Source organism: Alligator mississippiensis, chromosome 2, assembly GCF_030867095.1.
Source record: "Alligator mississippiensis isolate rAllMis1 chromosome 2, rAllMis1, whole genome shotgun sequence".
Lineage (NCBI taxonomy): Eukaryota > Metazoa > Chordata > Crocodylia > Alligatoridae > Alligator > Alligator mississippiensis.
Genome location: NC_081825.1, coordinates 169,993,400 through 170,065,152, shown reverse-complemented (window position 1 = coordinate 170,065,152; position 71,753 = coordinate 169,993,400). Strand labels below are relative to the sequence as shown.

General features: G+C 48.0%; 1 protein-coding gene and 1 long non-coding RNA gene across 2 annotated transcripts; both read right to left on the bottom strand.

The window, feature by feature from the left end:
- Positions 1-15,551: 15,551 nt before the first annotated feature.
- On the bottom strand, positions 15,552-23,910 carry LOC132248648 (uncharacterized). Its single transcript, XR_009459967.1, has 2 exons — positions 23,655-23,910; positions 15,552-15,841 (listed from the first exon to the last, which is right to left on the bottom strand). It is a non-coding gene; the product is annotated as an uncharacterized LOC132248648 (long non-coding RNA).
- A 12,074-nt stretch (positions 23,911-35,984) lies between these two features.
- Positions 35,985-40,394, bottom strand: LOC102564870 (16 kDa beta-galactoside-binding lectin). The gene is made up of 4 exons (XM_006259674.4): positions 40,286-40,394; positions 37,623-37,702; positions 37,270-37,441; positions 35,985-36,186 (listed from the first exon to the last, which is right to left on the bottom strand). The coding sequence occupies exons 1-4, from the start codon at positions 40,292-40,294 to the stop codon at positions 36,043-36,045; spliced, it is 405 nt and encodes a 134-aa protein (XP_006259736.1). The 5' UTR covers positions 40,295-40,394; the 3' UTR covers positions 35,985-36,042.
- Between the last annotated feature and the right edge of the window lie 31,359 nt (positions 40,395-71,753).

Below are 71,753 nucleotides of genomic sequence, written 5' to 3'. Positions count from 1 at the left end.
GCTCGTGGTCACTGTCACCCAGGCTACCCTCAATGTTCAAGCCACACACCAGATCATCTCCTCTGGCCGAGACCAAATCTTGGAAAGCAGTACCTCTGTTTGGCTCTTGCACTTCCTGGGTCAGAAAGAGCTCCTCGATTACAGTTAAGAAGCTACATGACCGATGCAACCTAGCTAAGTATTCCTCCCAATCTATATATGAGTAATTGAAGTCACCCAAGACAACCAAGTCCCTTGCACACACGGCCTCTGTCAGTTCTCAAGAGAATTCCAGATCCAGCTCCTGTCCTTGGTTCGATGGCCTGTAGTAAATGCCCACAGTTAGGTCTCTATCACTTCACCTCCCCCCCCACCCCCACACTCCCCTCCAAAGCTTGACCTAGAGGATTTCAAGCTGCTTATCTTTGGAGCCAATGCCAGCCTTCAGAGAGGTGTACTGCTCCCTCACATAGAGCTACCTCTCCGCCTTTTCTCCCTGCTCAGTCCCTTCTGTGCAGGGTGTGGCCCTCTACGGTTATGCTCTAATCATGTGAGGTGTCCCACCAGGTCTCTGTAATCCCTACCAAGTCATATTGCCCACTTGAGAGCAGGAGAGCTAGCTCCTCCTGCTTGTTCCCCATGCTCCTTGCATTGGTGTACAGGCAGCTGAAACCCCCAACTGACACTCTTGATTTCCTGAGATGCTGTGGGAGAACCATTCGTTAGCATTTTCAAAAACAGTTGTGTTAATGTCCTCTATGTGGAAGCTTTGCTGTGTACCAGTCCCCAGGCATACTTCACTTGGAGTTTCCCCGTCCCCCAGCAAAGTCAATTTCAGCCTGTCTAGCAGTTCAGCCATCCTGGCTGGGAACAGGGACTTACCTCTCCACATGAGGTGGATGCTGTCTTGTCCCAGGAGTCCTCTCTCCCTGAAGTGTGTGCTGTGGTCAAAGAAACTGAAGCCCTTGTGGTAGCACCATTGTCGGAGGCATCTGTTTACTTCTTCCACACAGCCTTCCCTCTTGGGTCCATGGCTTGCAACAGGGAGCACAGAACAAAAATACTTGAGCCCCCAGTCCCTTAAGTCCAGCCCCCAGAACCCTGTGACTACTCATGACCCAGACCGGATTACTTCTAGCCATGTCGTTTGTGCCCACATGGATGAGGAGCATGGGGTAGTAGTCGGAGGGATGGTTGAGCCTGGGGATCCTCTCCGCAATGTCCTGGATGTGGGCCCCAGGAAGGCAGCAGACCTCTTGGGCTAAGGGGTCCGGACCTCTGATAGGTACCTCCATACCCCTCAGGAGAGAGTCCCACCCCCACCACTACCCTAGGGGTGGAAGTACTTACCTCCTGAGTAATTACCTCCTCCTCTGGTGTCTCTATTGGAGTCTCCTCATGTGTGATGAGGAGAGCATACCTGCTATGCAGCATCAGGGGAGGAGTAACCCTAGCTTTGCATATGGAGACTACTGTCTTCCAGGTATCTCCAGGAGGGTCTTTGTGGCCAGTCTTCTTCATGGCCACCTTCTCCTCCACCTGAATTGTCAAAGCATGTCCTCCTGGCCCCAAGTGGACAGCCACCTCCAGCTGGGTCCCAGGTGCCAGCTCTGAGCAGGCTCCTCTGCCTGGGTCCTGCCACTTGGCTCACTAGCAGGAATTCTGGTGTTCCCTATTTTAAAACTGCCAATTCCCTGATAAAATAATCCTAAAATCACTCTTTAAAATACCCCAAAATCCATGTTCTTCCCCAAGTAAAACAAAAGACCCCTAGACATTCTATATACATAGAGAGAGGGGGAGGGAGAGGGAGAGGGAGAGAGAATCAAATCAGTTGGGCAATATTTTATTGATATGTATGCCATTTTAAAGCAATTTGGAAGCCTACCAGTGCCTCTATCATCATACTGAAATAAATTCAAAATATCTATACAGTTTGGCATTAACTTCTGGCTTTTTTCTCATAGAAAAATCAGACCTGCCCCTACCCCTTCTGCTCACCAGGATGTGCAGCGCTGAGCAGCACTGATATGCCAGTGCCCTGCCCCTGCCTTTAACCCTTACTCTCAACACACAGCTTGCCCCCCACCTCAGTCCCCTCACTCCTGACTCACAGGGCCAGGTATGTGGGTGAGGTGTTTGTGGAGATGTGGGGTTTGTAGGTGGATTGTGGGGGGGACTTTGGGTGTGGGGGGGCTGCTTAAGAGGGGTGGGTCCCCTGCCCCCCACAGGGTACAGTCTCCACCACATAGAGCCGGGCTGCACCTGCACGATGCAGCAGCAGCGTGGGTGCCAGGCAGCCGGGACCAAACCTCACTGCCCCCTGCTGCCCCACTGTGCGGAAAGGGGGGTGGGGCTCTGCCATGAGGACCCAGTGGCCCTGATGGCCGCTGCTACAGCTGGTGAGTGCGGGGATGCTGGGGCCAGGCAGGGCAACGACTGGGGGGCTGGGACTGTGTGGAGGGGTGATCGGGGGGGCTAGGGGAGTGAGCGGGGCTGGGGCCGGGGTGGGCAATCAGGGAAGGAAACAGGGTCTGGGGCCAGGCGGGGTGTGAGCAGAGAGGCTGGGGGAGTGAGCAGGGGCTGGGGCCAGGTGGGGGCCCCCCCCCCCATGGTCCCCTCCCCCCTCCTCCAGCACCTTCACCCCCTATTTACATGGCAGGAGCCCAGGTCCCTGCAGCCTGCACACAGCTTGCCCTGCACAGGCCAACAGCATGCTTCAGCACTGAGGCAAGGGCCAGTCATAGAGATGCTCTGGTTGATTACCAGAGCGGCTCTGTGGAGGACCCGAGCCTCCGGTTGCCTCAGGGAACAGTCTCAGCTTTGCCCCGTTTTTTTCACCTGGGTTTTAATCCAGGTACCCAATTTTACCCCCATGCTGCAAATATGCAGCACGAGGAACGTTTTTTGTTCCCACACATGCGTCTCGCAGCATCGCAAAGGGGTTTGAGACTCTGCAAGAGGCACGTGCACACTCGTCTGTATGTGCCCTAAAAGCTTTAATTTATATATTTCAATTCTAACCATGGGCTGGAAAATAACAGTGCTCACTGCTAAACCTGTTGCTGGAGCATGTGCCCTCAGTAAGCTTCCAATGTAGTACTGTAGTGGTTTTCAACCTTTTTCATTTCATAGATTTCATAGACATTAGGGCTGGAAGGGACCTCAGAAGATCATTGAGTCCAGCCCCCCGCCCAAAGGGCAGGAAGTCAGCTGGGGTCATAGGATCCCAGCAAGATAAGCATCCAGTTTGCTCTTAAAGGTGTTCAGTATAAGCACTTGAACCACCTCCGGTGGCAGGCTGTTCCAGACCTTTGGGACTCGGACAGTAAAGAAATTCTTCCGTATGTCCAGCCTGAAACGATCTTGTAGTAGTTTATGACCATTCAACCTAGTCATCATCCGTTGGGGCACTCTGGTGAACAAACGTTCCCCCAGATACTGGTGGTCACCCCTGATAAACTTGTAGGTGGCCATCAGATCACCCCTGAGCCTGCACTTTTCCAGGCTAAAGAGCCCTAGGGCTCTCAGCCTGTCATTGTAGGGTCTGCTTCCCTGACCTCTGATCATGCGCGTGGCTCTTCTCTGGACTCTCTCAAGCTTCTCCACATCCTTTTTGAATTGTGGAGCCCAAAACTGGATGCAGTACTCCAGCTGCGGCCTCACTAAGGCCGAGTACAAGGGGAGAATGACGTCCCGGGATTTGCTTGAGAAGCCGCTATGGATGCAAGCCAGCGTTTTGGTCGCTTTACTAGCCGCAGCATCGCATTGCAGGCTCATGTTCATCTTGTGGTCAATGATGACCCCCAAGTCTCTTTCTTCCGTAGTGCTAGCCAACATAGCACTGCCGAGCCTATAAGGATGCTGCGGGTTTTTCTTCCCAAGGTGGAGATCCTTGCATTTATCAGCGTTGAACATCATCAGATTCTCGTCCGCCCACTTGCTGAGCCTGTCCAGGTCAGCCTGGATCACCCGCCTGTCTTCTGGTGTGGATGCTTTGCCCCAAAATTTGGTGTCATCGGCGAACTTGGCCAGTCCACTTCTGACTCCAGTGTCCACATCATTAATGAAGATGTTGAACAGTATGGGTCAACTGCAGACCCGTAAAATATTTTAAATGGAGATGTGGACCCCTTTAGAAATTTTGAATGAAGGTGCAGACCTCTTTGAATTGTAAGTGTTGGTACCACATAGTTCTGACTGATTATAGTCATCTTTCCTAGACCCCTTAGACATAGTCTGCAGACCCCTAGGGTATAGCTGCAGTAGTACTGTCTTGCAAAGCTGGCCAACTTAGAGAATGTTATATGAGCTTCAGCCCTCAGATAGCCAAAGGTTGAACTGTCCAAAACAATTGGACAAATTTAGTATGCATTCATTAATAATTTTGGTCAAACTGGATAATGCAGTATTCTACCAAAAACACTTCACCCCTGAGTCAAACAACATTTCACCTTCAAGCACTACACCCACCTAAGTCAGTCCCACAGTCCGTCCCTAAACTCACTGAGCTCCTAGCTGAGTGAGCTCCTCAGCTAGTGTAAATCAACATAGCTCCATTGACTTTATTGGCACTCTTATTCCAGATGAGGATACGGCCATTGGGTCCATGCCCCCTCAGTCCATGTACTCAGCTTCTCATGATGTCAGTTCTCACTGTATGTGATGCTACATGTTATTCAGGTGTTATCTTCTATAAATGCAAGCAACTACTATTGATATGAATTACAATGAATTTATATAGCACCTTAGGTACTTTATGAAGAAAGGAAGGTATTGCCTATTAGTATTAAGAACACATATCAAGGGAAGAACGGTCCTTTTGTTGTTACTAATCCTGCCTGTCCAACCATGCTGTCATTGTACTCCAGGTAACCTCCCTGAGGAAAATACTATTGTTTAAGCACCCACTTGCCGCGTCTAAATGAGACACTGACTGTGCAGTCGTTACTGCTCAGTCATTTAGTACTTGTATAAACAAATACTAAATGACCGCTCAATAACTGGAGTTTCTGCACAGTAGTATCACTGAACGGCTTTTAGGTGATGCTGACTGCACAGTAGCTCATTACTACTATGCATTAGCACCACATCAAGCTTTGTGCTATGCAACAATGCTGCACAGTAGTAACAAATTACCGTGCAGCCAGCATCTCATGTAGATGCAGCCACTGACCCCTTGTCCTGTGTTTTATTAATTAGTAGCTAAAGTGATTTTAAGGGGAGGATTCTTTTTGAACATCCTGTTGCAAAGATTTTTGTTCAATCCTTTGGGTTATCAGAGAAATCAGAACACGTTAAATAGTATTTGGGGAAAAATAAAGCACTGATCAATCCAGTGAGCTTATTTCTAAGTGCCTTTAGCTGAAAGAGCAATCTAAAAAACCCCCACAGTACGCTTATAGACTCGGCAGTGCTATACTTGCTAGCACCACAGCCAAAAGGGACTTGGGGGTCATGATTGACCACAAGATAAATATAAGCCACCAATGCGATGTCTCAGCTAGTAAAGCGGACAAAACTCTGGCTTGCATCCATAGATGCTTCTCAAGCAAATCCCATTCCCATTGCACTCAGCCTTGGTGAGGTCGCAGCTGGAGTACTGCATCCAATTCTGGGCTCCACAATTTAAAAAGGATGTGAAAAAGCTTGAGAGAGTCCAGAGGAGAGCCACACACATGGTCACAGGGCAGGAGAACAGGCCCTATGATGAGAGGCTAAGAGCCATGGGACTGTTCAGCCTGGAAAAACACAGGTTCTGGGGGGACCTGGTGGCTGCCTATAAGTATATAAGGGGTGTAAATTAGGATCTGGTGGAACACCTGTTCAGTAGAGTGCCCTAAGGAATGACAAGGTCGAATGGTCATGAAGTCCTCCAAGACTGTTGCAGGCCAGACATAAGGAAAAACTTCTTTACTCTCCGAGCTCTCAAGGCCTAGAATAGACTGCCTCCAGTGGTGGTGCAAGCACCTACTCTGGATTCTTTTAAGAAACATTTGGACATCTATCTTGCTGGGATCCTTTAACCCTAGCTGACTTCCTGCCCCTGGGGCAGGAGGCTGGACTCGATGATCTTCCGGGGTCCCTTCCAACCCTAATATCTATAAAATGTATGAAATGTATTACTCTATTTCCCATCCTAGCATCCTGTTCCCTTACAAAAGACAGCAGTCAGTGGAAAGCTCTTATATTCCCTAGGGAAGCAATGTTTTCACATACCAGGAACACCCTTTACAGAGGTTTATTACAGCTGTTTGTACGTTGCAAAGCACTGAAACAAATCAGTACTCAGGCATGGACCATGTAAAATTTTTACCCCTGGATATAATTACAGTGATGCATTTGCACTGCACAAACTACGAATGACAAACTGAACACAAATAACACTGTCACAAAAAAGACAACATTTTGAAGAATATTTTATTAGAGCCTAAGTCCCCTTGACTTTCAATGTGATCAAAATATATATATTTATCTTGACCAGCTGTAGTAAAACCACTATGTTTCAGCTTAACTATAATCAGAATTGTACCACCGAGGCAGCAGGGAGCTGGTTGTTTGCTCCACTGACTGAAAATGCTCTTTCACAAGGGTCAGTACAGGGGTAGCCTGAAGCTGTCACTGGCAAAATGGAGGTAACCTCACCAAGCAGCTGCAGCCACCCTTGGCTAATAGCTTGTGGAGATCTGGTGTGTTTTCACTTGCTGACATGCTGGAGGCCTAGGCAGTTGTGTTGACACAGTTGTTTTGCATCTCAGAGTGATTTATCACAAAAGGAAGATGGAAGGCACCTGGGAGTAATACAGTTTATTTTTCTTTCTTTCTCCTGGACATTTCTGCTGAACCCAAAGGTTCAGAGGGTGACAACTAGACCAGTCTTCTCCCTGCTGAGAAGAAATTTACCACACCATGTATTACAAGTCTGTTTTCCATTCAAAGGTCATTAGTGTAACACTTAAGCAGCAGTTTTAAGAAGAAATTACTTATTTTAACTTGCTGTTCTTCAGCTAACTCTGCTTCCTTTTATCTGCCCACCTGAATAAGCATTGATTTCTGAGAGAAAAGATGCACCTCCACCTCCTGCATGTCTTTTTACCATGTTACTAGCTCATGCTAGCATGGCTTCAGCCATGGAGAAACTGAACTCACCGTTGCCTCATTTGTGTTCTGATGTTTTTCATGTTTAGTTTGGGTCTTCCCTGCTACTGAAGGAATGCAGCTTGTAGCAGGCCAGTAGGGGGTGCTCCTGAGCTGAGCCACCCACCTCACTGAGCCCGACCTCCTTCCAGGCTCCAAGTGCCTTGCTGGGGGCGCCTAATGTCTGGCTGACCCTGTTCCTGGAACACACCAGCAATCCTGTGGGTAACTCCACCATCACCCAGGGTCTGGACTGATTTTGGCCCTGTGCCCCCTGGGAAACACAGATCTAGTAGTCTTTGAGTGGTACTCAACCCACTGCAAGAACTTGGGGTGCTTCCTTCAGTCTGAAGCACAAATGGTGGTTTCCCTTAGTGAGCCAAACCAAGGGGACCCCAAGGCATAATCTAGACCCTCTCTCAATAAGTCTCCCATGCTAGGTATAGAGGAGAACTTTATTGGTTACCAGGAGTAGGTTTGGAATAGGGTACAGGGTAGAGCAATATCAGAGAAATACCTTAAACCAAACAGTGACATGGTAGCCTTTGATCATGCGTCTGAGTTACTGCAAGCTATATATCTAGTTAGATCTCAAGTAGCTTACTCACAAGTATCATCCAGAGGCAGGTGGAGATTCCCTCTGGAGGCAGGCAGTTCATTGACCATGAGTTTCAAGAGAGAGAGCAAGTTTCAGAAGGTCCAGCTTCTCTGAGAGTTCTCATCATGGCTCCTGCCCCACCTTCTGGGCAGTCCTTAACTTATGTAGACCTTATGACCTCATTTACCTGATCCAATGAAGGCCAGCAGCTGTTGGCTGCCAGCCAACCAATTTGAAATGCATCACTGCTTGCCAGGTAGACTGGCAGGGTCTCTAGCCCCCTCCCCGTCATGATGACATTGATTAGAACAATAGGGAGTTTAAGCCCTCACCCGGGTGTGCGAGGCTAGTCATGTAGGCAGAGGGAACAGGTGTCTCCCTCCTTGAGGAATATATCCGACTCAGGTTACAACTCAGGGTTACCTGAAGCCATTGGAGCCAGGGGTGTCTGCCCTCTCCAGTGACCATAACCAAATTGGCAGATTGGTCATCTGCCTGATAGCAGAGTTTGGTGAGAGACAGAGATGGCATTCTGCCACACAGCCTAGCTCTTTCCAGGTGTCTATACTGTCAGAAGCCAGCAACTAAATCATATGTTGCCAAGGAGAGAGCACCAGCATGGCTTTTTCCAGTTATTGCATGCTGATACTGGGAAGTTGTCTTGTTCCTGAGGTAGACTAGCAGTAACTCTTTGCTTTTGACCTCAGTGAGCTATACCCACTATTGCTGTCAGGTGGTGTAAATCCATATAACATTATACCAGTGCACACCTGGGTCTGTCTTCCTTAGGAAGACATTTAGGGTGGAAAATGGGGACCATGAAACCTTGACTGCAAGAGTAAGACTATTCACCATTGAATATAGAGGCTCTAACACAGGGGTGGGCAAAATACGGGCCGCGGGCTGGATCTGGCCTGTGGAGGGACTTTGTCTGGCCCACAGTGTGTCCTTCAGTCCTGCCTGACCAGGCGCCATCCAGTCCATGGTGCATCCCAACACCCTCAAACATGCAGCAGGGCTGGGGCAGCTCTGCAGCTAGACTCCAGTTCTAGGCAACCTGGGTGGCAGCGCTCCTTCCCTGTGGCAGCTCCTTCCGACTCCCACTGCCGCCAGCCCCAACCCAGTGGAGAGTGCACAGCCCCATCCCCAGCCTTGGCCCACCCCACATCTGCTCCGGACTCACCCCAGCTGAAGTGGACCAGCTCCAGACCACCCAGAACCCATGCACACAGCCCTGACCCCAGCCCAGCCCACACCTGCTCAGAACCAGCCCGCCAAGTAGCAAGAGGGATGTGGCCACTTTTCCCACACATCCAGCAGCAGTTTCTGCCTGGCCACCATTGCTGCTCATATGGGCAGGCGGTCCAGAGCAGATGCAGGGTGGGTTGCAGTTGGGGTTGTGTGGTGGGTCCCAGCTGGTCTGGAGCTGGTAACTCCTCTATCCAGGGCAAGTCCAGAGTGGGGCAGGGTAAGCTGAGGCCCGGGCCAGGTGCTGCTGGGCACTGGTGGCAGTGATGAGGAGGAGCCTCAGGGCACATAGGCTCCAAGCTGTTGTGGGGAGGGGGTGATGACCAGCCTGTGGCAAGTCCCTAGAACTGCTTATGTGGCCTGTGGGCCCAAATAATTGCCTGCCCCTGCTCTAACACAAGCTAGATCGCAGTGTGCCCTTTACCCAAGTTCATGCACTCAAAGTAAAATCTTGAGTGAAGGTAAAAGACAATTGCATTTTAACATGAACCAGCAAATTGCAACTGGCTACCCTGTCTTTCATTCAACCTGAAAACTGCCTCATCCTTGCTAGGGCTTTACCTCATTAGTTACCTCATATTAGGTAACTCATGTTAAAACCATACCTTTGGATGGTTTTAACCATCTTGGACTTCAGGAAGGCCTTCGATATGGTATCCCACCCCATACTGGTGAACAAGTTAAGAGGCTGTGACTTGGATGACTACACAGTCCGGTGGGTGGCGAATTGGCTGGAGGGTCGCACCCAGAGAGTTGTGGTAGATGGGTCAGTTTCGACCTGGAAGGGTGTGGGCAGTGGGATCCCACAGGGCTCGGTCCTTGGACCGATACTCTTTAATGTCTTCATCAGTGACTTGGACGAGGGAGTGAAATGTACTCTGTCCAAGTTTGCAGATGACACAAAGCTATGGGGAGAAGTGGACGCGCCGGAGGGCAGGGAACAGCTGCAAGCAGACCTGGACAGGTTGGACAAGTGGGCAGAAAACAACAGAATGCAGTTCAACAAGGAGAAATGCAAAGTGCTGCACCTAGGGAGGAAAGATGTCCAGCACACCTACTGCCTAGGGAATGACCTGCTGGGTGGCACAGAAATGGAAAGGGATCTTGGAGTCCTAGTGGACTCCAAGATGAACATGAGTCGGCAGTGTGACGAAGCCATCAAAAAAGCCAATGGCACTTTATCGTGCATCAGCAGATGCATGACGAATAGATCCAAGGAGGTGATGCTTCCCCTCTATCGGGCGCTGGTCAGACCGCAGTTGGAGTACTGCGTGCAATTCTGGGCGCCACACTTCAAGAAGGATGCGGATAACCTGGAGAGGGTCCAGAGAAGGGCCACTCGTATGGTTAAGGGCTTGCAGACCAAGCCCTACGAGGAGAGACTAGAGAAACTGGACCTTTTCAGCCTCCGCAAGAGAAGGTTGACAGGCGACCTTGTGGCTGCCTATAAGTTCATCACGGGGGCACAGAAGGGAATTGGTGAGTATTTATTCACCAAGGCGCCCCCGGGGGTTACAAGAAATAATGGCCACAAGCTAGCAGAGAGCAGATTTAGATTGGACATTAGGAAGAACTTCTTCACAGTTCGAGTGGCCAAGGTCTGGAACAGGCTCCCAAGGGAGGTGGTGCTCTCCCCTACCCTGGGGGTCTTCAAGAGGAGGTTAGATGAGCATCTAGCTGGGGTCATCTAGACCCAGCACTCTTTCCTGTTTATGCAGGGGGTCGGACTCAATGATCTATTGAGGTCCCTTCCGACCCTAAACATCTATGAATCTATTTTTCCTAGTGGAGTTTTAAGCAAGAGTTAGGGGCAGAGTCTCTTTCCCTCAGTTCTGCTCACTGCAATCTAGCTTGTGTTAGAGCCTCTATATGCAACAGTGAATAGTCTTACTCCTGCAGAAAGGGATTCATGGTTCACATTCTCACTCTTAGCAGTGTTGCCATCTTATTTTTTTGAAGAGCTTGAGTGGGATTCTGCCCTTTTAACTAATGGGAAATGTCAGAAACAGGAAAGTGTCGCCCTGCGGGGCGTGAGGTGGATAGCTAACCCTCAGATACGAACAGGCCGGGGACAAAGGGGACGGACTCGAATTGAAATGATGTAATAGCTTGAAGCTTTACTCACAGTTTTCGCAAGAGAACTTCTTAACAGTTGGTTGTGACGTTACAGTTGCAAGCAACAACAACAGCACGAACAATAACAGGACCAACAACAACAACAACATGAGAGCTCAGTACGTTCGAGTGGGGGGGCGTCCAAGGGGGAGGGTATCGAGGACACAGGATCCTGGAAAGGGTGATCAGGCCTCTCCAAACTGACGCGTGGATCCCCCTTGTGCTTGTGTTCTGCCCCTTTTTATAAGCTACAGAGCCAATCAAAATGTGTTCCGTGTATCTGCTGACTTTCAGGAGGCTGTGACTGCCGGCCGTGTGGTCACACCCCAATTGTAGCCCCTAATTTGATGAGGCTATTTGATCACGCGTTCATCATGACTCCCTCACACTCCGAGCATAGTTTACCCTCGTGTTTTACATTGGACCGGCATTTGGTCATTCTCCATTTAGACATGCCCCCTTGACCAAATGCCAGATTAGATACCTTCGAGTTACATACCTTCTTCATTTGCAGTAGGCAATTGAGTATACACGAAGGTTGAAAGTGTCGCTTAAGTGTGCTTAAGATACAACATCCAACACAAACACAAAGTAAAATACCAACTAAGGGTATTAATAATGTTAAAAGTGGAGCGATTATGTGCATGGCTAATGATGAAAGGTTCCAACCAAAACTTGAAAATAGGTCTGCGAGCCAGCCATTGCTGATACCTGTTGCGGCATTAGCAACTTTGGCTGCCTTCCGGACTGCCAGGTAGGAATAGCTAATGAGGCAGAACGTACCAAATTTGAAGGTAACTGCGGTTATTCAGCAGTTCTATTGTGACAGGGGCACTCAACTCATTTGGTTATGACAGAAAGGAACTGTGAACCAAAGGGTCATTGCCTGCTGGAATTCACCATCCAGCACAAGGTGGCAAAAGCCTGCAGCAAGGCAGCAGCCCTGGACTTCAGGAGGGTGGATTTCAATGAGGTAAGAAGAATAGTTGGGGAAGTACTGAGGTCCCGGAGGGGAGAGGAGTTGGGTGTCCAAGAAGAGTAGTCGTTCCTTAAGGAGATGATCCTCCAAGCCCAAAGAGAGGTAATCCCAACACAGATCAAAGGGGGCAAGAGGGTGCAAAAGCCCCCATGGCTCACCAAAAGCATACGGGAACTTCTCCTAGCTAACAGGGAGGTGTACACCCAATGGAAGGGAGGGGCCATCACCAGGGAGGACTATACCTTGATTGCTCGGGGCTGCAGGGGGGCGGTCAGGAAGGCCAAGGCGGAGATGGAACTGGGACTAGCTACCCAGATCAAGGACAACAAGAAGTCCTTTTTTAAATACATAAGGGGTAAAAAGAAGGTACTGGAAAACGTGGGGCCTCTGCAGTACACACTAGGAAATCTGGTTGTCGCACCAGAAGACAAGGCTAACCTATTTAACGATTTCTTTGCTTGCATTTTCCTGAGCAGGGACCAGATCAGCCTGTCCACCAGGACCCCCTCAGGCCCCAGGGGAGGCGCACCCAGGCCTAGGATCAGTGAGGACCTAGTTAGGGAACTTCTGAAGGAGCTGGACATATTTAAATCAGCAGGTCCTGACGACCTCCACCCCAGAGTGCTGAGGGAATTAGCAGAGGTCATTGTGGGACCCCTGGCAAGGCTTTACGAGCACTCATGGTGCTCTGGTAAGGTGCCAGAGGACTGGAAAAGGGCCAATGTGGTTCCCATTTTCAAAAAAGGGAGGAAGGAGGACCCAGGAAACTGTAGGCCAGTCAGTCTTACCTCGGTCCTGGGTAAGCTTTTTGAGAGAATTATCCTGGCACATGTCCGCGAGGGGCCAGCAGGGGAGGTTATGCTTAGGGGCAACCAACATGGGTTCATTAGAGGCAGGTCCTGTCAGACCAACCTGGTGGCCTTCTATGACCAGGTCACAAAATCCTAAGACGCAGGGGTAGCAGTGGACATAGTCTTTCTGGACTTCAGGAAGGCCTTCGACACTGTCTCCCATCCCATTCTCATTAAAAAACTAGGGGACTATGGCGTTGACACCTGCACAGTCAAATGGGTCACTAACTGGCTGGAGAGCTGCACCCAGAGAGTGGTTAAAAATCAGGGGAGAGAATTACCATGCCAGGGTTTGTCATTGTGGGTTCATAAAGGTTTTACACCATCCCTATCTGAAAGAAAAACACCCACCAGCTTGTGGTTCAAGGCCTGATTCTCCATCTCCATAACACAATGCTCTTCAATTGGTCATTTAGACTTGTGGAGAGAAAAAGCTAGCAGGTCAACCCACTTCTATTTGACATGTATTTTCAGGTGCTCTGGCACAGTGACATGGCTGCATACATGCAGCATCAGTGCTCACACATGTTCCCTTGAACAGTGTTTACACTTAGTAGGACTAACCTCATTTGTCTGAGCACAAATCTCAGGAGGTTTCTAGGGAAACATTACTGAATAAATGAAAACTGGTCCTGTGGGAGAATCTGGTATTGCTATGCTTGTGGCAAATGTAGACCCAACAATCATTCTGTGATTCCCTCCCCCACATCCCAGCACAGACAGCCAAATCCTGCTCTCACTCTTCATCCAATTTCAGTATCAACTGAAGGAATTAACCGAAGGCAAAACATGGCTATAGGGTCAGAAATGATGCCTTAGCAAGACCAGTAGCTTGCCTACATTGGGATGACATTCTCACTAAGGGTATGGACAGAGAATTACATTACTTTAGAAGGAAGGTGGAATTTACCATCCCTGAGCATGCAGCAGCTGCTTTAGTATAAGTGTTGCATCTTTCCTTTCCTATCCCACACTAAGTGAAATCAAACTGATGTTCTTTAACCCTATTTCAGTCAGAGGTAAGCTGCCCTGTTTTAACTTTAACAAGGAACAACGGCCATAAGTTGACTGAGAGTAGATTCAGGCTAGATATCAGGAGGCACTACTTTACAGTCAGGGCAGCTAGGAGCTGGAACCAACTTCGGAGAGAAGTGGTGCTCGCTCCTACCCTGGGGGTCTTCAAAAGGAGGCTACATAGACACCTAGCCAGGGTTGTTTGACCCCAGCATCCTTTCCTGTCATAGCAGAGGATCGGACTCGATGATCTGCTCAGGTCCCTTCTGACCCTACCTACTATAAAACTTCCATTTAAAACAGGATTCAAGCAAACATATAAAGCAGTTACAGTGAATTCAGCTGAACTGCTTTAAGTCTCATCACTCTCCCTTCTAAAACAGTATAATTATTTTGTCTGTCCGTGTTCTCTCTTTATTCCTTAGCATCTCTTGTACCAATCCTGAAATCTTAATATGTGCCTCTGAACCCCACATACCATGGTACTATGCAAGAAAGAATAGGAGCAATTCATTCATAGTACCAGGATTATGTGCAAGTTCTTCTCTCAGCCTGCTTAGATTGTTTGGTATTATTTGCTGTCCCCATTTTGTGCAACTGCATGTTCCAGTGGATGACTGTTTGGGCTTTTTGGGATAACGGCAAAGTTATTTTTCAATGTACCATAAAGGAAACATGGAAGCTTTGAGTCAGTCAGTCTGGTCATTAATTAATGTCAGCGGGTCCGCACCAGGTACCCCCGTACCCCGCTATTCTCACCTGCCATGACTTTGATCTTTAAACAAAATGGGAGGATGGAGGAGATGTTATTATCGCAGGTTTCTGTGGGAATGATCACACTGATTCGAGGTCGGATACAGGTGCTTTATTACTTAATCTGGCCTGACTCCCTCTCTGGGAGCACCAGAGAAAAGGTGGGCAGTCCGCCAGATCCACTACCGTGACTCTCCGGAATACAAAGGGTCCTTGTCATCTGACAGACCGTAAGTATGAGGCATCGTTTCAGTAATCAGCTGCTAATTGCCTCATTAGCGGCTGATTAACACCAATACCGAGATTCCCTGGCAGCGTTCTGTACCGGTATGCGGAGCGTGGCTCTTTCACCGTGCCCGTTTTTGCTTCCTTTCTGGCTGCCCTCCCTCTGTCTGGGTGAGGGATCGGGGTCCTGTTACTCCTGGGCAGGTTCGGGCGGTTCCTCCCTACGCCCCCTTTCTCCCGGGTAGCCCCACCGCGTCTTGACTCAGAGCTGCGGCTTTTCTCCGCGCTGCTGCTCCGTTTCCTGGGACTCACCGCAGCTGTTCGGTCCTTCAAGGAGATAGCCACTTGCAGGACATCGCTCCACCGGTCCTATCAGCATCTGTGGGGGAGTCCCTACCTCTGGACCTTCCTTGTGATCCCTTTTTGTTCCCGGGCTCCTCACCCACTGCTCTCAGATATGGACGTGCTTGAAGGCAACTTCTCTCCGGTTTTCTCCCCTTCTTATTCTTCCTTCCGGAGCCTCTTGAGGGTGTGGCAACTATCCTCAGCTGTCAACCTTCGTTAGTAACAGAGTTGCAGCCGTGACTCTGTTACACACCTCCCCCTCCAGCTACTTGGTCCCCTCACTTCTTTTGGGCGGAGTATAAGTGGAAAAAAAAATGTTCTTTTTTTTTTTTTTCTTTCTTTTGTCCCCCTCCTCCCCCTTTTGGGGTTTGACGGGGCGGGGGTCCCCAAAAACCCTTCTACCAAAAGGAGCTTAACTCCCTCCATTGTCAGAGTCACAGGATTCTCCTTAGTGATTCTTGCCCCCATTATGAGGTCCTAACTTGATACTTGACCTTCTGGTGTCTTGGTTGGTGGGTGCCGGGACTTTGCTAGGACCGCCTTCTGGGTGGGATAGGAAGTCTACATTTCCACTTGTCCATCCTGCTCGATGCTCCACTGTAAAACAAAAAGGTTGTAAGGACAAGGACCACCTCATAAGCCTAGCGTTGTTCAATTTAGCTGTCCTTAGCCAGCTCAGGGGGGCGTGGTCTGTGATAAGCATGAACCTCCTGCCTAGTAGATAATATTGGAATAGTTCTATCCCCCACCGAACTGCTAGACATTCCCTTTCTATGGTAGAGTATGGGGTCTCCGCAGGTTTGAGTTTCCTGCTGGCGAAGGCCGCTGGCCTCTCAGCTCCCTGGTCTTTCTGGAACAATATCACACGCAGGGCTACCGCCGATGCATCTGTTTGGAGGAAGAAGGTTGTTCGAAAGTCTGGCATGTACAGAACTGGATGTTGGCTTAAGGTCTCCTTCAATCAGTCGAAGGCTTGTAGAACCTCGGGGTTCCAGGAAATTGGGTTGCAGCATCCCCTTGTCAATTCTTCTGTTAGCAGGGTGGCTTTCGCTGAATAGTTCAGGATGAAGCGTCGGTAATAGTTGGCAAACCCTAGAAAAGATTGGAGTTGTTTCAAGGTTTGGGGAAGTGATTGTTGTTTTATTGCTGCCACTTTGTCTGTTATGGGCTTGATGGTCCCTTGACCTACTGTGAATCCTAGGTATTGGGTTTCTCACTTCCCCAGCGCGCATTTTCTTGGGTTTGCCATGAGCCCCGCCCGCCAGAAGCTCCCCAGTACCTTCCATAGATGTTCACAATGGGTCTCCCAACTGGGGGAGAAGATGATAATGTCATTGATGTAGGCTGCAGCATATTCTTGATGTGGTCCAAGTAGATGTTCCATAAGCCATTGGAAGGAGGCGGCTGCCCCATGTAGGCCAAAGGGCATCCTCTTAAATTGGAAGAGCCCCCATGGTGTCCTGAAGGCCATTTTTTCCTTGTCTTCTTCTGCCATTGGGATCTTCCAGTACCCTTTTATAAGGTCTAATGTGGATATAAACCGTGTCTGGCCTATTTTTTTGAGCATGTCATCGATCTGAGGCATTGGGAAGGCATCAAATCTAGCAATCTCATTTAGCTTCCTGTAATCCACACACACCCAGATAGATCCATCGGGCTTAGGTACCACCACTATAGGGCTTCTCCAGGGACTTCAGGACTCCTCAATAATCCCTTGTTCTTTCATCTGATCAATCTCTTGCCAGACGACCGGCCATGAGTGGCAGGGTAACCTTCGCCAGTGATCTCTAATTATTCGTCCTGCTGGAGTGGTAATGCGATGGCAAACCCCCTTTGCTTCCCCTGGCATTTCGTTGAATACATCTTGGAATTCAGCGATCAATGCTTTCACCTCAGTCTGCCGATTCTGATCTAACTGGTCGTCCACTCGAGGTGTCTCGGGGGCTCCTGTCAAGTCTCGTACTGTGGTCATATCTCCTTCTTCTGCCTCCTCCTTCTGCTGTACCAGCCATCCCTCACCCTGGCGCCATTTCCGCAGGAGGTTGATGTGGTAAATTTGTCTGCGCCGGGTTGGCTCTGTTCTCAATACTTCATAATTCACGGGTCCTGTACGTTGAATTACCTGGAAAGGCCCTTACCACTGGGCCGTAAGTTTGTGGGTACTATCTGGGAGTAATACCACCACCCAGTCTCCCACCTGCAGTTCTCTCTAGACGGCCCACACATCATACTGTTGCCTCTGCCTCTCCTGGCTCTGGTTGAGGTGTCTCTGAGCTATTTCTTGTGCTTTCTGTAGTCATTTGCAAAATTCTCCCACCAGCCGAGGTTGAGGGGAGTCCATCTGGGTTTGTGTCCATTCTTCATATATCAGGTCTAGTAGTCCCCAGGGGCTATGCCCACAGACTAACTCAAACAGGGCATATCCCATTGATGCTTAGGGGGCCTCCCTTATAGCGAATAGCAATGGAGGTAACAGTGATTCCCATTCCCTAGGATCCCCCTGAATACATGCCCTCAACATCCCCTTGAGGGTACGGTTAAATCGTTCCACTAGCCCATCTGTCTGGGGGTGGTATACTATCTTCAGTACCTGGCAGACCCCTTTAAAAATTTTAGACATAAAATTTTTTCCCTGGTCAGTGAGGATTTCCCTCAGTATCCCCACCTAGGCTATCCATTGTAGTAATGCAGTTACTATGGCCAGAGCTGTCATGGACCGTAGTGGCACCGCCTTGGGGAACCTTGTGACGTAGTTGATTTTCACCAGTATGAACTGATACCCTGTCTTACTATGTGGGAAGGGTCCAGTGATGTCTAAGGCGATGCGATCGAATGGACGTGTGATCAGGAGCATGGGTATCAGAGGGACTCTGGCTGGTCTTACTCTCCCCGTCTTCTGACATTCAGGGCATTCTGCACAGAATTTTTTAGTCATCTTATATATACCCGGCCAGAAGACCGGATGTTTGAGTCTGGCCTCCGTCTTGTCATGCCCCAGGTGTCCCCCCATGGGCAGGGTGTGGGCGACCTGCAACAAGCCCTCCCAGTATCTCTGGGGCACTAAGATTTGTGCTCTTTCACCTCCCTCCTCCAAATCTTCCACCCAATAGAGTAGCCCTGTCCTTACCTCACAGCGCAGAGTCCAAGGTGGTTTTGGAGCTGTTCCAGTTGTCTCCTCTGGTCTCTCTATCTGGGTTTTCCAGATATTATGGAACAAGGGCTCCTGTCGTTGCCCCTGGCAGAAGTTTCCTCCTTCTGCTATCTGGTCGATGTTTAGTCCTTCTTCCTCATCCCCGAAGCACAGAGTGTGGGTTCTCACCTCCTCTGCCCTGTGTCCATCTGTCATCCTCTGGCAAATGACCTCTCCCAGGTGTGGCCAGTCCAACCCCAGCAATATCAGGCAAGGTAAAGGCTTGGTTAGCCCTACCAGGATCTCTTCTGTCCATCCTAGGACCGAGAGCTTCAGCTTCCTTCTGGGGTAGGTGTATACGGCCCCGTGCATGCAAACCATAGAGACCGGGGTACCGAAGTTACCTAGATGGGGAGGTACCAAATCACTGTGCACCATCAAATGGGAGCATCCTGTGTCTATTATTGCCGGGATGATGGTATTACCTATGCGGACCTCCACTATTGGCTTATTCTTCTGACCTAGGCCTTGATGTCGTCTGAAGCTGCAGTCCATTTTCTCATCATGTTTTTCCGCCAGGGGACCAGAGTCCCACGTGGACCTGGGACAAAACCGGGATATATGGCCCTTTTCTCCACATTGGTAACAGACCACATCCTGGTAACTCCCTGCGTGTCCTTCCTTTTGGGCTGTCTCTACTCGTCTATGGGGGGCCAAGGTGTTTGGCCTGTGAGTGAATGTTGGCCCACCGCTTCGCTCCCTCTTGGGTGTCTCTCCTTCCCCCTCTGCCGTGGTGTAGTCTTCTGGCAGGTGGAGCACCTCTTCCACCATCTTAGGTTGGTGTCATCGGACCCACCTCTGGGTACTGCCCGTTAGATCGGTAAGAAATTGTTTCAGAACTATCATGTCGATCACCTCCTGAGTAGTATGTTCTTCTGGACATAGCCACCATTCTGCTAGGTCCTGGAGGGTCTGTGCTAGCAACTGGGGTTGACCATATTCGGACCCCTTCTTGGCCCAGAATTTGTGCTGGTATGTTTCTGGAGAGATTTCTAATCAATACAGAATGGCTGCCTTCACCTTCTTATAATCACGTGCCTCTGCCCTGCTGAGGGCCCTGTAGATGGCCTGGGTGGGCCCAATTAGGGGGGGGTCCTAACCTAGTAGCCCAACTCCCGGGGTCCCACTTTGCGGCCATCGCTGCCCATTCAAATGCCTCTATGTAGACCTCCACATCATCTTCCTCCATCATCCAGGGTACTCCCTGTTCCGCCCTCTTCTTTAACCATGGATGTTTGATGTGCCACAATCAGCTGGGATTACTTACTTATACTCGTATCTCAGCTGGGATGGGCTTCACCTGTCCCCCAAAGGTAAGCATGTGTTTTCTTCTAGGTTGGCGGATCTCCTCCGGCGGGCTTTAAACTAGGCTCGTCGGGGGGAGGGGAGTACGAGGGCAGGGGAAGCTGTGGACCACCAAACCACGTGGCACCCACAAGGACAGCCCAGCCTGAAGAAGGAGAACATTGGGAACCTGAAAGCCATGGGGAGGCCAGCACAACAGAACAGGTAAGGAACAAGAAGGTAAGAAACAAGGGGCCCCATGGGACTGGGAGCGGGGGGGCAGCAAAGGCACCAGTCGCAGGGCTCAAGTGCCTATATACTAATGCTAGGAGCATGAGGAACAAGCAGGATGAACTAGCGCTCCTGCTTGCACTAAACACCTATGACTTAGTGGGGCTAACAGAGACCTGGTGGGATTCATCCCATGACTGGGTGGTACATATTGAGGGCTATAGATTGTATAGAAAGGACAGGTTGGGGAAGAAAGGGGGGGGGGGGTTGCACTTTATGTCAGTGAGCAATACACATCAACCGTCATCAAGACAGAATCCGAGGTTGAGGAAGTAGAAGGATTGTGGGTTAGGTTACATGGGGGGCAAGGAGAAAGGGATTTGGTGGTAGGGGTCTGTTACAGACCCCCACACCAAAGGGAAGAAATAGATGTGGGGCTCCTGAGGCAACTCTCGGAGACCATAAAAGCTAAAGAGGCGGTAGTCATGGGGGACCTAAACTACCCGGACATCTGCTGGGAGACGCAGACAGCAAGGTCCCATCGCTCACGCAGGTTTCTAACTTGTGTACAGGACCACCACCTGACACAGGAGGTGCATGGTCCCACTAGGGGGAATGCCATACTGGATCTGGTATTGGCAACGGGAGATGACATGATAGCTACCGATCTGGAGGTCCCCTATCTGGGAGACAGTGATCACCTTATAATAGAATTCAACATAAGATGGCGAGTGGGTAAGGTAACTAATAGGGTAAAAGTGCTAGACTTTCAGAAAGCTGATCTCATTGCACTCAGGCGATTAGTCAAGGAAGCACTGCAGAGTAGGAGTTTTGATGGGATGGGTGCCCAAGAAGGGTGGCTGTGCCTAAAGGAAACGATCCTTTGGGCACAAAGCAAGACGATCCCCGAGCGAGGCAAAAGAGGGAAAGGGGCCAGGAGGCTTCCATGGCTGACCAGAGAAATCCAGAGCAGCCTAAGGGCCAAAAGGGGAGCACATAAAAAGTGGAAACAGGGTGAGATCACTAAAGATGAATATACCTCCTCTGCTCGTGCTTGTAGGGAGGCAGTTAGGCGGGCCAAAGCTACCATGGAGCAGAGGATGGCAACCCAAGTAAAGGCCAACAAGAAATTGTTTTTTAGATATATTGGGAGTAAAAGGAAGGCCCAGGGAGGAATAGGACCGCTGCTAAATGGGCAGAAACAATTGGTGACAGATATGGGGGACAAGGCTGAACTCCTCAACGAGTTTTTTGCCTCAGTGTTCCTAAGCGAGGGGCACGACAAGTCTCTCACTGGGGATGTAGAGAGGCAGCAGCAAGGCGCCAGACTTCCATGCGTAGACCCTGAGATGGTGCAGAGTCACTTGGAAGAACTGGATGCCTTTAAGTCGGCAGGCCCGGATGGGCTCCATCCGAGGGTGCTGAAGGCACTGGCCGACGTCATTGCAGAGCCACTGGCGGGAATATTCGAATGCTCGTGGCGCACAGGCCAAGTCCCGGAGGACTGGAAAAGGGCTAACGTGGTCCCCATTTTCAAAAAGGGGAGGAAGGAGGACCCGGGCAACTATAGGCCGGTCAGTCTCACCTCCATCCTTGGTAAAGTATTTGAAAAAATTATCAAGGCTCACATTTGTGAGAGCCCGGCAGGACAAATTATGCTGAGGGGAAACCAGCATGGGTTTGTGGCGGGCAGATCGTGCCTGACCAACCTAGTCTCTTTCTATGACCAGGTTACGAAACGCCTGGACACAGGAGGAGGGGTGGATGTCGTATACTTAGACTTCAGGAAGGCCTTCGATACGGTATCCCACCCCATACTGGTGAACAAGTTAAGAGGCTGTGATGTGGATGACTGCACAGTCCGGTGGGTGGTGAATTGGCTAGAGGGTCGCACCCAAAGAGTTGTGGTAGATGGGTCGGTCTCGACCTGGAAGGATGTGGGCAGTGGGGTCCCGCAGGGTTCGGTCCTTGGACCGATACTCTTTAATGTCTTCATCAGCGACTTGGACGAGGGAGTGAAATGTACTCTGTCCAAGTTTGCAGATGACACAAAGCTATGGGGAGAAGTGGACATGCCAGAGGGCAAGGAACAGCTGCAGGCAGACCTGGATAGGTTGGACAAGTGGGCAGAAAACAACAGGATGCAGTTCAACAAGGAGAAATGCAAAGTGCTGCACCTAGGGAGGAAAAATGTCCAGCACACCTACAGCCTAGGGAATGCCCTGCTGGGTGGCACAGAGGTGGAAAGGGATCTTGGAGTCCTAGTGGACTCCAAGATGAACATGAGCCGGCAGTGTGACGAAGCCATCAGAAAAGCCAATGGCACTTTATCGTGCATCAGCAGATGCATGACAAATAGGTCCAGGGAGGTGATACTTCCCCTCTATAGGGCGCTGGTCAGACCGCAGTTGGAGTACTGCGTGCAATTCTGGGCGCCACACTTCAAGAAGGATGCGGATAACCTGGAGAGGGTCCAGAGAAGGGCCACTCGTATGGTTAAGGGCCTGCAGACCAAGCCCTATGAGGAGAGACTAGAGAAACTGGACCTTTTCAGCCTCCGCAAGAGAAGGTTGAGAGGCGACCTTGTAGCTGCCTATAAGTTCATCACGGGGGCACAGAAGGGAATTGGTGAGTATTTATTCACCAAGGCGCCCCCGGGGGTTACAAGAAACAATGGCCACAAGCTAGCAGAGAGCAGATTTAGATTGGACATTAGGAAGAACTTCTTCACAGTTCGAGTGGCCAAGGTCTGGAACGGGCTCCCAAGGGAGGTGGTGCTCTCCCCTACCCTGGGGGTCTTCAAGAGGAGGTTAGACGAGTATCTAGCTGGGGTCATCTAGACCCAGCACTCTTTCCTGCTTATGCAGGGGGTCGGACTTGATGATCTATTGAGGTCCCTTCCGACCCTAACGTCTATGAATCTTTTCACACAGGTCCTGTTGCCGGGCCCACAGCTGTATCCTAGCTTCTGCCTCCTGGGTCCTTATCCTCACCATTTCCTCCAGCTGTGCCTGTTGACCCTGGAGAAGTTGCAAAGTGAGGTTGTGGGCCTGCTGCCAGTCTGTGGGCTCCTCGGTGTCCATGGTATCTGTCCGGTCCTCCATCATTTCCCAGCCAATGCACCACTTTGTCAGCGGGTCCGCACGGGGTACCCCTGTACCCCGCTATTCTCACCTGCCATGACTTTGATCTTTAAACAAAATGGAAGGAGGGAGGAGATGTTATTATCGCAGGTTTCTGTGGGAATGATCACGCTGATTCAAGGCCGGATACAGGTGATTTGTTACTGAATCTGGCCTGACTCCCTCTCCGGGAGCACCAAGGAAAAGGTGGGCAGTCCACCAGATCCACTACCATGACTCTCCAGCATATAATGGGTCCTTGTCGTCTGGCAGACCGTAAGTATGAGGTGTCATTTCAGTAATCAGCCGCTAATTGCCTCATTAGCGGCTGATTAATCCCGATACTGGGATTCCCCGGTGGCGTTCTGTGCCGGCATGCAGAGTGCGGCTTTTTTACCGTGCCCCTTTTTGCTTCCTTTCTGGCTGCCCTTCCTCTGTCTGGGTGAGGGATTGGGGTCCTGTTACTCCCAGGCAGGGTCGGGCAGTTCCTCCCCGCGCCCCCTTTCTCCTGGGTAGCTCCACCATGTTCTGACTCAGAGCCGCGGCTTTTCTCTGTGCCGCTGCTCCGTTTCCTGGGACTCACCGCAGCCATTGGGTCCTTCAATGAGATAGCCACTCGCAGGACATCGCTCCACCGGTCCTGTCGGTGTCTGTGGGGGAGTCCTTACCTCTGGACCTTCCTTGTGATCCCTTTTTGTCCCCAATCTCCTCACCCCTGCTCTCAGATATGGACATGCCCAAAGGCAACTTCTCTCCAGTTTTTTCCCCTTCTTATTCTTCCTTCCAGAGCCTCATTGGCTCTCAAGGATGTGGGAACTATCCTCAGCTGTCAACCTTCATTAGTAACAGAGTTGCAGCCATGACTCTGTTACAATTACCAACACTTTTCTACCCTGGTCACACATGTCAGATCATTAGCTGCTTTCAGAGTTCCTTGAGATTACCTTGTTTGTCTGTGTTGGCATTGCCAGGGGCTTATGATCAGTTTACAATTCAATATTATTGTTATCATATAGAATTGTATGTATTTATTACTGGGAATATGTATTCATTGAGATGTAAGAAACACTTAACCAATACTGACAATAAAAGAAGTATGGCTATCAAATATGCTGTAAAGTGATGTTTTAATTAAATGAAGAAAAAAGAGATGATAGAGGTGCTTTCCACCCTTCTCGTTGGTTCTAATACTAGAATTTTTTTTTAAACCGAAACCCAAAGTGACAGATCCTCATACAGTATGCATAACAGCTGGCTAAAAAGTAAATTAGTAATACATCTTGACTAGCAATAAATAGAGGGAAACATAGCAACTGTTTCTCTTTTGTATGATTCAATATGGATCCATTTGCCAAGGATTGCAAACTTTGTTGTGATTAGTTTCATTAAAAGAGTTTTAAAAATTATTTAGCAAAAATGCAGTTTGTAGGAAGACAACACAATTTTTAACAAATGACCAAAAAATGGGCTTTTGCTAAACAAAACATCACAGAAAATGTTTATCAACATTGATGAAAATTGCTTTATAAGATGCTTTTTTAAAAAGCTACGTTTTAGCAAAAAGATGTTATTTTGCAAAATATTTTTATTAACTCCAGTTATTAATCTGGATAACTAATGCTAAATGTCAGATTGGGAGTCACACATTTTCCCTCCATTTTTTAATATATTTTCAGGCATGGCATACCTAGCAGCAACATGCTTCTCTCATCTCTTACAGCCTTTACTCTCTCTTCTCCTTAATTTCATTTGTTTTTTTCCAAGTACTTTTCAGTCACAAAGATGACATTCTGGTTCTGCAAGATTCCTAAAAGATTTAGAGTAGCCAAAAGCATCAAATTTAGAATAGCTGAATGATCAAGTAGCTTTGTTGTAATCTATCTAGAAGGTTAATTAATGGATTTTACTGTTTTGATACAATTTGATATCAATAACATGGGCATAGACAAACAATGAAACACTTTTCTCTAGCCCAGGTAAGAAAGTGTTTGGTTGAATTTAGGCATTTTTAACTCTTTAACTGAAACTATGCTAGAATTATCATATAGGAACATGGATTATTGCTAGCAAGGTCCTTGCATATGAACAGAATGAGAACCATATTTGAAAATTAGAGAAGAATTCTTCACTTTAAGAGGAAATTCACAGCATGATTTTAACCACAGTGGTTAGGGCTAGGGCTTTAGGGTAAAGTTCTCTTGACTTGCTATGGGACTTAGAAGACTAAAGAGCTTACATTTTAAATACGGGACTTTGGCTCATAGATCACAAAGGACCTTTTTAAAAATTTTACTTTTTCATTCTGTGCATGCATGTGTGTGCGTGAGTTTACAATGAAAACAATGATTTAAAGAGTCCTATATACCTTTCATAGATCCAGTTTGATCCTGTGGGCTCTCCCTGTGTATCTGGGGCAGACTGCAGACTCCATTTTGAATGTGGAGCTTATTTGATTTCTCTTCTGTCTTCTGCCTCTATTTGGATGAATGGACTATAAGGTGGATAGGAAACTGGCTGGATTGTTAGGCTCAGAGGGTAGTAATCAATGGCTCTATGTCTAGTTGGCAGATGGTCTTGAGTGGAGTGCCCCAGAGATTGGTCCTGGGTCCAGTTTTTATCAATATCTTCATCAATCACCTGGAAGATGGAATGTAGTGCACCCTCAGCAAGTTTGCAGATGACACCAAGCTGGGAGGAATAGATTCATAGATTGTGAGGCTGGAAGATCATTGGGTCCAGCCCCCTACACCAAGCAGGAAACACAAATGGGGCCAGATGACCCCAGCAAGGTGACCATACAGTTTGAAGATTTCCAGGGTAGGCAATTGCACCACCTCTGAAGGGAGCTTATTCCATAGTCTAGACACCCTGGCTGTGAAGAAGTTTTTCCTAAAGTTGAGCCTGTAATGGTCTTCTAGAAGTTTATGGTCATTACTCCTGGTTATCTCCAAGGTTGCCCCGGTGAACAGTTGTTCACTGAGCCCTTGATGTATACCCCTGATGTAGCAGTAACCCGTTATCAAGTCCCCTCTCAGCCTTCTCTTTTTCAGGTTGAAGAGTCCCAGGTCCCTCAACCTTTCCTCATATGGCTTGCCATGCAAGTCTCTGATCATATGGGTGGCCCTCCTCTGGACTGTCTTGAGCTTTACCACATCCTTGTTGAAGTGTGGTGCCCAGTACTGAACTCAGTATTCCAGCTGTGGTCTCACCAATGCCAAGTAGAGCGGGAGAATCACTACTTTGGTTTTTCTGGAGATGTGTCGATTAATGCATGCCAGGGTATTATTTGCCCTGGTGGCTACGGCACCACACTGCCAGCTCATATTCATACTATGGTCACTTATTGCCCCCAGGTCCCTTTCATACGTGATGCTGGTCAGTTTGGCATTGCAAAGCCTGTAGGTGTGTGTGTGTGGGGGGGGTTGTCCACAGATGGAGCACTTTACATTTCTCGATGTTGAACTTCATTTGATTCCGATCTGCCCAACTTGCTAGCCTGTCTAGGTCTGACTGTATCTGCAGCCTATCTTCAAGCGTGGCCACACTTCTCCATAACTTGACGTTGTCCACGAACTTGGCCAGTGAACTCTTCACCCCTGCATCCAAATCATTGATAAAGATGGTGAAAAGCACTGTACCAAGCACTGACCGCTGGGGAACACCACTGGTCACTTCTCACCAAGACAACACAGATCCGTGCATTAGAACTCTCTGGGTCCTACCCTGCAACCAGCTCCCTACCCACCTAACTGTCTCATGGTTCAACATACAGTCCTCCAATTTACTCACAAGAACATTGTGGGATACTAGATCAAAGGCCTTTTGGAAGTCAAGGTATACAATGTCAACATCCTCTCCCTTCTCCAAGTGGTGAGTTACCTAATCATAAAAGGAGATGAGGTTGGTAAGACCAGACCTTCCTGTAACAAAGCCATGCTGGCTGTCGTTCAGAATCCTACCTTCTGCAAGCCTATCGCATATAGACTCCTTGATGAATTTTTCCAGGATCCTTCCTGGGATAGAAGTTAGGCTGATTGGTCTACAGTGACCCAGGTTCTCCCTCCTCCCTCTCTTGAAGATGGGAACCACATTGGCCCTCTTCCAATCCTCAGGGACCTCTCTGGACTGCCATGAGTTTTGGAAAAGTTTTGCCAGTGGTCCTGCAGTGAATTTGGCCAACTCCTTCAGCATCTTTGGATGAAGTTAATCCGATCCTGCTGATTTATATATGTCTAATTTTTTCAAATGATCACATACCAGTTCTAAGGTAATAGTAGGAAGGCAGTCATTCCTACCCTGCTGATTCTGTACCAATCTGGCATGATTTTGCCCTTGGCCCAGTGGAAGACCAAAGCAAAGTAGTCATTCAGGAGTTCAGTTGTCTCCTGAGTGCCAGTAACCAGCTGTCCTGAGTTGCTGAACAGTGGCCCCACACTCCCATTTGTTTTCCTCCTGTCCCCTACATACCTAAAGAAGGACTTCTTGGTGTCCTTGATTCCCATCACTAATTTTAGTTCAGTTGCTGCCTTAGCCCTTCGAATCTGTTCCTTACAAGTGCAGGCCATTGTTGTATAGTCCTCCTTGGAGCATGCCCCAAGCTTCCATTGTTTGTACACCTCTTTCTTCTTTCTTAAGAGGACCATGACATCCCTGTTTAGCCAAGAGGGCTTTCCAGCCCTTTGGTTACCTTTCCTCAGCGTGGGAATGGACTTCCTTTGTGCTTTGAGGATTGTGTCTTTAAAGAACGACCAACTCCTTTCACCTTTGGCTCCTGGTCCCACAGCCCTTTCCCTACTAGGGACCCAAGTTGGTTGAAATTTGCATGTTTGAAGTCCAAAACTTCAGTCCTGCTATCTAATTTGTCTGCCTTATGACATACAGTGAACATGATGATTTCATGATCCAGTGAGGTGGATCCTGTCCCTTCCCAGGAGTCCTCTCTCCCTAGATGGCTTGAAGTGCATGCTGTAGTAGAGGAATCCAAAGCCCTCTCAGTAGCACCACCATTGGAGTCATCAGTTGACTTCCTCAGTGTATCCTTCCCTCCTAGGACTGTGGCCTGCAACAGGGAGAACAGAAGAAAAGACTACCTGGGCGCCCGACCTCTTGAGCCCAGCCCCCAGAGCCCTGTAGTCACTCATGACCTGGTCTGGATTACTCCCGGCTGTGTCTTTTGTTCCCACAATGGGGCTTAGCTCCCACAAATCCAGGCATGAACACAGACACGCAGGCAGAGCCTGCAGCAGCTGGGCAGCATACAGGGCACTGCCCACCACAGCAGGTAAGTCTGTCATGGGGAATTGGTGTGGGGGGCCAGATTGAGGGCCCCGTGGTGAAGGAGGGAGTAGGGCAGAGACAAGGGCAGGGACTGGGATGAATGGGGCCCTGGATTGGGTCATGGGATGCTTAGAGCCCAGGCAACTCATCCAGTAGTGTGGGGGGCCTGCCAGTACTGTGCACACCCTGGCAGAGGCCTGGGGGCACATGCCCCTTGGATCTATGCATGGAGGCAGACTGCCACTGCGGTTGGGTTCTGTGCCCTGCTGCCGCTGCCCTGGAGCAGCACAATGCGATGTGCCTGCCACATACGGTGTGCAGAGCCCAACCCACAGTGGCAACCCACCTCTGCACCATACACAGATCTGGGGGGCACATGTCCCCCAGGCCTCTGCTGAGGTGCGCACAAAGGTGGGAGCCCCCATGCACTCCTGGATGAGCCACCTTCCCACAATCTGCCCCGGCCCTGGGGCCTCATTCACCCCAGCTCCTTCCCTCACTGTGGAGGCCTCAATCTGCACCCCATGCCACTTCCCCACAACAGATTTACCTGTGGGGAGGTGGGGGCAGGGTGTGTGCGCACTTCCATGCACTCAACCCCACACCAAATGATACTTTCTACCTCCGCCTATGGCTAAGGTTCAGAGAGACCTTGACAAATTGGAGGACTGAACCAAAAGAAATTTCATGAGGTTCACTAAGGAGAAGTACAAAATCCTGCACTTAGGACAGAACAATCCCATGCATCACTACAGCCTGGGTACCAACTGGCTAAGCAGCAGCTCTGCAGAAAAGGTCCTGGGGGTTACAGTGAACAATAAGCTGAATATGATACAACAGTGTGCCCTTGTGAAGAAGGCTAATGGCATACTGGGCTGCATTAGTAGGAGCATTGCCAGTAGATCGAGGGAAGTGATTCTTCCTTTCTATTCAGCTCTGGTGAGGCAACATCTGGAGTATTGTGTTCAGTTTTGCCCTCCCCCCCACTACAGAAAGGACGTGGAGAAATTATAGAGAGTTTTCAGAGGGCAACAAAAATGGGGAGGGGGCTGAGGAACATGACTTCTGAGCTGAGGGTGAGGGAACTGCGCTTATTTAGTCTGGAGAAGAGAAAACTGAGGGGTAATTTAATAGCAGCCTACCTGAAGTGGGGGGAGGGTTCCAAAAAGGCTGGAACTAGATTGCAATGGTTTCAAGTTGCAGCAAGGTAAGTTTAGGTTAGATATTAGGAAATGCTTTCTCACTAGGAGGGTAGTAAAACACTAGAACAGGTTACCCAGGGAGGTTGTAGAATCTCCATCCTTGGAAGTTTTTAAGATGCAGCTAGACAAAGCCATGGGTGGGATGATATACTTGGGGATGGTCCTGCTTTGAGCAAGGAGTGATCTCCTAAGGTCTCTTCCAACCCTAATTTTCTATGATTTTATGATTTGCTGGCACTCACAGGAGGGGACAGAAGAAAGCATTGAACCTGACACAGATACAGCAATGGAGTGTCATTAAATCTTGATCAGTAGCCATTTCAGTGGATTTCCCTTGATCAGAGATGGGCACCAATCCGGAACACTTTTTCAAGGTAACTGAGCAACTGGCCACCAGATGGAGACCTTAAATCATCAGATGGAGCTAATTGGAGATCACCTGCCAAAGAAAACTGGAAGTGATAAAAAGAGGGTCTTTCACCAGCTCTCCAGAAGATGGTGAAGAAGGAACCAAGTTAGACTGGACAAGCTCCCTGACTTGGAGATAAGGAGAAGGGATACTAGAGGATTTAAGACCAAAGTATGCTCCATATTGGTGTCCTCAGGATCAAGGAAATATGTGTAGGAAGGTACTATTTTAAACAGAGCTGTTTGTTTCTTATGCTAGATTAATTGTGATGGACTCATCTTTTCCTCAAGAGGCAAGGTAGGTGGCCTTCAATAGACATACACCAGCCTTCTCATTCTTGAAGAGTTCTCCTACACACCCACCTGGATCTCTTCTATTAATGGCATGCAGCAACAAGGATGGCTTCATAGACCTTGGTCTGAGAACTTGTCTGGCACATTTCACATATTTTTGAAGTCAGCTATGAACCTTGGCCCCCTGCATAGTAAAACACCTGGAGACCCACCTGGTTTGCCTACTCTTAAAGTGTGGATGAGTAGAAATTGGTCGTAGGCAGCAGTCTCTGGAGAGGTTGCTTTGGAAGAAACATGGCTGATTATTTCTTCCCTCCCTCTTGCCCCCCTCCTTACCCCCACATTTTCTTGCTGTCCTGCATTTGATGTTTGTATCTTCTCCATCTCTACTAAACTGATCATTTCCAGCTCCCTTCTTCTTGTTGTGAACTGGGGGCTAATGATGAGCTTCCATTATGTATCTTATTGCTGTAGCACCAGAAAGTCTCGTGCTGAGATCAGAGCCCCACTGGGCAAAGTGCTGCACAGGTGCCTAGGAAGAGACACTCCTGCTGTAAATCTCTTACAACTTGAATCCAACCTATTCCCATGAATGCTTCTGCCCCCTATATGCCTTTCCAACACACACTACACTTTCAGCAAGTCCAAGTGAAACTGTTTGGTAAGGCCATCCAGCACTCATCATCCCTATCCCCAGGGCCACAGGGTAGGAAAGAAATATATCTTCACTAGGGTGCAAGCATTGGAGAAATGTCCCAGTTGTGAGCACTTGAGTTATAAAAGAAATGTACTGCCAGGAGGCCAAAACAACCTGCCAGTGGTGGCTAGCTCAGGTTGGACAAGGCAGCCAGTTCTAGCAGCTTGACTGGATGCAGTTTCCTTCTTTCAGACTCTGTGCAAGTGGGAAATGTACCCATCCCTGCAGAGAGATTTCTGCTGGGAAGTCTTAGAGGAGGGAGGGATGATGACTCTGAACCTCATGCTAGACTGGGCCCTACTCACAAAAGTTAAAATACAAAACACTGATACTAACTGCATAGTGCAAGAGGATGCGAGTTCATGGCTAGGCCATCTGAGAAGAAATAATGAGGTATCCCTTCCAGCTTATCTTACTATATTCATGATGCTTTCAAGCAGGTTCCTAGTTGTCTGGTATGTAACCGTGTGAAATGTAGATCCTTGATTAATTGGTATGGTAAATATTTCTCTTGCAATTAACTCATGTTATGTACAGGAAGAGTCATTCTCCATGTGATAGATGTCTCCTCCTGATTTACTTCTGTTTTGCTGCTTCCTCCTGATTTACTTTTATTTTGTCTAGTGGTTCCCTTGATTTTCCAAGGACACTCCCAAAACTTTGTGCTTTTCCTGGTTGTTAATCAGTTTCTTGATATGTTCCAAACTTAGTAGAAACGGATAACCTCTTGTCACTGAGGAAGGGAATGCATTCAAATTGGAATCTTCTGATAACCAATAATGAGCAGTTTGATTAACAGGATTTTTCCATCAATTACTGCTTGGGACTCTCTCTTGATTTATACAACTAAAAGAATGCTTTGAAGATGCTGGACTAAGCGTATAAGAAAGAAATGAAACAGCAAACGGCACATGCTTCAAGAGGGAGAAATCTGTCTCTGACACCAACTGCTGCTGCGCCCAGCTTACCAGGCACACCCTGATGCCCTTGGGGGCTGCAGGAGGGTGGAGTCCAACTGGCATTTCTAGAATGAGGGTATTCAAAATGTGTCCCAACCCCCCAGGTTCTAGCTGCTATTTTCAGACTCCCCATGACCCCCGCCAACAGCTGAGTATGTCTTTCAGTCCCATTTTATCCTGGTCTATTAAGCAGATGTTGCATTCTAGTGTAAGGGCCAGCCTCTATGCCTTGGGCTGACTGTCTCAGTGGGAAAAGTAGGAATGCAACTCTGGGGTGCAGCACTCCAGAAACTCCTCTGTTCCCAGCCCAGAGCCTCCAGCAGGAAATGATAGCAAAAGTCTACTACCTTCCTGATATAATTACTGCTGCACCCACAGCAGCAGCAGCTATCCACACAGAAGAGTGCATCAGTACATCTTTCTCCAGAAAGGGGACAGGAGATACTAAGAGATGGCCCTAAACCAGTCCAATGAACAGCTTCTAATGGTGACAGTCCAGCACGTATGCACCATATGGCTATGTCTCAGCAGGCAGAGACACTGAGCCTAAATACAGACAATCTAAAAGCCAGAACCTGAATCAATTCAATCTTTGCAGGTTAACCTAAACTGCATAGATTGCACCAAGAAGCAAGTAAACAGACATTCACTTCTGATTCTGGAAATGCAGCCACATGCCTGCAGTGGCTCAGGCCAGAAGCTGGGTGGAGGGTCACTAGAGCCACTGCCCATGGAAAGGGAGGAGAGAAGCCCTCCAAGGCTTTTTCCCCCCTCCCTGCTCAAGCAGAGGGGCCTTGGCCAGGCCCTAGCCTGAGGCCAGCATGCTGAGGCCAGGGGGAAGTGGGGCTTTAAAGGGGTTGCTGTGCCCCTACCAGGCAGACCCTGGCTGGGGTCCCATGCAGTTGTGGGGGATTTAAATCCTCCTCTCTCCCCTCCACCTCAGCCTGGTAGCCTGACCAATGTCTGGCCATGCCCCCCACCCCTCCATTCAAGCAGGAAACAGAGGAAAAGACTGAGGGGCTGCTCCACTCCCACCAGGCAGACCCCAGCTGGGGTTCAGAGCCAGGTTTTCCACCCGCACCACCCTCTCAGCCAGCTGGAGCAGTGACAGTACTCCAGCTAGGGAGCAGAGGGGTGGGGTCAGCCACGTCCTGCTGGAGCACACAGCACAGCCCAGGGCTGCAAAGCATCCTGGGATGCTGGGGGACTGTGAGTTAACTTGAACCAGGAAGGCATCTGGGACAGAAGTTCCATAAACTGGTTTGACCTAAATCAGTTCAGTCTGATACTACATCCAGCCAGGTTTATCTTGAACTGGTTTTGGCCAGTTTAAAAGTGCTTTAAAGTGCACTGAACTTCTCTTTTGTTACAGGTTTAAGCCAGTTTCTGATCACCAAAATAAGTTTATATGTAACTTCTGTCCCAGCCTGAGAAACAGAGCTGTCCATATATCTCCTCTGTCCCTTCATAAAGTCAGGGCCGTGTGTTTCCTCTTTTTCCTTGAGTACTCTTCCTCCCCTTTCTTAAACACGTTCATCTAGCCCATGGGCTGGTCCCATACCACTCATCTGGCCCAGAAGGGCAAATGAGTTTGACACCCCTGACTTACTAGATGTCTAATCTTGTGCAGCAGCTTGGATTTCAAGCACTTTGCACTTCACCCAAAGATTATTTACTGCACAGCTTAGGAAGAGAGAGGCTTCCAGAAGGGTCTTCTAAAAGAGCTGTTCGGTTATTGCCAGAATGCATTCTGTAGTTCAGAAGCTGTCAACCATTGGATTTGAGGCACCCCTCCATAACTTGTGAATTGAGTGACACCCAATTTCAAACACTAATGAATATATTACAGTACTTACCCAACAGGAAGAAGATTCAGTTACAGCAGTGATTCTTAATCAGGATGCCAGGGTACCCTGAGGTGCCACCAGGTTCTTTGAAAGGTGCCACAAGGGGTAGAGATAAGCCAAGTAGATCAGATTTGTCCCTGCCTGAACAGTCCCTCACCACCAATGCCCAACTCCTTTGTACAGAGAAAAACACTACAATAAAACAAATCAGTTTTTGAAATGGGATGCCACTCAATTCATAACAATTACAGAAGGGCGATTTGAGCCTGAAGAGGTTGAGAACCATTGGACTAGGTGAACCCTACTCTGCTATTTGGGAGTGAGGTGCAGTATACACACAAATGGAGAAACCTGCACTGCTGATGCTGTCTCAGGTGCAGAAATGATCCCTTCACTCCCTCTCTGTAGTCAAGCCTCCTTTTCTACCTACCAAAATGCATTGCTGAAAGCAAGTGTTCTACTCCTCTCAGGCATCTACAGCAACAGGGTGACAATTTATTTAGTTCTTAGGAGTGCAAGATCTCTGCCCCGCCCCCCGCTTGAGACCCCTCTGTTCCCAGTTACTTTAGGAAGAGAAACTGTTGCTTCCGTCTACCAGCTCAATTGAATATGCCACCTCCAGCCTTCTAGTGAAAGAAGGAAATGGCATACAACTTCCCATTGCCCCATCAACTGCTTTGCTGCCACCTGCCAGGCAGCCAGGCCTCAGAGGGAGCCAATAGGGATAGGCGATCCATAAATTTGGGCTGTAAGACCACTTTTCCAAGGAAGGGTTGGAGCTTAGTTGCAAAAAGTATTATTGGTGTTTGGCCCTCCCACTGCACCAGTTCCACATGCAGAAGTTTCCTAGAATCCATTTCTATCCACAACTTTACATCTGTGTTATCTGAAAGCAAAGCTATGGCACCAGCATCATCCCCAACTTCAGCCTCAAGGACAGGGTACTTTGCTCAGCTTTGAAACAGTCCTCTCACTTCTTCTCAAAGAAGCAAAGATAGAGTTCACTCTTATAATAAAGCAGACACTCCCCTACCCCAGTCTCTCTTCACAGGATTTTACCTCACTTTACAGGACAGTTCTGGGGGGTAAATATTTCTTCTCAGCTTAAATTGGAGGTGGAACACAGGATGGAAGTGAATGGAGAAGCCAAATATCCCAGATCAAATCACCAGGTGCATTTGGTCTAGTTCTAGTGTTATCCAGCTCCGCTCCTCTTACCCAATTGCTGATGTCAGATCTGACTACTCTGATATTTCTATACAGCTTATCACTCTGCTGTTTGGACCGGCCCCATTGGTCCCTTGCCCTGACCTCATACTCCTTCACAATGCTATGAGGAGCACTATGTGGAGCACAACTGCTGGTTTCCCTGTCATAGGATGTTAGCACCAAGAGACAGAGGCAGGCAAGTAGCATTTCAATTTCCTCAGAAGCTAAAATAGGAGGAACAGTATCATGCCTCTATCTTTACCTGATGGTTCACCCTATCCTTACCGAAGTGGGGAGAAGCCACCTCTCAAAGGGAAAAAGAAATGTATGCCAACCAGTGTCCACACACAGCACAGTATCACAAGTCATTTTAAAGATTTCTCAGTTGGACCCAGACCCCATTGCTAGTCACATCCACCCACTCCTGACTGCTCTCACTCTCCCAGCTAAGTAATCACTTGATACTTCTTCCCTCCCCAGCCTTGCTCTTTCATATCCTTGCATATGAAAATACTCACAAGCAGCCCCAGCTGTTCCCCTCCTCTACTCCTTCCCCAAATCAGGGAAAGCTTTAAGCAGTCTGCCTGTGAAAAGAAAGGGACTTGTTCATGCTTGGCAGACTGCCTTTTTCAGAGGCTCAGCACCTCTCTGCCAAGAGCTGATAGCTATGTGCACCGGTGTTCCCTCCAAGTCTAATAGGGCCAGCCATAAAGGAGGTAAGGCTTACCCTGCCAGCTGAGACCCAGCAAAGGGACAAACTGAGCTACTAGAGAAAAAAAAACCTGAGAAGCTGCATACACCAGGCAGCAGACAGAGTGGCTTAAAAAAGAGGAGACCAGCATTAATAGCCTTTTTTCAGTGTCAGGAGCTACTAGCCAGTGAGTTGACAGGCAGGCACCATAGTCCAGAGAGAATTCCTAATAAGCATTTGCTTCTGATCCAGTTGGTTGTGGCCTGGCCACTTCTGTTTGAGGTAGGAGAGGAAAATGGTTAAAACAAAAGATATAAACAGAAAGAACACCCATGGCAAGTTCAGTTTATTTCAGTACTGGGAGCTCAGAGGAGGAGCATTAAACAGTTAATTGAATTTAATGACTTTGACTTCAAAGTCACCCTCAGTAGACACATACTCAATCTTCTCCAGGCTCAGGCGGTTGGGGAATACGATCTCCTTATCAGCCAGTCCTACTTTCAGCTCAGCTGTGTCAAAGGAGATGCATATCTGCAAAGAGAGAACATATGACAGAAGCAGCCCGTGGACCTTACAGCAGGTTTCTGCGCCCCCAACCCTGCCACCCCTCCCCGCTCAGTCCAGAACCAGCTGAAGGCTGTAGCTGTCTTGAGGGAATTCGCTGTTGCTCAGCCTCCCCTCTTCTGTCAGTTGGTATTATTATTATTATTATTATTATTATTAACTGGGGAGGGAGGAGATGATCAGCCCAGAGTTTAGCTGAAAAGACAGAGGAAGGATAGCATGGTTAAGGGACAAGATAGTCTTCCTATCTCTGCCACAGATTCCAAGTGTGGAGTAGCTACAGCTGGCTAGACTCATAACCTAGGAGTTCCTATGGAAGAGTTGCTGTCCACCCAGAGTTTTAAGTTGGGAATGTCAACATTTAAAAACACGCTTTTTTTTTTTTTTTTTTGAGAAAAGAAAAAGAAAGAAACAAACCAAGAAACAAAGTGGGTGAATTTCAGACATGAGTTTACTATAACCTGCTCTAACAGTTTCAGGTCTTAATTCCCATATTCCCACCCCCTCATTAATATTCATAAGCAGCTTCCTCACAGGCGCAAGGGGAAGCCCAATTCACTAGTGACAGGGACCCACTTTGATGTTGGCACTACATAAAAGGCATGGATAGAAGCCACAGTGGCCAAAACAACGTCTTCTCTAAAGGAAAGCACTCCTTCACCACCAGGGCTGTCCTGGGGTAGGGGGAGGAATCGGGGTGATTGCCCCAGACCCTGCGCTTTGGGGAGCCCCGCAGAGCTGGGCAAAGTGGCTGCAGCAACTCTGCACCACCATTGCTTGCTTTGTGTCTAGCCGCTCGCAACTCCAATAGTTTCATAGTTGGTAGGGTCGGAAGGGACCTGAGAAGATCGTCAAGTCCGACCCCCTGCCATGTCCGACCCCCTCCTTCTCACCCCATTGCAGATGCTGACACTGTCAATAGCAGTGGCAGCTTCTTTGGGTCCAGGGTGCGTGGGATCAGAGCAGGGGCAGGGCCCTGCATGGCCCGATTTGCCCCAGGCTCCGCACCCTGCTTGGGTTGGCTGTTTACCACCTTCAATTTCTCCTCACCTCAGTCTTGTCACCCTGTTGGAAGGGAAAATCCGTTTCCCTCTCCTCTGCTCCCCATGCCCCATCTTCCTTGGAGTTGCACACAATGGTATTCACATCCCCATGGCAGTCAAAGCGGGGGTTGAAGTGCAGCATGAGGTTGCTGCTGTCCTTGCCCACATTCAAGGCAAAGCTGTGAGGGCAGCATAAAAGATGTTAGACAGCAGCACAGAATGACTCCCAACACTGGAGTCTGCCCCATTTGTCAGGGATGTCACACAGACAGACAGCATTATAGGTGCTCAGATCTTCAGGAAAGAGCCAGATATCCTCCACAGTGCATCCTGCAGTCACTGCTGGGCTGCCCAACTCACCCTTTGGCATCTGGCAGGATCTTCCCCCTCACTTTGATGCTCCCTCCAGGCTGGATATTCAGGTGAGTAACCTCCAGTCCCTAAAGGAGAAAAAGAACAAATATTAGTCTTCCCCAGGTGGATCACTAGCCCTAGTACCCTGAATTGGGGTATAGGAGGGCAGCACAGGAAAGGTGTGCAGAGCCTTCTGCCTCCAAGTCACCTAGTCCAAGCAATCAGTGCATAACCATAGCCAAGTGGCTCATGAAATATTTGTTGGTTGCAAATCAACCCTCACTGAGCAGAGCTCCAAGTTCTATGAATTGCAGGCACTCACTGGTCTGTTCGCAGCCTGTGCAGAGGTCAGCAATCAGATGGCAAGAGACTGAGCAAGAAGTGGGTTCCTTCTGACAGTCCACAAGGATGCAGAAGGCATGGCATACAAACAGGGAAGCCTATACTGCTGCTACCACCTTTGGGTGTTGTTTGCCTGCAGATGAATGGGCTCAGATCTCTCAAGGAAGATAAGAAATGTTGCTGGGGGAGGAGTCTAAAAAGCCAAAAAAAAAAAAAAAAAGATTCTCCTTCAGCAGACTTAAGTGACCAGAAGCCAAGAAATAGCTTTTTAGGGCATCATAAATTTGATGTGTGCCCTCACCCAGTCTAGGGGAAAGAGCGAGAGAAGAAGTGGGAAGAAGGGCAGGGAAAAGGTACTTGAGGGCTAGGGACAGACATTACATATAAACCAGTTTAAGTGATCAGAAACTGGTTTAAACCTGTAACAGAACAGATGCTCAGTGCACATAAGCCAGTTTGAAAATGGCTAAAACCGGTTTGAGAGGTCTCATACTACATTCAAGTAGGTTTAACTGATTTGGGTCAAACTAGTTTATGAAATGTCTGTCCCAGACCCTTTCCTGGTTTAAGTTAAAATCAGAGTCCTCCAGCAGCCCAGATGTTTTGCAACCCTGGGCAGGGCTCTGCTTTCTGCTCCAGTCCAGCAGGACTGGTCCCTCCCCTCCGCTCCCTGGCTGCTGCTCCGGCAGAGACTGCAGGTACAGAGGCATCTGCCTGGTGTCCTTCTGCTCCCCCCATCCCCCTCACCATTCTTTGCTCAAGCAGGAAATACCTCTTCCCCTCTGCCTTATACAGACACCTCTCACCATTAGCTAGCATACCACATGTTGGCTATGGTCTGTGCTGCAGGAGACAAGACAAAGGTAGAAAGAACAGTGTCGACTTAGGGCTTTTTGGATCTAGTCAACAGGTGGCTGGTAATATCCTTCTGTTCCTTCCTTGGAAAAACTTAAAAAGAGCTTAAGATAGAGGCTGTTGTTTTGTTGATAGGCTGATAAATACTAACAAGTCTCTGTGTAACCCCCTGCTGTGTAACCCAATGCTCTGTTGGGGACAGCAGGAGGTCCCTCCCTAATCAGAGCATCCTGCCAGGGCCTGACCAAGCCCCACCTCAGCTCAGCATTGTAAAAGGGAGGGAGGGCTACTCTAGCACCCCCACCCCCACCCCCACTGCTTCTAGCCCAAGCTACTGCAGGTATGTGCCTGCATTTCTTCAGTCCAGAGAGGATGTCTATGCAATTATAAACTGGTTTAGCCTAGCCAGGTTAAACTAACCTGCAAAGATTGAATCAATTCAGGATCAGGCTTTTTGAATGTCTGCCTCTATCCCAGGTGCCTCCAGCCTTCTTTCTCCCTCCCTCCCCTGCAAAACACAGCCCTAGGAATCTGGACTGCACTTGTGCCTTAAGATCCATTCTGTGTTTGGCATTAGGCAGCATTCCAACCCTGCACCACACAGGAGAGCAGGAGTGTCCTCACTAGGGAGGGAAGGAAAGTGAAAGACTTTATCCTGGGCACAGGTGAAGCAGATGCTCCAGGCAGGCTCGCTAGTTAGCCTTGCCTATGCTGATCAATTCCTTCCTTCCTCTTGCCATACTGCTAGATCCAGGCTCTTTCACTAACTTCAGTATCAGTAGACTGCTTATCACCATGGTATCTAAGAACTATTAATCCTGGATTTCCAGGCTTTCTGCTGCTTTTCTGTAGCAGGAGAAGAGTCTAAAAAACACAGCAGACAGCTGAATTAAGCAGGACCCAGCCACCAAGACAGAGATGAGCATGGAACACCAAAGAAAAAGATGATAGAAAGGGCTGGAATCCCACAGGTAGGTCAAACCTACACTCCCATCCTAGGTTTTTCTTGCAGTTTCCTTGGACTAAGTCAAAATAAACTGCAAAGGTGGGGAACGAAAAAATAGTCTTTTTCCTAATATGAAGATTTTAGGCTATCAGGTTTTGTAACCTTGCAAAAAGTTTTGTACTGTGAAACATTCAAGATCTGGCAAAACAGATCAATAACCATACTAACGTTTCCAACAAGAACACTAAAAAAAAAAAAAAAGTCTTAAATGTTTGAAAGTAATCAGCAGCCCCTGGGCCCACTTCAGAAACAGGATAGGTTTAAGTTTTTCTGGGGCAAGAAGTTCTATTTCTCCCTCTTTCCTCTCCCAAAAGTCTGAAATAACAGCTATGCATTTTCCCTACCCATAATTTGTTTTTTCTCTTATCAGCCAGTTCCCTGCCTCCCTAACCAATACCCATATTTTACAAATGAACTCTGAAGCTTTCCATTCTAACAGCCATAGCTAGGAGGAGATGAGACTCACATGCTCCATGCTGCTGACTGAAGCCCAAAAAGCTAGATCAACCACTCAATTCTCAGATCCAAGATTCAGCTGTGACTCAGCACTGATTCTCCCATTGACTTTAAATAGCAACTGGATCATGTGACAAAGGCAGCAGTAGGGGGGGTTGGGTGAGAGGAGAGAAGAGGGTTACTGAAGAATTAGGCTTCTTCGTGAACAATGGTAGATTCATATAGGGAGCGGAGAGTTAGCTCAATGGCTTTGTTTCTAAAAACTGCATTTTTTTTAGTGAAGCTATTACATTTATGCTGAACAGCAGCAGGACTGTTTCTGAACAATTTTTTTTTTAAGAAAAGACACGTGGAGCTTGTGGGTATAAAATAGTTGGCTCCTGAAACAATCTTATATCTACCTGCTAGCAACCATAAATCGATGCATACATGCTCGTGCTCACACTGTCTTTCTTGCTTGGGGGGCAGAGGGGTGCTACGATATTTTGACATAGCTCTCCAAGTGCTGCTGTATATGCAGTATGGTAGCTTTTGTCGTTTTAAATGAGGGAAATGAAGATTTGCTGCCTGGGGCTGGGGTTTGGGCAGGTGAAGAGGAGGATTTTGAGCCTGGCTCTGCGGCTGTGTATTAATTTGGCACATAATTGTAATTAGTTCCCACTTCTATGACATTGGGGGGGAGAGGGTAATGAGGCCTAATGAACTGCTTGCAAAATGTAAGTATTACTCTCTGCTGCTACCTCTAAAAAAAATTGCTGATGTGAAAGAAGTGCTTTTAAAAATTAAGCTCACATGTGGTTCACCAGCAAATCAACTGGGATTTCAAACCCCAGCTTTTTAGAACAGTGATCTAGCCAGCCTGAATCCTGATTAAAAGAGAGAAAAGAAGTGCTTTGTTAGCTCAGGAAAAGATCTGGCAGGAGTAAATGGAGTCAGTAAGAGAGAAGATTATTTTTCAGTAAGTTGTTACCACTTGCTGTTACTGGATCTTCTGGCAGAACCATAGCATCATTGCCCCATGAGGATTCTGCAAAGAAAAGGAACGTGGCTTTAAGCTGTCTTCTATACTGGCTTTGTGTGAGCTAAGAGGAGAGAGTCATATGACCAGAATACAGGCAAGCTGGACTCAGTTCCTGGCTCTGTTAGACCTTTTCCAAGTCATTTAACTCCTCTGGGCCTCAGTTTCCCTATGTGTAAAATGGGAATAACGATCCCTATATCAGTAGAGCCATTGTGAGAGTGCCTTGAATGTTTCTCGATGTGCTTGAGAGACCCACAGATAGGGCCATATAAGGGCAAAATATTCTCTGTTTGGCTTACAAACTAATCGGGGCTGAGGCAGCTTTCTAAGAGTAAATACTCAGGTTAAAAAAGAATGTTTTAGGGAGATACAGAGTGGTAGATAAAACTGACCAAAGGAATCCATGGCAAAATAACAAAAGAAAATATTTTACTGACTAGGTGATTAGTAAGACTGGTACTGCAAGCTACCCCACCCCAAGTTCCAAACCTTTGTTGTTGGATTGAGAATTCCTGTGACATTGGAAAAATCCAGTTTGCTGTAACTAAATATGAAATGCTGCCCATGGTAACTGTATCCACTGAAATACTGAAAGCTGGACAAAGCACTGATGGAGAACAGCTGAATGGCAAACCATCTTGTACTCACAGAAGATGGATTAAGGCTCTGATCCTGAAGGGAGCTACCTCTTCAGCTGTTTATGCGTACAGAAGCCACGTTCAAGTTTGTGTAAAGCTCACTGAGCTCAGTGTAGAATCAAGGCTCAAGGTGACCTGAAGGTTTGGGGCTACATTTTTTTATTAATAAAATTTGTGTCATCAGATCAGGAATGTTCTGTGGAACTGTGCTTGTTTCCTCCCTTTCTTAAGGGAAGGTTTCTAGGCAAGGGCCAGAATGAATGGACTTTGATTGCTACCAGTGACAGATCTGTAGACAAGCAGGGGTACTTGCAGCTTCTTGTTTCCCTTACTTTTGGAAAATCAAGGAAAATCTTTGCTGGTTTCTGCAATGGGTTCTGCTCACTGCTGCCCAGAGCATTCCTTGAAATACTATTGGGATTGATCAGGCCAGGCATTCAAAAGTCATGGGAGGGCAATAGAAATTTTCCCAAGCTGAGTGGAGGGCTCACAATATTGGCCAATGTGCAGTTTTTAAACCAACATAGGAATTTCCACATGGGGAGTTGTTAGGACATTTGTATACACAATGTTACTATGGACACAAGATGAAATTTTCCATTTGTGTGGCTTAATGGCATCACACATTACATGTATGCAAGTTTGGGGGATTTTAAATGAGTCTGCATCATTGTAAACTAAACTACTATCTCAAAGCAGTTCAGTTTGCAATGTTGCAACTCGGAACATTGCAGCCATTAATCTGTCAGCTTGCTCTCTACTGAAGGCGAGGCAGGAAGGCTCCACAGAAAAAAGGGATCAGGCCCCTCATATCTTCTGCCTTCAGCAGGCTCCTGTGGCTGGCAGGGTGCCTGGGGCTGCCTGGAATATAGGCTGGCTTGCCCCTGGTGCAGTATGGAAAGATGGCAGAAGGATGGCTGGGTGTGCTAGTGGCTAGAGAAGGCAGTGGAGATGGTGCATGGGGGGCTAGAAGCCCGGGCAGGGTCAGGGAAGAATTGGATCAGGCACCTCTGAGCTGGGGCAGCACCTGGTCAGCTAGTAGCCCACCAGGGCAGCCCCTTGCACCATCCCTGATGCCTTCTTCAGCTGCCAGTACACCCAGCCACCCTCCTGCTGCCACTGCCCCAAGGGCAAGTCAGCCTGTTCCCAGGTGACCGCAGGTGTCTGCTGAAGGCAGAAGTGATGAGGGTCCTGATTCTCTTTTTCAGTGGAGCCTCCCCACCACTCCTCTGCCCAGAGGGTGAGCTGACACATTAATGGCACAGATTAATGGACCCCAGCCACGGGAGAGGCAGACAGGCTCCGCCAAAAAAAAAGGATTGGGCCCTTCTCCACTTCTACTTTCGTCAGGCACCTGCGGCCACCAGGACAATGACATATATACAACAACAGAAAAATAAAACCCACCATTTAAAAAAACCCTCACCATTTCAATTTAGGGCTCATAGAATAGAACCCTGAAGGAAAAAACCCCCATCACATATACAAGTGCCCTTAAACTTTAATTAATTTTGGGGTGGGTTTGGATTTTCTACGTCAATATAAACTAAACTAGCATCACTTCTGTGTATGGGAAAGGCCTGGGATTCTCTGAGCTTGTCAGTACAGACTGCCACTGAGTCCAAGACAGCTGCTCATAAAACCTGTCAGTTTGGTAGTGTAAGTGGCTTGGGAGCAGCTCAGAGTGACCCTGACCAGTGGCCCCAGTACTGTGCCCTCCCTTAGGAGTGTGTAGGCAGGGCTAATATCCCTAGTGAGTGTCCTAGGCTCAGTGAGAAGGCTCCTCCAGAAAGGGATCTTAGAGTCAACGCAAAAATGAACGAGTCACCAATGTGACGAGGTAATAAGTAAGGCTAACCGCACTCTTTCTTGCATTAGTAGGTGCATCACAAGCAGGTCTAGGGAAGTGATACTTCCCCTCTATGCGGCATTGGTGGGGCTGCAGCTGGAGTACTGTGTCCAGTTTTGGGCACCGTACTTCAAGAGGGATGTGGATAACCTGGAAAGGGTTCAGAGGAGAGCTACTCGTATGGTTGAGGGCCTGCAGGTAAGATCCTATGAAGACAGATTGAGGGATCTGAATCTTTTCAGCCTCTGTAAGAGAAGGCTGAGAGGTGATCTTGTGGCAGTCTACAAGCTCATCAGGGTGGGGGGCACTCTATTTACCAGGGCACCCCTCGGGGTTATTAGAAGCAATGGCCATAAACTGTAGGAGAGCAGATTTAGATTGGACATCAGGAAAAAATTCTTTATGGTGAGGGTTGCCAAAATATGGAATGGACTTATAAGGGAGGTGGTGCATTCACCTACACTGGAGGCATTTAAAAAGAGATTAGACAAGCACCTGGCTGGGGTTACTTAACCCCAGCGCTCTTTCTTGCCCAGAGCAGAGGGTCTGTCTCGATGATCTAATACAGGAGTGTCCAACCTTTTTGAATGTGGGGCTGGATCACGAACTTTTTATCACCCAGTGGGCCGGCGAGCCATATTCAAAGACCTCACAGGAAGTGACATCACATTAGGAAGTGATGTCACGTGACCTTTGACACCAATGAAGTTGCAGGAAGTGACAATGAAATGGGTCTGGAAATGTGCACACGTGTGTTGCAGCAGACAGAGCCAAAACAGCTACTGGGATGTGCTGGGAAGCACACGCACATGCACATGCATGCACGCACGCATGCACACACACAGCCCCAACCTGGCCCTGAGGTGCCCCCAGCTTCACACGGGAACTTACCCCGTGCCTTCGTCCGCCCCAGCCCGGCCCCGAGGTGCCCCCAGCTCCACACGGGAACTTACCCCATGCCTCCGTCCGCCCTGGCCTGGCCCCAAGGCGACCCCAGCTTTGCATGGGAGCTTACCCCATGCCTCTGTCCGCCCCTACCCGGCCCCAAGGTGTACCCAGCTCAGTGTGGGAACTTACCTCGTGCCTCCATCCACCACACATGTGGGCAGGGCGCGGGCCATGCTGCAGCTCCCCCAGCCACGTGCCGGGGGCAAGGGGCGGAGCTTGTCCCCAGCTCGTCCAATTAGGCGCAGCTGGGGCAGCCCTGCTCCCCTCAGCCCTCGGGGCAGCTGCAGCAGGACCCGGCTCACTGATGAGCCGGGCCCCACGGGGGTAAGCAGCTCCCCTCCCCTCGCTGCCGGCTGGGGCCTGCAGGCTGGCCCTGCCTGCCTCGTCGCTGCTGCGGCTCCGCGCTCCGCCACCACGGCTCTGCGCTCTGCTGCCACCACCGCAGCTCCACGCTCCGCCACTGCAGCTCTGCACTGCTGCCATAGCCCCATGCTGCGCCGCGGCTCTGTGCTCTGTGGTGGCCTCGCCACCGCCACAGCTCCACACTCTGCCACGGGTGCAGCTCTGTGCTCTGCAGCAGCAGCACTGCCACCGCCGTGGGCCAGATAAAATGGCTTGGTGGGCTGCATGGCAGCCCACGGGCCATATGTTGGACAAGCGTGATCTAATAGGTCCCTTCCGAACCTAGAAATCTATGAAATGTATGTCAGCAGACAGACATGGATGAAAATTAATTTTAATTTCATCTAAGAATTAATTTTTATGTCAGTAAACCAAAGTAGAACAGAAAAAACCCAGGAACACAATGCCCAGTCCCCTGATTTCCTCTAGAAAGATGAGCAATTCATTAACAGCTAAAAACCCATCACCCATCATTGGCTCTTCCTCCCTCTTCCCCCATGCACCCTCTGTCTCACCCTCCTCTTGGTTTTCCTATAGAAGGATGAGCAATTCACTAGAGCTAAAAATCCATCACCTGTCACTGGCTCTTCTTTCTTGCCCACACCTCAAACCCCCTCTTTGTCACCTTTCCCTTCATCCCTAAAGCATACTGGTGCTCTCTTTATCCAGCTAGATGAGGGGCACCCCTCAGTCACAAGCACAGTGACTGTCAATGAGGTTGTCACAATGTGGGGCTGATCATAGATAGGGTTCTCTGTGAAGCTGCTTGGGGAGGATACTCATGAATAGGGCCAAGAGTCAGTCATTTAAAGAGCTTCTGTCCAGCTTTCGCTCCTACCACTGGGTCTGCTTGGCATTCTGACAGAGCTTATCAGCCAGGTCAAGGAATCTTATTGTGCTGGCCATGATGTCCTGGTGAGTTGGTGCCTCTTACTCTTCAATCTTTCGGAAAGCCTCGCTCACTTCATCACCCAAATCATCTGTGGCTTGTACTTGTGATTGAGAGGCCAACACCTAAAGTCTGCATCATGCTTTCTCTTGGCCATCGCTACTTGTGTCTCCACACCCCCACTGGCAACTTTAAGAGACAGTCCAGCATGTCAACCTCCATGTATGCAAAACATTGCTTGACTACAAGCAGCAGACATATTGCTGCTTCCAACAATAACCCCCTCTCTCACTCCCATCCACGTAAGCCCTAGTCACCCAAACCAATCTAATGCTCCTTCCCCATAACTTACAAGTCCCCAGGAATGGATCCTCAGGTGTCTCCTGCACCAACAGTGATCTTTGTGTCTCAGGAATTTCTGGTGTGCAGAACAAATCGAGGGTCAGTATCATCGTGGAATCTGATGCATTCTCCTTCGCCTCTGGGATATTCAGGACAGACCCCAGGGAGAATGGAGTCATGGTCAAGAGAGCTTCTTCTACCAAAATTTGGGGTTTGGTGGGCACGCTAGTAGGGAGGGGAAGATTGCAGCAAGACCTGGATAGGTTGCAGGGGTGGGCTAACAAAAACAGGATGCGTTTCAATACTGACAAGTGCAGGGTGCTGCACTTGGGCAGTAGTAACCAGCAGCACACTTATAAGATGGGAAACTCCCTTCTTGAGAGCACAGAGGCAGAAAGGGATCTTGGAGTCATTATTGACTCCAAGATGAACATAGGCCAACAATGCGAGGTCACAGTCGGCAGGGCTAACCGGACCTTGTCGTGCATCCACAAGTGCATCTCAAGTAGGTCCAAGGAAGTGATCCTCCCCCTCTACGCGACACTGGTCAGGCCACAGCTGGAGTACTGTGTCCAGTTCTGGGCACCCCACTTCAAGAGGGATGTGGACAACATTGAGAGGGTCCAAAGGAGGGCCACCCGCATGATCCGGGGACAGTGGGGCAGACCCTACCATGAGAGGCTACGGGACCTGAACCTGTTCAGCCTTCGCAAGAGAAGGCTGAGGGGGGACCTGGTGACCATCTATAAACTCACTAGGGGGGACCAGAAGGGTTTGGGGGAGACCTTGTTTCCCCTAGCGCCCCCTGGGATAACAAGGAATAACGGCCACAAGTTGTTGCAGAGTAGGTTTAGATTAGACATCCGTAAGAACTACTTCACAGTCAGGACGGCTAGGATCTGGAACCAACTTCCAAGGGAAGTGGTGCTGGTTCCTACCCTGGGGGTCTTTAAGAAGTAGCTTGATGTCTATCTGGCTGGCGTCATTCGAGCCCAGTTTTCCTCCTGCCCAGGCAGGGGGTCGGACTTGAAATCTACAAGGTCCCTTCCAACCCTACTTCTATGACTGTGACTATGACTATGACTATGATTCATCATGGTTCTCCATTCCTATAGCTGCTGCAAACAGTCACCTCCCTCCCCCGCCCCCCCCTCCGCCCCTCCGACTGGTTGCCTGAAGGCTGTGCAGTGGTTATCACACTGCCTGCTCCAGTGTCAGAACAGTCTGTGGACTTTTGCTGGCTAGGTGACACTGTGGCCACCTCCTGCACCCCCATCATGCTGAATGATCATAGGCAAGCATCTCCTGCATCCTTCAAGAGAATGGTTGACAGCCTATCATAGAATGGGGCTACTGTGCATCCAGACCTAGAAGGAGAATTCTGGTGCTTGGCCTTGTGGAAAGCACATTTCAGGGCCTTCATCTTGCTGTGGCACCAAACCAAGTCACAACTGTGGCCACGTTCCTTCATTTGCTCAGCAATGGCTGCATAGACTGGCTTATTTAATCAATGTTCCATCTGCAACAGAATCTTTCATTCCCCCCAAATATCAAGCAAAGCCTCCAGTTCATCATGGCACCAGTTGGGGCCATGGCTTTGAGATGTATCTGGTTGCTCCTCCAAAACAGGCAGACATTGATTCTTCTTTTGTGCCTCCATCAACTATTTTTGGGTGGCCAAAATAAGTCACTGAGAGAGGGGTCACTATGATCTGATCAGAGTCTCCAGATGCCTTTTGTCCACAGCAGAAAGCAGTTATATAGATATTTGTATGGAACTTTTTTGTGCAGGTCTGACTTCTAACATGCATACCTATACAGGTGTGAAGTTTGCTTTAGTACGAACACTCATGCCTAACAGAACACCATTGAAATCCATAGTCTGCCCCAAATTGTCCCCCAGTTGCACCCATTGTCCAGAATGATAGGTGTGAATAGATCACTGCCAATTACACCCAAAAACCACTGCCTGCGATACAGCTTGATTGAAAGGAATTGTCACTGGCCCTTCTTGCACTCTCCCCCTCCTACCCCAGTAGCAATGTCCCACCTATCAATCACTGAACTGTGCTCCTGGATACCTGGCATAGCTCTGGATGTGCTACTGGGACCTATTCAAAAAATGGGCGCAAGGACCTCACACCCATATTTGCCAACCAACCCTTAATTCAGGATTCGGCCATTTCAGTGTTCTGCTCAGCACCACTTTTTTCTGCTGAGTACATCTCATATAAGCAGGGGGTACTTCAAGACTTGGTACAATTGGGACTGCAATTTTACTTGTTGCTTTAGCACCTTGATGCCTGGCCTAGCTCAGTTCTTGATGTGCTAATGGGACCTTTTTTCCCCTGCTTCTGTCAAACTGGGGGTGCTTGCCTGACTGATACTTCATGACTGGGTCTAGTAATTGTTCCACTAAATGGGGTATTATCTCCAGCCCAGGGTGGATCACAGGTTTCTGTGGCCATCGGACACTCCATGTTTTCACAGGAGGGGCGTTTACAGGAACCTGATCTGTGTAAGTTAGAAATTGAAATGTAAAGAGCATGACTGTTATAATGCTAATGACCCTTTTCAAGAGCCCTACCTAGTCAACCCCTTAGCACAAGCAAATGGTGCTCCAAGGAAACAGTTGCTTTCTGCATAACAAGATGGCTTTGCTGACTGATGGAATCAGCGAGGAGAACCAGATGATCTTAGAGATTCTAGAGATGTTCAACAGGAGAATGGTGGCACTCAATAATTAATTCATGCAACTGCTGAGCACAATGTATACTATGATTACCCTTGTATAGAGGCGCCAATGCTGGGTAGCAGCTTCACATGCCCTGTTATACCAGGCAATTTTTTGGCTGTTGCAGTTGTTGAACAGAGAGGTAGCTGTAGATCTTGAGACTGACATAGTTCTGTGGATCAACATACAGAGCAACAATTGCAAGGTCTGGTTACATGTGAGCAGTTCTTGTTGTACGCACTGGGCATACAGTGTATTGAAAACAAGCAGGGTCTTTATCAGGGGACAAGGCAATACGCCACATTTATTGAGAATACAAAAACATTATAGCATCACATTCACACACACACACACACACACACACACACACACACAAACAGTTCTGCAGATGTCAAGATGTTACCAGTCCTTCGTTGCTCAAGTCAGCTTAGTGGCCAGCTAAGCTGAGCATGAGAAGGGAGCCGGGCTTCTGTTGGATGCATACTGATGTTCTGTTGTCATGGTGCAGAACATATCCAACTTCTTGCTGCTAAAGCTCCCCTTTTTATAGGGGGCATCAAGTCTTTCTCCAGCTTGTAGTAATTTTCCATCCTGACCAAGCTGATCTGTCGTGGTGCCAGGTGCTGATTTACAAATTTGTTTACCACATTCCTTCATTATTTCTGGAGCAAGCTGTATCCAGTGCAGATAGGCCTCTGTCACTGAAGGATTACAGGCAAAGTCTTCAGTCTTGTTCTTCTTGATGTGTTGTTTCTGTTTTTAGTGTCAGACTTTGCTGCAACTGCAATCTTCAGCTGTGGGGGCAAGAGGTCATAGGGGCAAGAGGTCATGGTGATCCTTGGTTGTTAGAATAAGCTTCCCTTCACGTGCATACCACATTCAAACAAAATGGAATTACACTTATGCTAAATTTCATAGAAACTAAATAATATGGAGATACAAAAGGGATATAATAAAATGCATATAAGTGGCTCTAAGAATATAAAATTAATTTTAACTTGACACTCTGATGGGTGGGAATGCATCAGATTCTTGTCTTGGGATCATAAACAGTCACTTGAGACCTTCCATATTATCAGGGACATATTTTTCTACATAGTCTTGATGCTGTTGCTGCACATTGAGTGCTAGGAGACTGTCATGCATCACTTCATTTCACCAGAAAAGATCATGGCCATGGGCATGATGAAACTGGCCACCCCTTCTAGCCTCCACTTCATCAGGAACCAGTTTAGCATGGCTTTCTGCACAGCTGGGGTGGCAATACATGAGCTATGCCAGGTGTTGCAGGATGTCATGGCAAACAATGTAATCTGAACCCATAACCCAGGGAAGTTGTTAAAGGCTTCAAGGCTGTAGGATTCCCTAAATGCACGGGTGCATTGGACAGCACACACACATCCCAGTTTTATCCCCATCCCAGGAGAGTTGGCCATTTGCCAATAGAAAGGGATTTGCCTCAGTGGTCCTCTAAGCCATAGTTGATCAACAAAGATGCTTCACTAACATATGTACATGCTGAGCAGGCAGCACTCATTTTTGTCCTTCAAAACTGACTGCTGCTTGGCATGATGGAGAAAGGACAATATGCACTTGGGGTCTCTGATGCAGTGATCTGGGGTCTTTCTGTCACCCTGCTTATCATGGGGGACATGGCTTTGCCCCTCCTGCCCTGGCTCATGAAGCCATATGGAGGACAAATTACTGACTGGCAAAAGTCTGCATTCAACTACCACCTCAGTAAATGCTGTATGACTGTTGAATGTGCTTGTGGCCATCTGAAGGCATGGTGGAGGTCAGTAAACTACAGGCTCAAGGTGGAGCCAGAAAACATTAGTGCTTTCATTGTGGCAGCCTGCATATTAGGCAATATTTGCTAGACCAGGGAGGAGACTTTCAGCGATTCACAATCTGAGAAATTGTGGGAAGTGAGGGAGGGAGTGGCCAGACAGACTTAGGAAGGCAAGGCACGGTGCCCCTTTCGATCAGCAAGCAAACAGTGGTCAAGGAGCTATTGTGCAAAATTGCCTGGCCGCACACATTCTGGCTGCTGCAGATGAAGATGGTGCTCTGTAGACCACCAATCGATCAGCGCTGAATGCTAAAATGTTCAGCAGTTAGCAGTTATTGTTGAGTGTTTCTATAAATAAAATAAAAATTTTTGTTGCAGCACTTCTGTCTGTCTGGTAAATACATTGTCTCTAGTGGGATTGGGGGAAGGGTCAGTCTGAGGTGACAGTGAAGGGGGGGAGCCAGAGACAGCTGATTTCTAAAGGTTTTCCCTTGCTGGGGGGGAGGGAGAAGCCACACATCAGGGCACTCCTAAGGCTGTCCCCTCTGCACACAGCCCCTCTCCTTTAGGCTCATGATTGGGTTCACAGAACTCCACTTGATGGGGGGGCAAAGGGTTTTTCCACAGTTATTGGCAGCCTGGCTGTGGGCATATGGGGAGGGCAGCACACACCTCCTCCCATCTGGCCAGACCAGGGCCAGGGCCAGGGGCTAGGGGTTAGGGGCAAGCACAGGGCTCCCTGTGGGCAGCAGCAGCTTCCTGCATTTTTAAAGATCTGAATTACTGGAACTAAGACAGGGCAGGGGAGTTGGGTGGAAGGCACCTGCCACTGAAGTGGGACAAGGGAGCAGACAAGGGGTCTCTGGGGCTGGTGCCCATGCTTGTAGAGGCGGGGTGGCCTGGGGATGCTTCCCAGGAGGGAAGGGGGCACGGCCAGGCTGCCCAGTGTAGTGCTGGAGTCCCAGCCCTTCCCTTTCCCTCCAGTCCAAACCAGGGCCCAACCTGCTCTGGACCAAGGGGTCTGCAGGTCAGGAGTGACACCAGCATGACCTGGGGGTTGGGGAACTGTGGGTTAGGAGTAACGGGCATCAGCAGAGCCAAGGGTCTGGGGGTCAGGACTGAGGGTCAGCAGCAGGGATGGGGGCCAGGGGTTGGGACTGAGGGGCACCAGCATAGCCCAGGAGTGAGAGGCACCAGTGCAACCAGGGGTCTGCAGGTCAGGAGTGAGGGGCAGCAGCAGGGACACCCCTGAATCCTTTCCCCCACCCCCCACCTTGCTCCCACTGGCTGTCCCAAGCACAGCCTGGAGCTGCTGTGTGGCTGGCTGCTGCACACTGGGGCTGTCTCAGCTTGCCCTCCCCCTCCCCACCCCACCTCCCCTCCACCCCTCCCCCTTCCCTACCCAAAACTCACTCCCTCCAGCTGTCCCAAGTGCAGCCTGGCACTGCTGTGTGACCAGCTGCTGCACACAGGAGCTGCCTCGGCTTGGACCCCCCCACACTCCCCCACCTCCCAGTCCCAATGGCCATCTGGCCAAATGTCAGTGCCCTGTTCGAGTGAAATAAAAAAACAAAAAAGCAGATTTGTAAACAAAATAAATACTTGATAACATAGTAAAGTGAAAAATAAGGTGAGAATAAAGATAATGACAGGAATAAAGATAGGAATGAAAAGAAGAAAAATAAAATAAGAAAATTTTAAAAAATATTGGCTAAAAATGGGGTAAAGTGTAAAAATATTATTAAATTAATTAAATTAATCAAGGTAATAAAATTACACTTAATTAAATTATCTAAATTAATGAAACAGCACCACTTTTGGTGATCTGCACATATTAGCATTCTATGAGCTATAGGCAACCCTCCTGGTGCAATTTAGTACTAAGAGATCAGCAGGGAGGATTGTTGTGTGGTGCTTCTGCAGTAATTTACTGTGAATAGCTTGCTGAGCAATTTATGAGTTTTATGAGTGCTCATGTATACACAGTGATGGAAAAAACAAAAGCCCATGTTTCAATTTAGGGGGCATAGAATGAAACCCCGAGGACTAAACCCCTGTCACATGTACAAGCACCCCAAGACCCTCAGATCCTTCTCTGTACCACTGTTATCCAGCTAAGTGTCACCTATTTTGTATTTGTATTTATGATTATTCTTCCCAGGGTGCAGCACCTTGCATTTGTCAGCATTGAACTTTGTTCTGTTGGCTCCAGCTCAGCTTTTTGATCTGGTGTGACCCTTTGGAATTGCACTCCCTTCCTCCAAAGTTTCCACAGTCCTTCCCAGTTTCATGTTGTCGGTAAAATTGCTTGGGAAGCTCTCTATACTGTGGAATCAGAAAAAATATATGCCTTAAACTTTGATTATTTTAGTTATAAGATGACATAACCGCTTTGTGTAGAATTGCTGGCTAGGTACAGTAGAACAGATAAGGGCAAGTGTTTGTTCTTTGTAACTCTTCTGCAAATGCTTCGCTCACCGCGGCCTTGAAGGTAGAAAAAAAAAAAGTATGTACAAAGTAGATTTCCAGGTGCAAGAAGGAGGTTTGTGAACTAACCCCAAAGACTCTCAAGAAAAATTAAAACAGCAGTTAAAAGCTGTTCGGGAGAAATTGACTGCTCCCCCAAATTACACGCTGGCCACCGCTCCAATGTATCCAGCATTGCCCGGGGCGCCCCCACCACCGGAGCCAGCAGAGGATATCCTTGACCTTTGTTCGAACCCGGCTCTCCTGGGACTCCCACATCAGCAACAACCGGTTCAACATCAGGCTGCAGCCCAGGCTAGTGACCCATTAGCTGAAGCTCCTTCAGTAAATCCATCCACGGAGCTTAATAGTCCGGACTCATCCACCATATCTGCCACTCAATCATCACCAGTGTGGCAATTTACTCCTGGGTCACAACCCACCACAGGTGTATTTAGAAGAATGGGAATAGGCATGGAAAGATCTCCCATCAATCTGAGATCCCGAACTGCACAAGTTTACCCCCTAAGACAAATGCCAGGCATTGGCAACGATGGACAAAATATAGTAACTGTGCATGCACCCTGGACTCCAGGTGATCTCTACAATTTAACTCAAAAGTTCCCAAAAATCAGGGAAGACCCAGAAAAATTTCAGGAAGAATTGCAGACTGTTATAAATTGTTATAATCCAACATGGGCTGACATTAATCAGCTCATGCGATCCATTTTGCCCAAGGAGACTATGCTACGTCTGTACGCTGCCTGTACTTGGCCAGATCAAAACCCAGGGATTGGCCAAGACTTTATTGACAAGAGAAATGCTTTGGTTCAGGCAGTTCTCACAATTTGCCCAAAAAAAGGCAGACTGGACCAAAATAAATACCTGTAAACAAAACAAAAATGAACACCCCAGTGACTATTTAGAACGCCTCAAACAGGCATTTGAACGATACTCAGGAATGGATAACCCAGTCGGAAATGCTAAACAAGCAATAGTGGCAGCATTCGTCCAGGGACTTAACCCTAAAATTGCTGAGAAAATTCAAACAGTAATTATTGGCTGGGAAACTAAAGATTTGACCGAAGTCCTTGCTGCGGCTAACCATTTTCATAACAAATTGGAACGGTCTAAAGACAGTGCCGAGTTTAAGTTAATGGCCTTACAGATTTCTCAGTTGCAGGGTCCAGGTAGAGGAAGGGGACGAGGACGGGGAAGGGGAGGCCCGGGTAGATTCAGGGGAAGAGATAGATCCTTGAGCCCACAAAACCCAGGCTATGGGAACCAATGTCATTATTGCAAGCAAGAAGGACATTGGAAATCAGAATGCCCCAACCGCCCCGGCCAAGGACCCAGACCCCAGCCCCCACCTCCACTTCCTGTCAATTTTCCCAGTGTTGAATAGGACAGCCTGAGGGACAGTGACATCATTGCTCCTTTGCTTGCTACTGACCAATCTGGTCCGTTTGTTGAATGCCTTATTTCTGGTAAACCTGTCTCCTGTCTGGTCGACACCGGAGCGTCCCGCTCCACACTAAAGGCTGCTGAGTTTCCTTTTCTACCTTATTCTCCTGAAACTGTAAATGCTGTCGGTATAGGCGGACAACCTATCCCACATCCCGTCTCTGAACCTGTCTCCATCTCTATTGGCCCTTTGTCTGAAAATCATGCCTTTCTTCTTAGCCCCTGTGCACCTGTCAACCTTCTTGGTAAGGACTTGCTGTGTAAACTGAGATGCGTGATTTATTGTAGCCCAGATGGTGTTTACCTTGAGGTACCGGAACATAGGGAAACCGAGCTTGTGGCTTTGCTAACCCAGGAGTACTCTGATTCTGACACTTCCTTCTTGCAAGAGGAACTGTTGGCACGAGTACCTCCACAGCTGTGGTCCACCCATGCGAATGAAGTGGGGCACATGCTGAGTGCTGAACCAGTGCGTATCATCCTGAACCCTGCCAAGCCACTTCCTCGTGTCCCGCAGTACCCCATCTCAAAGGAAGCTGAGGAAGGGATCAAGCCTGTCGTTTCCTCACTCCTTGAGCAAGGGATTATTGTCCCAATACGCTCCCCTTGCAACACACCTATCCTACCTGTCAAAAAACCTGGTAAAGATACGTATCGCTTTGTGCAAGATCTTCGAGCTGTAAATGCCGCTGTGTTACCCGCTTTCCCCGTGGTCCCTAACCCTGCCACTATTCTTTCCTGTATCCCTTCAGATGCTACATATTTCACAGTAGTGGATCTTTGTTCTGCTTTTTTCTCTATCCCCGTTCATAAGGATAGCCAGTATCTGTTTGCATTTACTTATCAGGGATTTCAATATACCTGGACAAGACTCCCTCAGGGATATACAGAGTCCCCAACCCTGTTTTCCCAGATCCTAAAAAAAGATTTGGATCCTATCACGTTCAAAGGGGGGTCCACCCTTGTTCAGTACGTTGATGATCTATTGTTAGCCTCGCCCACTTTAGAGGCCTGTGAGCAAGATACTTTGACACTCCTCACAGCTTTAGCTCAGAAAGGCCACAAGGCCTCAAAATCTAAATTGCAGCTCTGCAAGTCTAAGGTACATTATTTAGGGCATGATATCTCAGCAGGAGAACGACACCTTTCCCCTAGTAGAGTTGAAGCTATCCTCAACATTCCCAAACCTATGACTAGAAAACAGATGAGGGGATTCTTAGGTGCAACGGGTTATTGTAGACAGTGGATCCTGGGTTATGCTGCTTTCGCAAAACCCTTACAAGCATTCACTCATGATACCACCCCGGAACCCCTCCCTTGGACTCCTGAAGCCGAACAAGCATTTGTGGTCCTTAAGCAAGCCCTCACTCTTGCTCCTGCTCTTGGACTTCCTAATTATAAGAAACCCTTTACCTTGTTTTGTCATGAACGGGAAGGAATTGCTTTAGGAATACTCACTCAGCTGCATGGTGAAAAGCATCGCCCAATTGCATATTACAGCTCTGCCCTTGATCCCGTAGCTGCGGGACTTCCTCCTTGCCTCCGTTCAGTTGCAGCTGCTGCCTTGTTGGTTGAAAAGGCAGATTCTCTAGTTTTGGGACACTCTTTAACCGTTGCAGTTCCACATGCTGTGATGGCCCTTCTGCTCAAGGGCAAAACTCAGCACATTTCCAATTCCCGTCTTACTAAATATGAGAAACTTCTACTGTCAGCTGCAAATGTAACCTTAAATCGCTGTTCAATTCTGAATCCTGCGTCACTTCTGCCTATTGCCTCTGATGGTGAGCCTCATGATTGCCTGTCTATCACAACTCAATTGTTAACCCCTCGAACTGACCTCAAGGACATTCCTATCCCGAACTCTGACCTTGTTTTGTTTGTTGATGGTTCCTGTCTTAAAAATGATGCAGGCAAATTAGTTGCGGGATATGCAGTATGCACTCAGTATGCTGTTTTGGAAGCCTATTCTTTACCCCAAGCTCGTTCTGCTCAAGTTGCTGAACTCATTGCTTTAACACGTGCTTGCATTCTTACAAAAAATCAAACCACAACCATTTATACTGACTCTAAGTATGCTTTTGGTATTGTTCATGATTTTGGACAAATCTGGAAACAAAGAGGGTTCCTCACTTCATCAGGGACCCAAATCAGTCATGGTTGTTATGTAAAAGCGCTCTTAAAAGCTGTTCAATTGCCTCTTGCTATTGCTATTGTTAAATGTAAAGCTCATGAGAAACCGTTTGATGATGTCACACGAGGAAATGATCTGGCAGACCGTTCTGCCAGAAATGCGGCCCTTTCTGGCCCACAGGCTCCTAACTCTGTTTTTGTTTGTTTTTCAGCAGACCAGTCTCCTTTGGCTAGCCTTTCAAGTCTGGCCCTTCTTCAAAATCAGGCCCCAAAAAAGGAAATAAATGACTGGCTGCGTGCAGGATGTTCACTGCACCCCGACTCTCTCTGGCGCTCCCCGGACGGCCGCCTGGTGGCGCCTAGAGAGCTTTTGCCACATCTTGCTCGTTTAACCCACTCTGTGGCCCATACGAGCAAAGGAGGAATGATTGCTACAGTACAAAGAAATTGGTTTGCCCCAAATTTTCCTTCCATGGCACAACAGTACTGTAGCTCCTGTCCCATCTGCTTAGCTCACAACATTGGGCAACGGGTAAAAACGACACCCGCAGCCCATCCCCCTCCATGGGGACCGTTTGTAAATCTGCAAATTGATTTTGTGCAGCTACCTAAGTGCTGTTCTTATGAATACATTCTTGTTATTATTGATGTGTTCTCTGGATGGGTAGAAGCCTACCCATGCGTACGTGCTGATTCCATCACTGTAGCAAAAAAATTGCTCAAAGAATTCATCCCTAGATTTGGATTGCCTCTCACAATAGATAGTGACCGTGGCACCCATTTCACAGGACAGATAGTAAAAAACATCTGCCAAGCACTCAACATACAGCAACACCTACACTGTAGTTATCATCCACAGTCAAGTGGTGCTGTAAAACGTAAAAACTCTGATTTAAAAACGCGCATTTCGAAGATTTGTGCTGAAACAGGCCTCAAATGGCCTGATGCACTGCCCATTGCTCTTATGCACATTAGAAACACTGTTAACAGAAAACACGGCCTAACCCCTTATGAAATACTCATGGCACGACCCATGAGGATGCCAGCTACACCACCTGTTGCCCCTCACCAAACAGACCTACAATTAACTGATGAAACTGTACTAAATTATTGCAAGGCATTAATGAAGTATGCCAGGTCTGTTCATTCACAGGTCCAAGAAGCCTTACCTCAACCACCGGATGTTCCCTGTCACAACCTCGAACCAGGGGATTGGATCTACATAAAGGTCTATCAACGGAAAAACGCACTTCAACCCAGATGGAAAGGACCTTTCCAGGTACTTCTAACCACTAATTCTGCTGTTCGTTGCCAAGGTCACCAAACGTGGACTCACGCCTCGCACTGCAAGAAGGTATCACCTCCATTGGACCCCGAAGCAGCTGTATTCCAACCAAGGTTGGGATCTTTCCCTGAGGCCAAGGACAAAGACCCTCAGGACCTCACTCAGGCAAGTGAGGAGCATCAGGGTGCAAGTGCTAGTAACCTCTCCCCTGCACCCAACACCTCAGCCCAGCCGGATTCATCAGTTGAAGAACGAAGATATCATCTTCGGCCTCGAAGAAAGTGAATGCTCCCATTCGGAAGATCACCACCTCGATCAAGACCAAGAGCCGACATTATCAGTCCTTTAGGTAACTTGAGCCCAGAGGACGAAGAAAGACTTTGGCTGCCATCCTGGGTTTGGCTGGTAGTGTTCTTTTTCTTACTGGTGCTGGTTATGTTTGTTGTTAAGATTCTTTGTCCCTCCTGTATCTAAAAATGGCACTGATATCCTTATATATCACACTTGGGTATCTCAGTATCACCCAAGGGGGGTGGGAGAAAAATTTGTATTTACAGATCTCCCATGCGGTGGCTCAAGCTAGAAATAAAAGTGACTGCTGGATATGCTCTCACAGCCCAGCACACCTACACCAAGGAATCCCAATGATCGGAGTACCAATATCCCTCCAGCAATGGGGAACAATAAACGGCGGCTTCGTTAGACACTACTCGTTAGCTGCCCATCGATCCGCTCCTAAAGAATGGAGGGCCGCCCCTGCTAACTGGATAATCTCCCCAAGAGTAGAGGCGCCTTTCTGTTACAGATCCAACAACACCGGAGCTTATAATAAAGCCACACCTGTAGGACACTACCCTCATTGCCTAACTACTCTAGATTATAGCCCTAATAGCACCAGTGGAATCCTGTTGGGTAACGTACCCTCTCTCAATTGTACAGGATTCATGGTCTACAACTTTTCTAAAAAACCTCATGTTGCTCTCATTACAAACAGATCAAAATTTTACATTCACTCCAATTTTACTTCTTATAATATATCTCGGTCCAGCAGAATAACAGCTGAACGTGGACCGTCCTATACGATGCATATCAATCAAAAGTGCCGGATAGGGCACAACAACTGCCGAGATTTGAGTACCCTTTCTGCCCCAGGCCTTTACTGGCTCTGCGGAAACAGGGCTCATAAAATCTTGCCCTGGAATTGGGTGGGGGCATGCACTCTTGGACGTGTTATCCCTGGTTTCGAAATGCATAGTGCAATATATCTGGAACAAGTAAAAAATTTCAACCATCACATGAAAAGGGCGGTTAACCCCTTAGCTACCAGAAACACAGGGTTCCATCGATTTGTGAAAACCTTCATACCGTGGCTTGGAGTAAGAAAATTGGAACTAGCCATAATTAACATTTCAGCCACAATAAAAACTATGAAAAATGCCACTGCGGATGCAATTCAGGCTCTGCAAAAAGAGATCTCCCAGATCTCACAAGTAACTATACAACACCGCATAGCCCTAGATTACCTATTGGTATCCCAGGGAGGAATATGTGCCTTAGTAAACTCCACCTGTTGTGTCTATGTCAATCAGGACATGCGAATCAAAACTGACATTCGCAAAATCCGAAATCAGTTAAAGGTCCTACATCAAGTGGCCTCAGAAAATACTGACTGGGGTCTAAAAGAAATGTGGTCTTGGCTAACCTCCTGGCTCCCAGATTTCGGGGCCCTTGGCAAAAAAATCCTGTATAAAATATTGTTTGTCTTGATAGTTCTGATAATGTTCTATGTCTTAATGCAACTGATCCTCTGCTGCGTAAAAGCCAGCAGGGGAAGCTTTAGCAAGGCAAAAAAACCCACAGCAGAGTCTAGAATAATGGTGTTACAAAAGTGTGAGCAGATTGAAAAAAAACATGAAAGGCTGCATGATGAAATAGAGGGGCTCATGAGAATGGAAATTTAAGGCTAAAGTGAGACTAAATAGTCTCAAAGGGGGGGGCTGTGGAATCAGAAAAAATATATGCCTTAAACTTTGATTATTTTAGTTATAAGATGACATAACCGCTTTGTGTAGAATTGCTGGCTCGGTACAGTAGAACAGATAAGGGCAAGTGTTTGTTCTTTGTAACTCTTCTGCAAATGCTTCGCTCACCGCGGCCTTGAAGGTAGAAAAAAAAAAAAAGTATGTACAAAGTAGATTTCCAGGTGCAAGAAGGAGGTTTGTGAACTAACCCTATCTCCCCCATAATTCCCATCCTGATAACAGCAAAGAAATAATGAAATAATATTATAGCCGCTTTTCATGCTAATTTCACTATATGATCACGTGAGTTGTAAGCGACTGTTAAAAAGTATATAAGCCTCCTGATTTTGCTCTTGGGGGGGGACCCCTTCCAAGTGCTTGGGAAATCCATGTCACTTTGGAACTCCCCCTACAGCTATAGTTTCTTTTAAATAAAAGCTTCTGCTGACCTGACCCAAAAATACTCTGTGTGTGTTTCCACGACAATACCAACACCCAAATAATTAATAAAACACATTGAATGATGCTGGGCCCAGGACGGACCCCTGTGGGACTCTGCTTGAAACCTCTTTCCATTCTGACATGGATCTATTTATAATTAGGGACCTACTGAATTCCAGGGGCCTGCTCCCTGATTTCACAGGAAGAAAATGGGGCTCAAACAGCTATTTCATAGGCAAAGTGCAGTATCCCCCTAACTCCCCACCATGCCTCTGATTAGCTGAGGGGTCCCAGTGGCCCTGCCCCTTGCTGCTGATTGGCTGTGAGGGCCACCTGTCATATAGCCCCACCCCTTGCCACCAATTGGCTGTGAAGGCTGTCCATCATGCATCCCCACCCCTCACTGCCAACTGATGGAGAGGGGTGAGACCATATGCAGGCAGCCCTCACACCTCCTGATCAGCAGCCAGGTGCACAGGGAGAGGGGGCAGCAGCATGCATCTTGCTGGCAACCTTTAGAGCAGGCGGTCTCCCCTTCCCCATTCCCCACCCTGGTGGGCTGCCACAGTGCCCTGAGGACTGCTGGCTCACTGTGGGGAGCCAGCATTTTATTTTCTATACGTTTTCTTTTTCTTTTTTCCCCACAAACTTCACAGGAATTTCATGAAATCCCATGACATCACACCTTTGGTAGCTCCCTATTTATAAAGACCCTTTGCTTGCAACTATTGAGCCAGTTGTCTATCCACAGTAGTTGTGTCCAGCCCACATTTCTCCAGTTTGTTGATGAGAAGGGACCTTGTTAGAAGCCTCCCTGAAATCCATATACACTATATCTGCTGCATTCCCTTCATCCACCCAAATAGTTACTTTGTGAAAGAAGGAGATCAAGTTTGTTGGACAGGATTTATCCTTATTACAGATGAAAACTGAACTGAGTGTGGGTTTGGGGGGTGTTTTGTTTTGTTTTCTCCCCTACAGTGCTCTCTAAATCTCAAAGGCCGCTAAGACTCTGGTGGGATGGTCAGGATCAGAAGCAAGCTGTCTGCTTTCACTCCTGAGCTTCTGACATGCAGAGTCAGCCAAACTCATACCTGTGCCAGAGAAGAGGTGGGCTGAGATACCAGAATGGGCATCTCCTGTTCCTAAAAGACTTTCCTACAAGCATTTCTATTTTGGGGAAAAGGAGAAACCTTAGCACCCCACCCCTGTCCCACCACCTTCCTGGACAGGATGGGGAAGGGGGAAAAAAGGACTCCCATCCCTTCCATGGGTTTTGTGGAAGAAGGTGTTGAAAAATGGGAACCCTTCCTCACAGTAATCTGTGGGAATGGAAAAGGAATCAACGTCCCTTTCCGCTAGGAGAGGAGCTGCACAGAAATCCTCCCCCTTGCTGGCCGAGAGCTTGTTCAGTCTCTTTCTTTCCTGCATGCATACACATCTAATGAAGTAAACTGTCATCTAAAAAAGCCTCTCTGAGCCAGTTAGTCTTCTGAGGTGCCATCCTGCTCTACCTTCTCCCTGACTTCACTCTACCACACCTAACCATCTCTCTCTTTTTCTGCTCAGATCCTAACACTCCCCTTCTCTAAGGCGTTACTGCTCACTGTGACCAGTAGATGTCACTCTCGGAGCAAACACTAGCTAGACAGGGCAAGGGAGTTGGGATACAGAGAATGGAAAGTCAAGGAGCAGTTTGGCAAGCTGAAAATTTTAAAAATTTCCTGCAAAAGATAAAAATATTCCTGCAGAAGGCCTTTGCAAGGCAAAGATGCTGCAGGTAACAGAACCCAGTTACCAGCAGGGAAGGTGTGATGTTTCCTCACTCTCAGTTGTAGTAGTCACTATCCCAGGAAAACAAGCACACCTGCCTCCTATATCATGCACTTCTCCAACAGCCCAAATACTTTCCGCAACAGCAAAAGTAAGGGACTCCCAATGATTCCCATCATAGCATTTCTGCCCAACTTATTTTCTTCAATGGGGACTGGGGAGGGGGATATAGAAATACCCCTACATAAGATATAGAAGCTCCCACATCCCTGTGGATTTGGGAGGGATCTGCTACAAGCTAGGACCTATCAGGGTGGTGGATGTCCTTGCACTTTCCCACTTCCCCCACATGCCTGCAAGTGTTTCAGAAGGAGGCAGTCAGTCCTGTCAGCAGAAAAAAGGGATAATCCCTGTCTTTTCCCCCTCCATCCCCATTGTGCTCAATAGGGAAACTTTCCCAGGGTGGCATTAACAATGCCATGGAGGTAGCTTCCCTATAACATTGATATCACCCCATGGCAGCTCCATTCGTCCCTGGCAAACTGAAAGGGAGGCCTGTTTCAGGCCCCTGTGAAACATGAAGATGACAGGCTACTTTATGAGAGATGATAGGAATACTGCAACCTGTGTCCAGTACCATTGGAGCAGGGCCTCTCACCAACCAGGCTGAATTAAACATAGTGTCTCACAAAGGTGTAGACATTTGCATCTAAAGGGCAGGGACAGAGGAGTTTGGTCTGGACCCTGAACTTCCCAGGGTTCTGCCTCTGCATGTGCATACCTGTTCTATGGCTATGCCTGCCATTTAAGGCACATCTATACCATATTTATCTGTGCCAGGGAGCACTGCCATAAAACACCACCTGCTCACACCGTGTGCGCCACTTGCTGAAAAACTGTCTGATGTTTTTGCACAGTCTGACATGGGGTGGACATGCTCTTACAGTAAGCATGGCAGAAGGAAACCTCTTCCCTAGCAGCAGCATCAAAAGCTGTGTCTCCCTTCCATCATGAAGAGCAAGGGCCCTTCTCCAAACACAGAGGGGGTGTGACAGCAGGGACCCTCAGCCAAACTATGTTCACTTAGGTAGCAAACAGCCCCCAGTGCACCCTAGTTCTCCTGCCATACACCTATTTGCAAAAGGTCAGAAGGAAGGGGGCCCAGAACAATGAGTCTTGTTTACTAACACCCCACTGAGATTCTTGGGATAGGTCACCCATGTTTACTGTTGTTTCAGGCAGCAATGATGAAACTAGAAAACATTTCATAATGAAAGCTGAGAAACTGATGTAATAACACCAGGAACTGGGGTCCTAATAAGAGCAGACGTGGTGTGTCTACATGTGCAATTAATGCTATGAAGGCTTACTGTGCAGTAAAATACTGAGCGCTTCTACATATGCATTAATGCACCATTGTTACTGAGCATTAAGTTTAGTACCTCTAATATGAGATACTAACTAAATGCTCAGTAACCGGCACTAATTCTCAGTAGCATGGTCTTTTTGTGGTTCTTAATGCACAGTAGACTAATTCTACAGCTCATTAGCATGGCTTTTGCCATGACATGGTAATGTGCAGTAGAATTAGTCTACTGCGTATTAAGCATTTTATGTAGATGTGCTCACTGTGCAGTAAGTCTTCCCTAGGAGCACATCCACATGTGCTCCCTGTCTGAAGCAAATCTGCTCCTAACTGGAGCAGCCCAGTACGAGGCTGCTTCTGCCTTGCTCTGGCCCCCTGCAGCAGCCAGGGAGAGCTCCAGGTTCCCGCAGGGTAGTATCCTGGGGCTGACAGGGAACACGGGGCCGGTCTAGATGCACACAAAGCCAGAGGAGCTCTGCCAGTTGCAGCCGCAGCTGTCTCCTAGCCCCGTGCACATTGGGAGGGGTCCTGCTATGCATGGGGTCAGAAGACAGCTGTCACTGCATATCTCCCCAGCCCCATGCACATGGGGACAAACTTTTGGGAACAGAAGTGGGACAGCTCACAACCAGTCCCTGGCTGAGCAGGGAAATCCCAGAGCAGCTCAGGGATGGGTAGGAGTTGTTCCACTTCTGGGAACAGAAGTAGGACAGGTCTCAGCCAGCCCTGAGTGCTTGGGGATTTCCCCACCTAGCCCAGGGATGGCTGGGAGCTGCCCCAGAAGTGGGACAGCTCCTGGCCAGTCCCAGGATGCTCAGGGATTTCCCCATCCAGTCTGGGGCTGGCTCAGAGTTGCCCCAGAATCGGTAGGGAAACAGAGAGCTCCGAGTCCCAGCACTGCTTTCCTCCCAGCTCTTGTGGGGAGGTAGGAGCTGAGAAGCGCCAGGACTGAAAGAATTCCCCATCCCCTGTGGCCCCTTGGTATTGGGGCTGACCAGGAGAAAATTTGCTCCAGGTCAGCATCTACACATGCTGCTATCTGAGTATCTACTGTGCAGTTAGTTTACTACCTGTATTTATAGGTAGTAGCTAATTGTGCAGTAGACTAATTTACTGCACAGTAAATGGTGTATACATGTAGACAGTGATGCTTAGATTAGTCTACTGTGCAGTAAAGCACACGCTGTCTTAATCCAGCTATGACTTAGATACTTATTTTACCGTTGGTTTGTACAGAGAATCTTTTATAATTTGAAAAAGAACCAATCCCCTGGGCTGAAGTCATGATATAGTTCTTGTTTTGAGAAGAAAAAAATGAAAAAGGCTTGATTATGGAGGGAAGAGGGGGGAATTGTGATTTAGTCTGACTCCCAGTATGCCACAGGTCACTGGATTCCCATGAGTTAATTACTTTTTCAACTAGTGCATTCCTAGCTAGGAAAACATTCAGTCTCAATTTAAAAGGGCTCAGTAATGGAGAATCCACTACAGCTGTCCCAATGGTTAATTGCACTCATGATTAATTGCACTTATGGTTAGAAATGTGTGTTTTTCTATGGTCAGAGAAGATAGCCCCCCTCCCTGCCGGGGTCCATGGATTCAGTAACAGGGGTGGGCTCTCAGCAACAATGGCACTATTGGTCCCATATGTGGGCTGTAGTGCCCTGACATTCCCTGTGCCTTCTCACATTATTCCTGTGCTGCACCCATTTGCTGCAATCCTTGTTTAGATAGTTTCATATATTATGCATTGTGTGAAAGGCTTGAAGCTGAGAAAGAAGCAATGTGGAATGAGAGGATTTCTTGTTTTTAAAAGAAGTGTGCGTGTGTTTCTTGGTAACCCTCTGGCTGTTGCTTTGCATCTTTTCATTGACAGCTTGTATGCTGTCTTTACAAGTTGTACAGACCAGGGCAGCTGGCAGCTCAGCTGCTCCTTAGAACTGGAGTGACAGAGGGATTTCTATGTCTTCCATTGATAATGGGAAGGTAGCAAGACCTCACATGCACTTAGAAAAGTGCCAGTGTCATTCTCTTGTACTTTCCAAAAGGAATTAAGGGAAGGATGGATTTGTCACGAATGCACTGGACACAGGAGAGGTAGATGAAATTGCCTACTCTGCTGCAGGCTTCCCATATGACCTTGGGCAAGTCACCTAACACATAATTATACTAGCATGTGATTATTTTGAGGTTTGATTCATTGTTGTAAATGCAGTTATACTGATATAAAAGTGTACATTCTGGTCTATTGTTCAGTTGGAAAGGGAAATGAGGTAGCTTTTGTTATATCTGGATCCACCGTAGGGGTTTTCCTGGTATAACTGTATCAGTATAAAATCACTCCATTAACCATTATATTTATACCAGAATGACTTCACTCAGTTTCTGAGGGAGAACAATAACTTTCCCTTTCTTCCACCCTTTGTTTTGTCCATTTAGACTGTAAGATCCTGCGTCCAGATGAGTGCGGATGTTTGGTTCCCTGGGGACAAGTAGCAGCAGCACACCTGGCCCCTGGGGAATGCCTGTGCCACACACACACTCTGGAATGCAGCAGGTTACCCTGGATGGGGTAGGGGAAGCTGGGGCCAGAAACTGTGCTGGGCTCAGCAGCATACCTGGGGTCCAGGGGGCCGGGGAAGCCACAGCTGCAGCTGAGCCACTCCTGCAGCTGAGAACCTAGCTGGCAGCCAGAGTGTGGCTCAAGCCAACCAGGCATTGGTTTTGGCCACTGTGCTGCCGCCATGTGCACCACCCCACTTTTTTTTAGTGTGGATTTTTTTGACCCTGGGATATCCCGGGGTCAAACCCCCCCCAGCACTGCAAAGTAGCAGTGCAGGGGACACCTGAATGTGTGGTATGTGTCACTGCAGACAGGTCTATGGCACCACATGCCACATGGCTGCGTTCATCTGGACACAACTTCCGTGTTTGTACAGCACTTACCTCACTGGGGTCCAGAGCTCAGTTACACAACTGTAATCTAAAGTATGTTAAAAACTGTAGTGTACTCAGGGGTCAGAGTTAATCCATGGGATCAGTGGGAAAGAAGCATGGGTGGGTCTGAATACTGATGGCATAGATACATCCAGGCACTCATAAGAAGCTGTTTGCATGCTCTAGAAACACAGGGGAGGTTTTGACTCAACTTGGCAAGTTTCTGAGGATCTTCTCCAAAGCATGGTGTGTGCTGCTGAAGACCATGGAAGGTGAGGTAGCTCACAGCTTTCTTCCCCTAAAGAACAGAAGGTATTTACTTTCAGAAACCAATAAAGGGGCCAAATTATTCTATGCATCCATCTGTGACATCCTATTGATGTCTACACTATGTGACAGAGCAGAATTTAGACTGGAAAGGTTACTGATGTACCACCTCTCTGTGTACTTGAAAGAATATTCCTTCATTTCAGGTTAATTACAAGGCAATTTCTCACTCAGTCCCTAAGGCTAGGGACAGACATTACACATACACCAGTTTAAGTGATCAGAAACTGGTCTAAACCTGTAACAGAACAGATGTTCAGTGCACATAAACCAGTTTGAAAATGGCTGAAACTGGTTTGAGATAAATCTGGTTGAATGTAGTATCAGACTTAACTGATTTGAGTCAAACCGGTTTATGCAATGTCTGTCCCAGACACCTACCTGGTTTAAGTTAAATCGGAGTCCCCCAGCATCCTGGTATGCTCTCTGGGCTGGATGGGGCTCTCTGCTCCCTGGCTGCAGCTCCAACAGAGACTGCACTTACAGGGCATCTACCTAGCTTCCTCCTCCCTCCCCTCTGCCTTACACAGACACCTCTCAGCATTAGCTAGCATACCACATGCTAACTATGGTCCATACTATGGGAGACAGGACAAAGGCAGACAGCAGTGTCAGTTTAGGGTTTTTTGGAGCTAATCAACAGGTAGCTGGTAATGTCCCTCCATTCCTTCCTTGGAAAAAGTTGTTTAAGAGCTCAAACTAATGAGAGATCCTTTTGTTTTCTTAATGGGCTGATAAACACTGAGTTAGGGGTGATAAATACTGTATTATCAACTCCCTGCTGAGCTGCTGAGAGGGGGGGGAACCCCTCCCTAATCAAAGCCTCCTGCCAGGGCCTGATAACACCCCCCCCCCCACCCCAGCTCAGCACTGAGGAAGGGAGCCAGGGTTGCTCTAGCACCCCCCAGCTTCTAGCCACTGCAGGCATATGTCTGCATTTCTGGAATGAAAAGGGAATGTCTATCCACCTCCAAATCGGTTCAAGCTTTGCAGGTTAAACTAGCCTGCAAAGATTAAATCAATTCAGACACAGGCTTTTTGAATGTCTGTCCCTAGCCCAGAAGGAATTTGCTGTCTCCTGTCCAATTAGGGGTTTTAAAATCAATCAACCAATCAATTAATCAATCTTTCTCTCTCTCTCTCTCCCCTGCTCCACCCCCTGCAATGCCCTTTTAAATGATCCATCTTGACAACTTTTTAAAATTTTGATCTACTCAGAAGAGCTTAATCAGAACAAATGATTAGCATCCCATAACTACTGTGGATATCACAATTATATTGGGTTTGTTTCACTTGAGAACTTCTTTGAACACCTTATAAATTTGCAGCTGGCAAACACACCCTCCAAATTTACACCTGCATCTCTGCTGGGCTGTTTTGCTTGGCATCATTCTAAATTTTCCTCCAAATTATACATCATCTTTTCTTTTCCTAAGCAACTCTCCAAGCTATGAGAAAATAAATCCTTTAATTTCCATCCTTAAAAATTCTCCCTTGATATTCTGGTTACAGGAAAATTTGACAGTAGTTAGGTAACCAGAGTCGAGACCAATGCTAATCACTGACTATTTGCTTGTGCTCCTGTTTTGCTATATCCACTACCAGCTCTTCGCTCACACTGTAAGCTGTTTGGGGCAGAAACCATTTCTTGTTGGGTTTGAACCTACCAGTGACTAGTACAACGAGGTCCTGGTCTGTGTCTGAGGTTGCTTTCATAGGGTCCTATAATAAATGCACATCTCTGTTTTCCAAAGGTGTAGCTATGAAATCTTGCTAATCTTTATCACAAGAGAACAGACAGCTGTGACAATACAGTATGGCAAATTTCTCCAAGGGTATAAACAGATGGCTCCAGATGAAGCTATGCTAGGATGTGTCCTGGCACAGGTGATCTGCTTCACTGTGTAAAATAGACATTGCCTGTTGTCCTGCAGGGTCAGGCCCTTGCTTCTCTGGGGAGGGGCTGGGGCTGGATCCTAAGAGAGAACAAATGGGAAAACCCCAGGTTTTCCTGCTATCAGAGGAGTGCCCAGGGAATCACCAGGTATGCCTCTGCAGTGAGAGAAACACAGGTTTTCCCTCTTTTCAGAGACACACCCCCAGTCAGATTCCCTAGACATGCATATCTCAAGTGGTTTCCCCATTTGCAAAGGTGCACCCTAAGTCTGGGCACAGCAACATGATAGGCAATTGGGGAATCCCCTGCCAGGGGGTTCCTGGGTAAGGCTGTGCGAAACGGAAGCATTTTGTTTCGACCAGTTAGGGGCCTGATCCTGCGTGCCCTGAGAATGGGAATTTCTGTGACATGCAAGATCAGGTGGCACAAATGTGACAACTGTTTCCAGCCCAACACATGCCACGTTCCAACATGTGCCATGCTCTAAATAAATTTCATCATGACATCAGGAGAGGAGAATAGTTAAAAATGCTCACAAATGTTAATAGCTACAGCACATGCTATGTTGAGGTGTGTGATGTATCTGAGCCAATGCCTGCCAAAGTCAGCAAAAGGGGCTTCATTGCATGCTGTAATACATCCAACCTCCTTCGGAGCCAATATCTACTGACACTAGCAATACTGGTATTTCCTGCAATCCCTCCTTACCCAGCAATTCCTTGGAGGGGTTTGATATTCCCCAATACTCAAAGGAATCATAATTCCTTCCTGGGACAGGTATTCAGTTTGAGGATGCCTCATGCTCAGGGCTGATCTCAACATTTCAATCTAGCCACATGTCAGTTAGGCCAGCTCTGAACACAACACAAGGGCTGAAACATGGGGAGTCACAATTAAAATATACTTTCCTTTTCATTCAGCTGGTCCCCTTTCACTTCTGTGATGACTGTATTGTCAGAGAGATACTTGACCCAGTCATCCTGAAAGCATTTCAGGAAAAACAGGGTGGGCAAGGTGGGAGTGTGCTCGTGCAAAAAGGACAGAGGGAAATCCACCCTCCAGGTCCAATGTGTGTGTCATCAATGCAAAAACAGGCACATACTTCATTTAGACTTCTGCAGTTTTGGTGTGGGGAGGGTTAGCCTTTGCACAGAGCTTCTCCACCCTCCCCCTGCCACTTTCCCAGGCTACTTTGAGGTTTAATTGCCTTCAAATTGTTCACAGTAGTAAGACAAATCCCTAATAGATGGAGTCCTCCCCCACTGGAGAGGCTGCCAAGGAGCCAACAACTTCCCAGTTCTGAATTTGGTCTTGCTACCACTGACTTCTAGCATGCTAGATCCAATCTTTGTTCCAGCCTGGCAACTTATATGAGAGTATGTCATGCCATACCAGCACAGTGTCCTAGCTAACGCTCTTCCAGCCCAGCCCTAATGTACAGGTACACAGGTTAGGTATGTGAAGAGTCCTTTGCTCACTTTCTCTCCATAATGGGAGTTCTCTGGCCAACTCTAGCAAGGGCCTGTCCCTTTTGAGCCACCTGAGCAGCGAGAAGGGATCAGAAAGAGCTGGTTGGAGTGTTTCAAACTCAGTTCTCAGTGAAGGAAAACGGCTGATAGCCATCCTGATGACATTTTCAATAGTGAAACTGACCAAAAATTATGGACTTATTTTAAACAACAACAACAGCAAGAGTCTGGTTTCAGCCTTCCAAAGGTGGAAGCATTTTTGCTATTTCTCCTCCCTCATGTTGACCAGCTCTAGTGTTGAATTGTAAAGGGCAGTCTCACTTTGCTGACTTTATAGAAACATATTCTGTGTAGATATAGTTAACACAAATCCTGTGTGAGGATGCCTGCATGCATACACAGGATGGAAAGTACAGAAGACTAGATGCACTCCAATTTATACGACACTTCTCTTTAAATGATTTTTCTTTACGCATCTCTATTGTGCATGCAAATCAGTGTGAATCAATGTTATAAAAGGAGCGTTTCTGACACCTTAGATTGAGATAACATAATTAGACAATGCTTTTCTTTTCTCAAGCACAAAAGAGTCCAGGGTACATAAGGACTACTCTGGGACAAAGGAGTGACAAGGGTTACTGTTGGAAAGGGCATTGCTACAGGAAGCAAGATATTTAAACAGTCTGGGAAGAATCAAGGATTCTGGCCGTATGCCAGGATGTTCAGGAAGTCATATATGGAAGTTAAAAAGATGGTAGAGAGTTCGAGAACACATTGAATAAGAATAGCAATGCGAAGGTATGGCAGCAGGAAGCAGGTCACAGTAACAGCTGACTCCACCCACAGAGACAGTGACTAATGCACAGGTTTCCACCTGACACATGCTAAAAAAATCCAGCCACCTCTGCAATAGTATCTGTGTTGCCCTGTGAATCCAGGAATCCCTGTGTACATGGGAGAACGGTGGAGCTAGCTGGCTGTCTCAGGACAGGGCCATGGCGAATGTATCTTCCCCCTGTGCTCAGAAGAAATTCTCCAGAAAAGGGATACAACTGGCCTCTCTCTGGTTTAACTGTGTCCCTTCCACATCCATTAAAGGGTGTTTGCACACTGCAGAAACTGGACCCCATGAGATTTACTTGCTGAGCACCACCACATCCAGGGACAATCTGAAATCAGGAAGCAATGGGGGAAGGAAAACTGGAACGGTGCAGTGGGAAGATGGTGAATGAACCCATTTCACAGAGGAAATTACAAATAATAGTAGCCAGGGGCAGAAACATTGAA

Excerpts from the sequence above, each read along its gene's own strand:
- LOC102564870 (XM_006259674.4), bottom strand. Across the intron at positions 37,442-37,622 it reads ATCCTGCCAGATGCCAAAGG|CTTTGCCTTGAATGTGGGCA; the intron begins GTGAGTTGGGCA and ends CTGCCCTCACAG. Across the intron at positions 36,187-37,269 it reads AACAGGGTGACAAGACTGAG|ATATGCATCTCCTTTGACAC; the intron begins GTGAGGAGAAAT and ends CTCTCTTTGCAG.